General features: G+C 39.4%; 4 protein-coding genes across 5 annotated transcripts; all 4 read left to right on the forward strand.

Moving 5' to 3' along the window:
- Positions 1 to 3,422: 3,422 nt before the first annotated feature.
- jun (Jun proto-oncogene, AP-1 transcription factor subunit) lies at positions 3,423 to 5,387 on the forward strand. The gene is made up of 2 exons (XM_079475462.1): positions 3,423 to 3,573; positions 3,753 to 5,387. The coding sequence occupies exons 1-2, from the start codon at positions 3,547 to 3,549 to the stop codon at positions 4,704 to 4,706; spliced, it is 981 nt and encodes a 326-aa protein (XP_079331588.1). The 5' UTR covers positions 3,423 to 3,546; the 3' UTR covers positions 4,707 to 5,387.
- Positions 5,388 to 7,352: 1,965 nt separating this feature from the next.
- caiap (CARD- and ANK-containing Inflammasome Adaptor Protein) lies at positions 7,353 to 10,150 on the forward strand (the record flags this gene model as incomplete). The annotated part of the gene is made up of 2 exons (XM_079475682.1): positions 7,353 to 8,750; positions 9,299 to 10,150. 2 exons carry the CDS (start codon positions 7,353 to 7,355, stop codon positions 10,148 to 10,150), a joined length of 2,250 nt encoding a protein of 749 aa, XP_079331808.1.
- A 1,279-nt stretch (positions 10,151 to 11,429) lies between these two features.
- LOC306904374 (uncharacterized protein) lies at positions 11,430 to 24,066 on the forward strand. Of its 2 annotated transcripts, none has more exons than XM_079474230.1 (5): positions 11,430 to 11,556; positions 11,661 to 11,701; positions 11,784 to 11,858; positions 20,852 to 21,041; positions 22,183 to 24,066. In XM_079474230.1, exons 1-5 carry the CDS (start codon positions 11,490 to 11,492, stop codon positions 22,599 to 22,601), a joined length of 792 nt encoding a protein of 263 aa, XP_079330356.1. In that variant the 5' UTR covers positions 11,430 to 11,489; the 3' UTR covers positions 22,602 to 24,066. The 2 variants fall into 2 exon arrangements, with proteins under 2 accessions (XP_079330356.1, XP_079330357.1); XM_079474231.1 differs by having other exon boundaries at positions 11,467 to 11,556; positions 22,205 to 23,327.
- Positions 24,067 to 27,371: 3,305 nt separating this feature from the next.
- On the forward strand, positions 27,372 to 30,022 carry faslg (Fas ligand (TNF superfamily, member 6)). Its single transcript, XM_079474645.1, has 4 exons — positions 27,372 to 27,687; positions 28,397 to 28,442; positions 28,545 to 28,601; positions 28,850 to 30,022. The coding sequence occupies exons 1-4, from the start codon at positions 27,391 to 27,393 to the stop codon at positions 29,254 to 29,256; spliced, it is 807 nt and encodes a 268-aa protein (XP_079330771.1). The 5' UTR covers positions 27,372 to 27,390; the 3' UTR covers positions 29,257 to 30,022.
- The last annotated feature ends 42,067 nt before the right edge of the window (positions 30,023 to 72,089 follow it).

Below are 72,089 nucleotides of genomic sequence, written 5' to 3' on the forward strand. Positions count from 1 at the left end.
AAAAGCGTTCATTAAAATTTTTTATTTTCACTCATTTTGTTGTCTGTCAAGCAAAAATCGTGAGATGAATTACTTAGAAACCTCCGTAAACCAAACAATCTTAGTTATCTTTCATGTATGTAGCACAAATGGTTTAGAAAAAAACAACTACATTTAATTTTAAACGCAAGTTTTACAAAAATCAGGCCAAAATGTGATTATTGAACAACTGATCCATTAAATGTCCCATATTCTCTTCCACAAACCCCCCTAATGACCCCCACAGGGCTGCCTGTCCTCTGTACTCTTTTACTATGTCCAGCTAGCGCCAGCATTCTGATTTACTCTGACTCTGAGGTAGGAGACGGCTGTTACGATGGCTGTGGAGCCCTGACAATAGTCTAGGATATGACGGGATTACTCTGTGACATTTGACCGTCCCTCCATTAGGACCCTGGTGATTTCTGACCATGGGCTCGAGGGCAATGAACTACAGAACACTAATTACAGACACAAAGTGACAAACCTGGGACCACAATGGGCTTTTATGATGGATTAGACAGACTGGCATTAAAAGAGGTTTGCGTGCAGAAGGGCAAGGGAGATGACCAGACAGCTGTTCCTCACTCTCATATTCTCTTAAGCTCTGCTCATCTTAAATCTATTTTTTTTCACAAACTCACATTCACAAAGCAACTCTGCAGCTAATATTTATAAAAAGTCATAAAATATATGACCTTGCGGAATAGTTTAATGTTTTTAAATGAATTATCCGCCAAAGTGAAGCCAGTATAAACCTCTTTTATTTGTATTGCTGTTTATTATAAGATAACAGTCATTCCTAGATGGTAAACTGTGTCGATTCTTTCAAAGAATTCAATAAACATTTATTTATTCACCGATTCAGTGACCAAGAATGGAACAATACCTTTTATGAATGTGGACGGACCAGTTTTGTTAGATCAACATTTTCCTATTTTACAACAGGTAATGGAAAACGTGGGTGTATTTAGATTGCAAAGCAAACACACCCTTTAACAAAAATAAAATGTTTAACTTGATAAAGACACAGCAAATTACAACTGAATGAGCACATATGTTTGTATGGATTAAGTACCATGTTCAGTTTTCACTGTTTCAGCATGTGGCTGATGGCAATTGCCCCGACAACGTCTCTGAGGCTGTAAACCAGGTGATATTTACACAAGACCCTCCTCACAGATGGATGGACCACTGCTGAGTTGACTGGGTGGCGAGGCGGTAACTTACTGTGACTAACGACAGGCCACATGTCAAAGAAAACACACCCTGAACAGCCCATGGTTATCTGATATTAGCCTGACAGCCATATTAAAGATTATAGTAAATACACTGGTGTTTAAATAATTGCTTTTTCCATGTGTGTAAGGGTAAAAGTGAAGCAGTGGGTATATTGTCTATGGTCCAGTCTCTACTTGGGTGGCTCAGACATTAATGTATACCACTGGTGATGAAACAAACATCACTACCTGCTTATATGCATATAATTGTATATAGAAATAGAACAAAATGTAAATTTAGGATCCTCTAATACACTTTAAATAGATATATCTGCCCTATGCTGTAGTTAACAGACCTGAAAGTACAGTTTATATTACATACAGCAGGAAATAATGGTAAACTGTCAATTAAAGGGCCAACAGTATAGTCTAGGCTACATGACACTCCACACTGGAGACTTAAATGGAAATGTACACCTCATTTCGCAACATAAAACGTAACAATCTGTACTAGTAAGATTTGACATGAGAATAAAAGGAGCTAAAAAGGGAAGAGACCGTGAGAAACCGGTTTCTCGAGGCAAGCTGCCATTTTTGGTTGTGGTGCCCAAACAAGTTTCTGTCAAGTACAAAAACGAAGATGATTCCTCTGTTTTATAACTTTGGACATCCCCTGCTGCCTGTATCAGACATATGTGGTGATCAGAAAGAGGATACACAATTCTTCAACACGGTTGTGACCTTTTACAATAAAAACCCACCCCTGACCTTTGGGAGAACTAAATAATAACAGACAAAAAAACCACATAAAAAGCTGACAGAAAATATTTTACTTTACATTTTACTTTAAATTATGTTCAAATGTTCTTTACATATTGCTAATGTTATATTTGTGATTATATGATATCATGCCGGTTATTTTGAATGTCATAAATTTTATTCTACAGTGTTATAAATGCCCAGTTGGTATGTTCATAAAAGTTACATTTTCAATGGTTTATAAGACTAAGAAATTTAAAGCTAAAAACAAATCAAAAAACTTTTTAAAGTAGGATCTAAATAATTGGTGTCGTTTTTGTTTTGGGTTATAACAAAGAAAATAAAAAAAATGTACGGTTGGGTGTCATGTTGGTAACAGCTAGCTCGCTTTTATGTATATTTAGCCTATTAAAGTCCAGATCTGTAGCCTAATCAGTTGCGCTCAATGTCACGTTTACGTCGTGCTCTAGCGCTGGAGCTGTCGCAATAAAATGCAATGTACCAGAGACCGTCGATAAGTCAAGATAGCCACTAAAAACGATATTGCCTGTTCTGTAGATTTACTTCACATGATGGCAAACAGTGTTTTTTCACAGTGTTTAATATTCATCTCATCATATAATAAAAATTTAAAACTAATCAATATAATTAGTTTCCGGCTTTGAGTTAACAGTGACGCTTTATTTGACAACACGCACTTTTGAGAGGATCTCTAGGGACTGTCACGGAGACGGCCGGTGGACCTTGTGGCATGCTGTCACTCCAGAAATGATACGCCCCCTTTCAAAACCATTGGCTAAAAGAAAATCACTGGAGCAAATGCACTTTGCTCATAAAACACAGTATTGCCTCGTTTTTCGCGCCATGATATGTTTTCTAATGTTTTTCTTCTTTCATATCCATATCAAAATAATTTCATACTCCAAGAAATTATGTTTTGAGAGTCTAACAGTTCGTTCTTTATTAAGGATAGACGAGGTTGTGAAACTTTAATTTGCCCAGTTTTTAATCATACGATACGCGTATGCGGTTTCTTCTTAATGCCGTCAAAACTGATACGTAGCTACTTTTACTAAATGTATATATTACCATATACACATACACCACGATTGTAAATTGCTTCTCTGTATCCCGCCTCTGCCACGGTCTCAAACTGCTAAGCGGGTAACCAGATATTCAAAAACAATACGTAATCCCACAATGCACCGCTTCCTCGATTTACAGCATTACCTCATCCCATCAGCCACCGCGAGAAGAAGAATCTTCTGGGTGGTCGTCTAGGCAACGCGCCTTATCTGAAAACTGTGGAACGCCCAGTAAATCGCCTCCAGCCAATAAGAGACTGTATGCATGACATCATTGCTATTTTTAGTGGGGCAGCGGTAGCAGATAAGGTTTGCCTCCACGCTGGAGAGTCTCAGAGAATACAGATCTCGCCACAGGGAAACATCTATGCTTGGTTGAAATACAAAACACAAGTTTTCGGCTCAGCGCTGTTTATCTGTTGATATCTTTAAACAGAACGACAACAGCGGGGAAGGAGCGTTTTATGTTCGCGAGTTTTGGACTTTACGCAGTAAGTTTCTTACGGGACGGGGAGTTTACGGAACGAACTCTAAACTTTGTGTATCTTACTTGGTAGACTTCTTCCTAAGTTAAAGCGCAACATAAAGATAAGCGGAGAGTGAACTATCGCTTGAAATTCCGAAAGACTATTGAACTAAAAGTATCATTTTATCTTCTATGTCTACCAAGATGGAAACTACTTTCTACGATGACACTCTGAACAGCGCGTTCTCCCAGCATGACAGCGCTCCTTTTGGATACAACCACAAGGCACTGAAACGCAACATGACGCTGAATCTGACCGATCCAGCCGGCAACCTGAAGCCCCACCTGAGAGCCAAAGCCAGCGACATCCTGACCTCGCCCGATGTGGGACTGCTCAAGTTGGCTTCTCCGGAGTTGGAAAGGCTTATTATCCAGTCCAGTAACGGCCTGATAACCACAACGCCGACTCCGACTCAATTTATCTGTCCTAAGAATGTGACGGATGAGCAGGAGGGTTTCGCGGAAGGGTTTGTGAGGGCACTGGCCGAGCTGCATCACCAACACATGCCCAGCGTCACCTCCGCTCCCCAGACGACAATCAACAACACCATGGCGCCCACCTCGTCTATGGCAGGTGGTGCGGTTTACAACTCCGCCATGCGCTCGGATCCCCCGGTGTATGCTGACCTGAACACTTTCAACCCTGCTATCAGCAGTGCGCCCTCGGCGGCACCGAGTTTTAGCACCGCCAATCCCGCTATGAACTACACGACAGCACCGCAACAGCACACCATGAGCACGCAACTGCCCGTCCAGCACCCAAGACTTCAGGCGCTGAAAGAGGAACCCCAGACGGTGCCGGAGATGCCCGGAGAGACCCCTCCTCTTTCTCCCATCAACATGGAGAGCCAGGAGCGGATTAAAGCCGAGAGAAAGCGCATGAGGAACCGGATCGCCGCTTCCAAATGCCGGAAGAGGAAACTTGAGAGGATCTCCCGGCTGGAGGACAAAGTCAAGAACCTGAAGTCGCAGAACTCGGAGCTGGCATCTACCGCTAACATGCTGCGGGAACAAGTGGCACAGCTCAAGCAGAAAGTCATGAACCACGTCAACAGCGGCTGCCAACTTATGTTGACACAGCAGCTGCAGACGTTCTGAGAAGAACGAAAAGACTTTTGAGTTAACTTAAAAAGACGCAAAGTACAAACTTCTTGGGCTTCATGCAAGCATGACTGCTGCCGTTGGCCCACTGGGACCGGGACTGTTCGACCGAGCGCCTTGCGCTCTGGCGCGTAAAAGGATGTTCTGACTAGACTTTTGAGGAGTACAAAACTTCCCAAACTCGGTCAAATAGAGACAGAGGGCATGAGACTCACTCTGTAACATCTTTTACTTTCTGATGAGAAAAGAGACTTATCATTGTTCACATTGACCAGATGGTGCATGGACCTATGCTTAACGAAGCGCTCAGTATTATGGAAGAATAGAGGGGACATGACTATAATACAATAATAAGGATATAAATGTCTGGCGCACCAAGCAGGAAGTCTGTCCTCTAAACATTTGATAAAGCTGCCAGACCTTTGAGTTACATTGTACTTATTGTTCTTAAACTGAATGGAATTGACTTTTTCTTTGAGTGAGTCAAACTTCAGCTGTTTCCTTTTTAAAAAAAAAAGTCAATTAATGAGGTTTCACTCATTGTTATTTGTAAATAAGATCAACCATGCAGGAGTACTTAAGTTTACCATTTGTAAGTAAAGTACAATATAATTTTTTATGTTTGTTTTCTGAGAACATCAGAAACTATCAATATTTATGAACTGTAATAAAGTATGTAAAACAAAAACCATGTCGTTGTCTTCATAGAAGAGTGTGTGCCGGTGTGTTCATGACAAACATGTGCGGGCATGTTTTGGGAGATACCTGTTTTGCAAAGTAAAGTCCACACAGAGTCTTTGGACATTCTTGTATATTCAAGCTTAAGTAAAAAACAATAAAATATTTTTTTATAATGGATCACAACAGAACATTATACATTCTCGTTATGAAAAACGCAAATCATCAAGCTTCTTACAGATATTTACAGTTTATTATTTATAATTACAACACCTTAATTGCCACCTTTTTAAAAATACGGTAACTAGTAGTTGCTAACTCCATTGCATTAAACGCACAATAATAAAGTAATATAATCGCCACGCAACTCAAAAGTAAACTCAAAATTAACTTCCCATAGTGCATCATGCGCTCATTATCGTTCCAGCTAGAAGAAGGTCTTAAGTTGTATGACTGCCTACAGCTTGATTATGGGACATTTTAATAAAGAGTCATTATTAGCTAATATCTCTTAAAACCAGAAGAGGGCGCAATCGCCCTGTTAAAAGTGAGAAATATTCGGCATACCACTGTGTGTTTTTGTGGTCTCTTTTTCGTCAGTTGTTTGTAAGTGAGAACAGGACACTTGCGGGCTTTTAGAGTGTCACTTTGCGTGAAATGGCGCCCATGGACGAATAATATGTATTGTTTCGTTAAAGTAAAAATACACAAACGTTTGTATTAATGAAAAAAAGCCAAAAACTCAGTAAAACTAAAATCAGTTCATAAGTATAACCTTTACCAATGAATCAAAAATAAATATGATTTTAAGCGCAAGAAATATAAAGCAAGTCACCAGCAGTTTTAATAAAAAAATTTAAAAAAATTGGCTAGTTCAAAAATGTACAAGCCTCTGATTTTTAAACAAGTGCCTTTACACAAAAACAAGCCGAATAAAAGTCTCATATTATATTCAGGTCACCAACATATATTTATCTGTCGGATCCTATGAGTCCACTGCCCAAACTTGGCAAAAGATGACATCATACCGGAACACCGGCACCTACCTATCCGTATTAGGCAAGATAGCGATCGGAAGATCTACGTCATTCGAACTAGTGGGCGTGAGTTACGGGAAGAGGAACTCTCCATAAGTCTGTCTGATCTTCAGTGCGCTTTTATTTGTGAGAGAAGGGAATTTATTATTAACCTAACAAAGACATTATCAAATCGTTCATTCGTATGGCTGTGTGGTTAGCATCAGACATATCAGAAACAAATGTATAGTACACAATGTAAATCGCTTTGGATAAAAGCGTCTGCCAAATGCGTAAATGTAACGTAAAGTGAAATACTTTTTATCTTATTAGCCTACAAGACTTATATTAACTAACTGTGAGTTAACTCACCTTTTCGTTTTTATTTTATATATAAATATATGTGTGTGTGTGTATATATATATAAACTTTAATTAAGAACAAATGTACTTTTAAAATAATATAATAATGATCTTTTTGGCTATGGAATAAACCAAATTTGATCTTGTTTACATAAGTGATAAATTTAACATTTACATTATAACATATGTTGTACATTATAATTTGGTCATGATGAGCACAGTCTCTTGCTAGATGACAAAAAGAATATTCCCTGTCATGGTTACGGCAGCCATGTAGCAGATTAAGGCAGGTAATCCAAACAAAAAACAATGCGCCGGTGCACATCAATAAAACTTTTAAAATGTATTACCAAAACATGCTATAAATGTGCCATACACAGAATGTACAGTCTTATAGTCTTAGATACATTCCAAAGGTTTCTAAATTGTTATGTTGATTTTTACTATTGTTTACTTTAAATCTTGTTGCTAAGAAACAATTTGTTTATAGTGATAAAGGACAAAGAGAATGCAGGAGGTCTTTTCAAACATTTCTACTTTTCTTCCAGAACTAGGCTATATCTATAGACAGACATACAGAGGTTGACATGGGATCAACCAGCTTTACCAATCCCTATGCGATTGAAGTGATTCGGACAAAGAAAAATGAGCTGGTCAGTGGAATTTCCAATACAGAAGATTTACTGGACCTTCTCATCGCAAATGGAGTCCTTCAACCCAACAGCCGAGCCCTGATGTCCAACATTTCAGCACAAGAAGAGAAGAACACCAGAATGTTAAACATCTTAATCTCAAGAGGGGAGCGCGCCTGCCGCATCTTCTTCTATCCTTGTCTAAAACGAGTGGAACCAGTCCTGTATCAGCACATGAGGACATACGTCGGTGGGGTTAATGAGGGCATTAAAGATGCACGGAGACAGCTAATCGGATATCTGATAGAAAAAGATAAACAAAGTCATGTCAAACACTCAAAACCAAACAGGGAACCTCACCCTGAGAGAAGTCAAGCAAAGACTTTAAAAAACAAGGCTTTTTCTTTAGAAAAACAAAAAGAAATCCCTAAACCTGAAAGTTATCAGGATGCCATCCTCAAGGCTGTATCCACCGGTGATCTATATCTACTGCAGGATCTTATCAAAGGTATGGATATCAACAGTGCGCACCGGTCTGCTGATACCCTTCTGCACCTCGCTGCTGAATATGGTAAGGAGGCCATCATCTACTTTTTGTTGAGACAGGGGGCTGAAATGAATTTAAAAGACAGGGAGGGCCGTACGGCCTTGCACAGAGCGTCAGAGAGGGGTCACACTGCTGTTGCTCTCGCCCTTGCAAAAGCTGGGGCTGATATTCATGCTGCAGACCAAGCATCAAAGACTCCCTTGCATCTGGCTGCCCAAAAAGGACATCAGAGTACTGTAAAAGCTCTGGTGCTTGAGGAGCAGAAAATGTTTGAGAATCAGACGACAGTTTTACACATGGCTGCCATCCAGGATGATGCAACCCTGGCAGAGGTTCTTCTACGAAATGGTGCTTTAGTAGATACCAGAGATGAACACAGAAAAACTGCTCTCTATCACGCTGTAAGCCATGGAAATGAGAAAACTGCTGAAGTTCTGTTGAAGGCTGGAGCTCAGGTGGACTCTGTGATTGTGGATGCTGCGGTTAAGCTGAACAGAAAGTCTTTGTTGTCTTTGTTTTTCCAGTACGGGCAGAAGTCTCTGTCCCCGAATGAAATAAACTCTACTCTTTTCAAAGCGGTGCAGATGAACTTGGATGAGGTTGTGGCTGCACTCATTGATCACGGTGTGGATGTTAATTGTTGTAATGAGCTTGGATACACACCTATGCTGCTGGCCGCAGAGCTGGGAAACACAGAAGCTTTCAAAGTGCTTGTTAAAAGAAAAGCCAGACTGGATGACAGACTTCCAAACCAGATCTCCGGTCTTCATCTGGCCATCCAGAGTGGCAGTATGCAAGTGGCACAGGTAAAGAGCTTGTAACCTCGAACAAAAAAATGTTTTATTTATGACGTCAAACAGTTGACCGAGTGGATCAGGTATTCCGAGCTGGTGATGTTCAGTGAAGGCGGGGATGGATTTTCATATTTATGAATATATGCATTTTCTTTACAGCATAATGAAATGTATTTAACAAGAAAAAAATATTTAAATAAGTGCCGTCAAATAAATTAATCGCGATTTGAAGATTCCAAGATAAGTGTATATATACAGTACATGTATATACATTTAATTTGAATTTTTATTAAAATTTATATTTATATTAAAATGTATATTTATATTATAAATATATAGCTTTCTTAATCATGATTAATCGATTTGACAGTCCTAATTTAAATATCTCATTTGAATGATCAAAGATAAGTAAAAGGATAAAATTATCAACTAAGGGGAGAATCAAGCAAAATAAGATAACCTCTGTCAATGAACAGCAACTGTTTCCTGTGGCTCAATTTAAAGTACATTAAAAGTTATGTTTGACCAAACTACATCTAAATGTATCTGTTCCACTCCAGATACTTTTGGATAAGGGCATAGACCCCAACATCAATGGTCCTAAAGATCAGACACCTCTACATTTAAGTGCAATACATAACCAGCCAGCTTTTATGGCGCTTTTGTTGCGTATGGGTGCTGAAATTAACTCTCTCACCCAGGAAGGACTCACTGCCCTGCACCTCGCAAGCAAGAACGGTCACAGGGAAGCCGTCGCTCAGCTTCTGGAGCGCAAGGCGGACATTCACGTTAAAGACAAACAGGGAAGAACAGCCCTTCACTGGGCGGCCACACAGGGCGAGGCAGGCATCATACAACTTCTACTCAATGCAGGAGGTGATCCCAACGCCCCTGAGAAAGAGAAAAAGACACCACTACACCTGGCTGCAATGGAGGGTCACACTAAGGCGGTTTCTATACTGCTGTCTGGTAAAGCTAAAGTTGGAGCTAAGGACATGGATGGCTGTTCGCCTTTGCATTATGCTGCTGGAACAGGGAAGCATAAAACAGCAGCAGTTCTTCTCACAACTAGTAAGAGAAAGAATGTGGATGATAAGAACGTGTGGAGGAGGACTCCTCTACATTTAGCTGCAGAGCATGGACATGACCTGCTGGTGGAGCTACTGCTGGAGAATGGTGCTAAGATCAACACCCTGGATAACAATAAAGACACGCCACTGCACTGTGCTTGCCGCACCGGACATGTGGGAACAGTGCAGAGACTGGTGAACTGGACACATGGAGAGCGAGCAAACTTACAGGCAACTAATAATGTGAATAAAAAACCCCTTCAGGTTGCAGAGTCTGAAGATACAGAGGCCCACCAGAGCATTTGTACTCTGCTGAAGAAGAAAATGTTCCTTGTAAAATAGCTAATTCGATTAATAACTAATTCAATTTTATTTCTATAGCACTTTTCACAATGTGCATTGTTCCAAAGCAGCTTTATAGAACAAAAACAGAAAACATACATCACAGTGCATATGGTGTAAGACTGGTAAGATCATTCTAATAAGCAATGTTAACGGAATTTACCAAAACCTTAAAGCTAATCTAATATTTCAGTCTACCGGTGAGCAAGCCCTTTGGCGAGGATCCCAATCTCAAATGATAAATATATGGAGAAAAAAATACCTAAGGAGAAACCTGTCTCAGCCGGGAAGGCCAGGTCCTCTCTGACGTGTCACAGCTGTACTCAGTGACTAAATGTTTACGAATAAGGAGGAGAGCCTATTAAATGTGAGTTAGGAAATTGAATTTGTTGAAACTGTTTAGGTCTCATTTTGTGACCGATATCAGAGAAATGTCATAAGCAAAACATAGTAGGTAAGCTGAATGGTGTAAGATGTGAATGTTTATCAGCCTGATAAAATAAATCTCCATCTTTAGAATTCAAAAAGCAGATTTGTAATGTATTAGAATTGGAATGCCTGTCATTCAAAAAGTTTATTTGCATATATATTTATTCAGTTTTATCATAATGTGTAGTCCTTCATATGTCCCTGACATGTCATATGAAACTTGCAAATGTATTTATATTGTCTTTGAAGCCTGTATTGTATGTAGTAATGTTCACTTAAAATTCTGTCATCATTCCCTCACCTTCGAGTTCCAAATATGTATACATTTCTTTGTTCTGATGAATGATATTTGGAATAATGCTTAAAACCAAACAGATCTCAACACCCATTGACTCCCAGAGTGAGAAAAATGACTTGCACACAGTTCTGGGGCACTTTTGACTGCCATTATTATTTTCCTGCTATGGTAGTTAATGGGTGTTGAGATCTGTTTGGTTATAAGCATTATTCCAAACATCATTCATCAGAACAAAGAAATGTATACACATTTGGAACAACTCGAGAGTAAATGACGACAGAATGTTCATTTTTGGGTGAACCCTTAACGTGTATTATATTAAAAGCTATTTACAGTTTTGTCAATAGGGGTCACTCAAACACAGCATAATGTCTTCGAAATGATACGTATTAAAACACGTGATACTGTCTTTTACGGGGATTAATACGTTGAAAAGGTTAAATAAACATATCAAAATAATATAAAATAAATGAAAGAGTAAATATATACATTACATATCAATAATTTCAGCGCTTATTTGAGATTAAAGGATTGACGTATGTCGAAAATAACGTGTCATGTGACCACCGATCCAACATCACATGATACCCTGTTGCCGGAAATGCTTCAAGAATGGCGAGAAACGAAGAGAAGCAGCTTGGAAAATTGAATCGCTTGTGGCTACAGAAAGAGAGAGAAGGTAGGAAAGTCTCTGGTTATTTGAAGCAATGCTGTTCGCACCCATGTGTTTGCTTGCACATAGTCAATCATTTATTTTCTACGTACTGTATGTTTCTTTTCTAGAGGGTCGCATTAAAGATGTCCACGTGCCGAGGCCGAAACTTGTAAGGAGAAACGCAAAGCTCTTGTTCTATTAAAGAGACAATTACAACCAATCGCCTTGCTAATCCATGCTTTCGTGTGCAGGCGACGTTAAATTCAGTGGAAGCCGTGAAAAAATGGATTCCGAGCATTAAGAAGGAGATGGAATACTTTCTGCAGGTAGCCTACTGATCATTTTCTTTGTCTAGGGTTAAGAAAGGTAAAGGCGTTTGGAGAGAGAGAATGGCTGGCTGAGGTCTCCAGGTTCCAATCACAACACACATACAATTTTAAATGTAACGCAAGTTTATTATTTTGTCAAGCCATAAGCAGTGACTTGTGAAGGGACATGTCCGTAAAATAAAACAAATAAAAAAAACAGGAGAAAAACAAAAGAACAAAAAAAAATGAAAATCCGTAGCAAAACAAAAATCTATGGCATCCCCTTATTGCAGTTCATAACAGGTTGAAAATATAAGGTGGGCAACAAATATAACACAGCCCTTCGGTAAATTAATTATTAACAATGAAAGGGAAGAGAAAACAAACAGAAATACAACTGGGCACACTTACTTCCCTAGGCACAACTTTAAGAATGAGCCCCTACACACTAGTAGAGATCATTTACATACGACCCACTTTTGTGGTAGACGTTGATCCCTGGAAACCAACAGCTTTGTGCAACAGGCAGAAAACCTCCCGTCTTTGTCTCTCTCTCTCCCTCAGCAGGCTGGTAATCACAGGTTAAGTAACCTCCTTAACAAGCTGTTATCAATGTCAGGTGGCACTGCTGAACCTGTTACGGAGACTGTGCGAGCACAACTGGGAAACAAATCATTACCCACATGCATCACAAAAGAAAACCTTTTTAAACACCTTCACACTTTTTTATATAATATAAACACATATATATACACACACGTCCAGTTGGACGTAACACCCCCACCACTAAGGTTTTTTTTCCCTAAGAAAAAAAAAATTCAGCACCACGATTTTCATCTATATATCAACACTTTCGACTCGGGATAACGCATCAGCGATTACATTTTCTGAGCCCTTTATGTGGCTAATATCAAGGTTGTACTCTTGAATAAACAACGCCCAATGCATTAAGCGCTGGTTTGAATTGGACATCTGTGTCAAGAAAGTCAAAGGATTGTGATCGGTATATATGAGGAGTGGAACCATTCCTCCTCCCACATAAACTTCGAAATGCTGTAAAGCCAGCAAGAGCCTCTTTTTCGATCGTGCTATACCGTCTTTGACAACTTGTAAACTTTTTATAGAAATATGCAACCGGATGATCAATTCGATATTCATTCTCTTGCAACAACACTGCGCCTACTCCCGTAGCGCTGGCATCAACTTGTAACTTGTAAGCTTTTTCAAAGTTAGGAGCTGAAAGAAAGGGAGCATTACTCAAAAAGTCTTTCGTAGCTTCAAAAGCTAATGAGCATTCATCGCTCCACTTGAATTTCCTACTTGTGCTTAAGAGGTCAGTGAGGGGAGACACTATCACAGAGAAGTTTTTGCAAAAAGCACGATAGTAACCCGCCATACCGAGGAATCGGCGTAACTCACGTTTAGTAGTGGGCGGTGGAAATTTTAAGATTGCTTCCACCTTTGCAGCAACAGGTTTAATAGAACCCTGTCACACTTGCTTTCCCAAATATGTAACCACTGCCTTGCCGAACTCACACTTTGCAACGTTTAAGGTTAGGGAAGCGGCAACCAACCGACTGAATACTGTGCCAAGCGTTTGTACGTGTTCTTCCCAAGTGTCTGAATGGACAACAACATTGTCTATATATATTTCGCAGTTTGCAACACCGACCAGGACATGTTGCATTAGCCGTTGAAATGTAGCGGGTGCGTTACGCATCCCAAATGCCAAAACTTTGTATTGCATGAAATGATCAGGGGTCACAAATGCAGAAATTTCAGAGGCACGAGGGGTGAGAGGCACCTGCCAATACCCCTTTAGCAGATCTAATTTAGTCACAAAGTTGGCGGAACCCACCCGATCCACACAGTCTTCCATACGGGGTAGTGGAAAAGAATCAGCTTTAGTGACTTTGTTAACTTTTCGATAATCAGTACAGAATCTGAAAGTGGAATCTGGTTTAGGAACCAGGAGACAAGGGGAGCTCCATGGACTATGACTAGGCATGGCAAGGTCATGACGTACCATATACTCAACCTCTCCCTGCATAATTTGACGTTTTTGGGGGTTAACCCTGTATGCATGCTGCTTAATTGGTGTGCAATCACCTACATCAATATAATGGGCTAACACAGAAGTTCTACCCGGAAGATCAGAGAAAATTGAAGAGTGTTTACTTATGCACTGCATCAACTCTTCTCGCTGGCGGTTTGATAAATGCAAGAGTGTTTTAGGCAACTCGCGCAAAATAGCAGAGTTACTAAACTTTCCTACTGCACTGGCTGGACCTTTATCCTTCAAGCCATCCTCGACAGGAGAGTAAGTGGTTAAAAGGACAGGAAATGCCATCGATAAAGTAGGTTTAATCAGAGCAGTATCGTTTGTTTCACGGCTTAAGTATCGTTTCATCATATTTATGTGACACACACGTTTACGTTTCTGCCGGTCTGGCGTAGCCACCACATAATCAGTGTCACTTAACTTTCGCTCAACCTTGCAAGGTCCCGAAAACTTGGCATCAAACACAGATTTCGGAACTGGTAACAAAATGAGAACACGATCTCCAGGGTTAAAAATGCGAACAACACTCTTTTTGTCAAAACGTGACTTCATCTTCTCCTAGGCAATATGTAAGTGCTTCCTCGCCACTTCCCAGACATGATGGAGTCATTCTCAGAAAGAACTTACATATTCCGTTACCAACATAGGTGTAGAGGGCGTGGACAGTAAGTGTTCACTCAAAAGTTTTAAGGGACCACGCACTGTATGTCCAAATACTAAGTCAGCTGGGCTAAATCCAGTCGACTCTTGCACCGCCTCCCTTGCTGCAAACATAAGAAAGGGGAGACCTTCATCCCAATCATTCCCCGTATCAACACAGTATGCACGAATCATGCTTTTCAAAGTCTGGTGATACCGTTCGAGGGCACCCTGCGACTCTGGGTGATATGCGCTTGACATACGATGTGACACCCCCAGAGCTAACAAAGTATGTGCAAACTTCTTAGACGTAAAATTACTTCCCTGATCTGACTGGACCTGCTTTGGCAATCCAAACATAGTACAGAACTTTAAGAGAGCTTTAATGACATGGGAAGACTGGATTGTATGGAGGGGAACTGCCTCGGGAAATCTTGTAGCGGTACACATAATTGTTAGCACATACTGAAACCCGGTTTTCGTTTTAGGGAGCGGCCCCACACAATCCAAAATCAGCTTCTCAAAAGGCTCATCCATTACAGGTACAAGATGTAAGGGAGCAACCGGTACCTTCTGATTTGGCTTCCCAGCTTTTTGACATACAACACAGGTTTTGCAGTATTCGGCAACAGAAGATTTACACCCTGGCCAAAAGAAGTATTTAGTTATACGATGAAAAGTTTTGTTAACACCCAAATGACCAGCAAGCGGGTTTTCATGTGCAAGCTGCAATACCTGTTGACGATACTTCGTGGGCAAGACAATCTGACATACCTTGTGACAACCAATGTCATCACCTGTAGGTTTCCACTTTCGTTTTAACACACTCTCCTCAGAAAAATACGCAATTCTCTTGCCACCTATTTGCTTACAATCGACCGCAGCCTCGAAACAGGGAACAAGAGTAGGGTCCTCTCTTTGTGCCTCACTTAGCCTGCTTCTTCCAAAATAACACTCTTTGTCAGGTTTCTCTCTACTATCAGCAGGCTTACAACTCTCAGGGTTAACCTAAGTTCGTATGTGAGGGGTTCAGTAGAACTCTCCATAAACGAATCTGTGAGATTAACTACATCGTTATAATTTCTCGCCTGCGCGCGCGTCACAGCACAGGCAGGAAACACAGACGAAAACTGCAGTGAATGGTCAGTAGCATCACAAACGTTACCGTCCTGCTAAGTCATTTCCTAATATAACATCTACCCCTTCAATAGGCAGTTCTGCACGCACCCCAAGGCTGACACTCCCATTAACAAGATCAGATTTTATCCAAACTTTATGAAGGGGAACACTCTCACATCCCATTTCAATGCCGCGTATTAGAACATCTGCACCGACATACATTTCAGGTGAGAACGGTAACACCTTCTGAAGAACAAAGGACTGAGCTGACCCAGTATCTCGCAAGATTAGGAAAGGTAATAGGGATTCATCTTTCACCCCTGACAAGGACTGTACAAGAGCAACCTTCTTTATCTTAGTCACTGCATTTTTACTTTTCCACGCCGGGCAGTCAACAATCAAATGTTCAGGGCTTAAACAATAAAAACAAACACGTCTCTCTTTTCCACTGGACGTAATGTTTGTTCTGTCCCTTTGAACGTTCGTACGGGAAAATACACGTGCTACATTCCGTGTTACTGGATGTTTATGGGTGTCATTTAAAGAACGCACAGCGGGAAATACACCCCGATCTGTCAAGACAAACTCGTCTGCCAAAACTGCAGCATCAAGAAGAGAAGTTACCTTCTGTTCGTTTAAATAGGTGACTACTGCGTCTGCCAAACAGCTTTTGAAGTCCTCTAACAAGATTAACTCCTGCAGTTGATCAAAGGTAGTAGCTTTACTTGATAAACACCACTTTTCAAATAACACACTCTTCTCCCTGGCAAATTCTACGTATGTCTGCTTCAATGTTTTCACATGCTTCCGAAACTTTTGGCGATATGCCTCAGGGACTAGTTCATAATCTCGGAGAACCGCAATCTTTACTGCCTCGTAGTCAAGACTCTGCTCTATTGGCAATGCTGCACAAATCTCTTGAGCTTTACCCGAAAACCTGCATTGTAACAATAACGCCCACATATCCACTGGCCAATTAAGTTTGTTAGCAATACGCTCAAATGCCACAAAATACGCATCCACCTCCGACTCACGGAAGGGTGGCACAAGTTTGATATGCCTACTTACATCAAATGCAATATTATGACCCTCTGTTGGGGTTAAAGGTACAGAAGGAGACATAGGAAAAATCGGTGAAGGTTTTATTCGCGGGGCTGGGACAGGAGTTCGGAGCCCTACATCCCGATCCGCCTCCGCCTGAATAACTCTAAGTTGCAAATGCAGATTCTCATTCTCCTTCTGTTTGAGCTGGAGCTCCAACTCCCTCAAACGGATAGCTAGCATGGTGCCAGATTGAGCATCCCCATGTTCACTTTCAACTGAAGAGCCACCGCTCTCTTCAGAGACAGCTTCAGCTGCCTCTGCGGTTTGCTCTCCAACAGTTTCCCCTAATACAATCCCAGCTTGGATTAACTGTTTGCAAAGTGAATCCTTAATGACTTGCTTTTTCACTTCCCTAGGTACCTTTAGATTATAGAAATCTGCAATTAATAGCAAGTCCTTCGTCCTACACTTATGTAGAGCTTCAACATTTGGGGATATAGAGAACTTTACCAAGTCAAACTCCATCTCTAACGCCAACAAGTTCTCACACTCCACCTCCTATGCACAAGTGTGAAAGCATTTAGCAGACATTTAAGACGGAGGGGAGAAATGTTTATTTACTCACCGCCTCAAATAAACGTTTCAGCGTCTAATGGACGAGCCCCCAATTGTTACGATTTTCTTTGTCTAGGGTTAAGAAAGGTAACAAAGGCGTGTGGAGAGAGAGAATGGCTGGCTGAGGTCTCCAGGTTCCAATCACAACACACATACAATTTTAAATGTAACGCAAGTTTATTATTTTGTCAAGGCATAAGCAGTGACTTGTGAAGGGACATGTCCATAAAATAACAATAAAACCCCCAAAAAAACAGGAGAAAAAAAAAAATGAAAATCCGTAGCAAAACAAAAATCTATGGCATCCCCTTATTGCAGTTCATAACAGGTTGAAAATATAAGGTGGGCAACAAATATAACACAGCCCTTCGGTAAATTAATTATTAACAATGAAAGGGAAGAGAAAACAAACAGAAATACAACTGGGCACACTTACTTCCCTAGGCACAACTTTAAGAATGAGCCCCTACACACTAGTAGAGATCATTTACATACGACCCACTTTTGTGGTAGACGTTGATCCCTGGAAACTAACAGCTTTGGGCAACAGGCAGAAAACCTCCCGTCTTTGTCTCTCTCTCTCCCTCAGCAGGCTGGTAATCACAGGTTAAGTAACCTCCTTAACAAGCTGTTATCAATGTCAGGTGGCACTGCTGAACCTGTTACGGAGACTGTGCGAGCACAACTGGGAAACAAATCATTACCCACATGCATCACAAAAGAAAACCTTTTTAAACACCTTCACACTTTTTTATATAATATAAACACATAGATATACACACACGTCCAGTTGGACGTAACAACACCTAACACAGTGAAGAATGAAGCGGGGCCACCTATTCACTTATCTATTTTGGTCAGCCAATCAGATTGCACCTTCTGTAGCTCGTTCGCTTTAAACACTTAATCAACTTTTCTTAAATATGCATAAGGCATTTAAAAAAATAGATTGATGACTTGAACATATAACTTTTTCACCAATATGTGCAAAGGTACGTTTGCAGAAAAAACGGATTCTGTTAAATATTCTGAAAGCAAACACCACACTGTATGTAAATAAGCTGAATATATAAAGGGTGTTACAACAGCACAATGTTCCTAAACACATCAACATCCAAAAAATGGTTGCTGACCTAAAATACTCAAAAAACGGGTTGAACCTTATAAGATCTGTGCAGGCAAGACATGTAACTGAACGACTGTAAGGTGGCTGCTAAAGCAAGGTCAAGGATTTTACCCTTAAAAAAAGCATGCCTCTCTATATTAGATACACGTAATGTGTGTATGTTGTGTTGTTTTTGTATTAATAAGCAGCGCAAAGTGATACAAGAGTCAGGCAACCCACCCATAGTTTTGTTTCTGATCTTGCAACGCTAACATTTGTCACACAAAGCAGAAAGCTGTATTTACAGTCAGAATGATAATCGACATTTCACATCTCTGCACATATTTAACCAGCTTTTCCAAATAATAATAGCGTTTCCACTGTTGCATGTCTAACGAAGGTTTCACTACAGTTGTTTTTGAGCATGTGACCCGCCCCTAAAAATAACAGTTCGTATATGATACAATTTAAAACACAACACGTAACAGGAGGATATGGCTTCAAATGCTGTTTTTTACAAAAAGCGCAATTGTTCCAAGCGTTCCGAGGCTGAAGATCAGACCCAAAATACCCTTCTCCATCTGCCATAAAACTCTGATCCGGACCACCTGCGCGCAGTGACAGAATTCAAAGATTGCCACCATTTACGTGACTTGTAAATATGATAAAAAGTGTTTCCATTTCAGTTTTGCGAAATATGCCCCTTTACTGCTTGAAAACAAAACACCTCAGAGCGTGAACCATGGGAGTTTTTGTGAATCTGGGGTGTTTCCCTTTGGCATATTTTCAATGTGCTATTTCAATTTGTGCATTTTGAAGGGTAATGGAAACGCAGCTACTGACACACATTCTCTAGAGCAGGGGTTCTTAAATTTCTTTTGGACCAGGGACCTCTTACATAATTGTTTTTCCAAAGACCCACTCATAACAGTGATTAAGCATATGCTTTCAACAATTTGTACTCTTAAATGCCATTGTAATATCCACCACTTCAGACCTGTTTTATAGAACAGAAACACATTTCAATTAAAATCACATTAATACTACTTATACTTGCAAACAGTGGGTCATCATTTACACTTTAAGTAATTCATCTTAAAAGCTTTCATAAATCAACAGTAGCAAGACTGGCATATACAGTAGCTCTTTTAAAACGCACATTTAAATGGTGAAGATTATAATTACAAGATCATTAATTACAATAAAAAGATGAATCACCCCAAATAAAAATACTTCCATCATTTACTCTCATTATTTATTCTCCCTTAATTCGTTCTTTCTTCTGATGTACACAAGATATTTTGAACAATTTATGGGAAATCAAACTGTTTCTGGTCCCCATTGATTTTCAATTATGCTAAAAAGAAAAAGGCCCAAGAAATGATTTGGTTACCCACATTCTTCAGAATATCTTGTTGTGCAAAAGAAATAAACTCATGCAGGTTTGGAACAATTTGAAGGTGAGTAAATGATGGCAGTAAATTAAGTGATGGCAGTAAATTAAGGACTGTTGTGCTATGTCAGAATAATATACGTTTATTGTTTAAGTATTTCTGGATACAAATGAATACAAATAAAGACACGCAACATTGACAATTTGAAAATCAATTCAAAAGGAAATATGGGCTAGTAATTCATTGTATTTATTTATTATGTAATTTGAGAAAACAGTGCTGCACAACAGATTAAAATGAACACATGGATAAAATTGTGTGATTATAATACAATTATTTTATTAGCTTTTATCACTCTTTTATTTAGGCAGGTTGTAGTGATGATAATTGAGATATACTGTGTATGCCTATCCTTCTTTTTTAAATCAAAAAGTCAGTATTCTTTTTAGCTCGCTTTAAGGACTTTTTTCTCAGAAATGCGAGATTATAATTGGGTGTTACAAAGTGTGAAATGTTACAAACAAAGTCAGAACTGAGAGACAAAAACTCGCAATTAACTTTTTAGTTTTATTCAGTGGCAGAAACTACACTTAACGTCTTTAACAATATGAACCAAAAATATGCACATCTGAAATTATACTGCTCATTCAAATGAAGTCAAACAAATAAAAATAAATATCAATAGTCTGGATTATGCTCTTTTATGAAATGTCATATACAACTGTATAAAAATCTTATTTCTAGTAATATATTATTTATTAGTCAATAATCTTACAAATGCGGCTCCATTTGCATTTTCCGCACGGTGAAAATCATTTCACGGACCACCTGGACACACCCCTAGTGGTCCGCGGACCCCTCTTTGAGACAATACACTTCTTCTCTTTACCGCGCCCAGTGGACTTTTGTGTCTCAAAACTGTAGCAATATGTACCTATTTTATAGCACTGCAAAAAGTGTACACAGGTTAATATTTCCAGGTTGATTTATTGTGATCCAGATTTGTATTTAACTGTGCATCTGTATTTCACAGCAGTCACAGTTGTCTCACTACCCAGAGAGAAAAATTGATGAGTTCCGTCAACACATTGAGGATCTGCAGAGAGAATACAAACGCTATTTGAACAAACTGCGCTTCCTGGACCCCACCTGCAAACACACACCCTGGAAACCCCGATCATACACCAAAAGGAGACTGGAGTCAAACAACAGTCAAAACACCAGTTAGTTTATGCTTTAAATTGAATAATTTTTGACCGCTTTTCCACCATCGTGCAAAATCACTCTCGTTGCTTAAGCGTTCCGTTTTGTGCCGATCCATGCCAGCCGTACCAATGCAGATAACGGAAATCTTTAGAATGTAAACACCTTTGTGCCTTTGTAACACATAAGACTGAGCTATGACGTCTCTGCAGGCATTCTTTTAGCATGAGCCAAGAACAGTTTGTAACCGTGCCGTGTCGAACGAGGCTCAACCAGAACTGTCACTGTTTCCGACTGTGCTGAGAACGGTTTGGCGCTGTGTTGGAAAAGGGCTCTTTGTTTGAGAATGTATCCATTAGCCCTGGTCACATCACATATTGATAGTCTTTGTTAAGTTATGGTAAGGAGAAAATGTGAGAACACAGCCTTTTCAAATATAACAAATATAATGCATCAACAACAAATACTGTTCGCATACAAAGTGATAGACTGTAAACCAGTAAAAATAAGTAATTCTATGGCACAGTAGTACTGAGACTATTAATTTACTTTTTTTTCTCTTTAATATGATTGTTAGGCTTAAGAAAAGGTCAAGATCTAAGACATTTGGTACAACAAGAAAATTCCGGAATATTATGGGTTTCATTAAAAATAAAACAATTGTGAAAAGTTATTGAAGAATAACTGCTTTTTACAAATGATCTTATATGGGTTATTGACTGGAATTTAAATTATTGTAAGGATCAGCATCTCTAATATTTCCAGAAAAAAACAAGAAAGAAGAAAAGGAAGGATGATTTATTTAAAACAATGTGATTACATGTAGTTTTTATTTAATTTGCTTTTGATCATATTTTAGAATAAAGCCAAAATATGGCTCTAAAACAAAGAATTATATTAATGTAAAATTAATTATGGGGTCAGTTGTGGCCTAATGGTTAGAGCGTTGGGATTGTGATCAGAAGGTTGCCGGTTCTAATCTCAGTGCCAGCAGGTCATGACTGAAGGGCCCTTGAGCAAGGCACCTTGCCCCTGATTGCTCTGCAGTAATGTGTCACTGTATAAAAACTACTTGTAAGTCGCTTTGGATAAAAGCGTCTGCCAAATGAATAAATGTAAATGTAAATGTAAAATGGCAATTATTCTGTCTTGTTTTCTTAGGCAAAATAATTTGTCTCAATAGCCCAAGCACCCTCAGCAGAGCAGAAGAAGTTAATGGAGACACCAACCCAGACGCCACCGAACAGCCAACATCTCATGCAACTGTAATTCCCTCCGTATCAACTCCCATTACCACACAAGCTTCAGATCTTCCAGATCAGGACCTCCCTCTGTGCTTTGATCAGACCCGGCTAGGGGTGGTGTTGGCTAGTTCACGGGTGGCTCTTGTAGGACAGCAACAGGACACTGGTAGACTGACACGTGTGCTGCTCTCTGGCCTGCCCAATCTTCACAGCCTCCCACTGGCACGGAAAGCAGCTTTAGAAAAACAACAGCCTTCCAATGCCGAATCACCCCACGTTAAAAACATTCTTGGACTCGGCTGCTACTCGTCCTCCTCAGACGGGGAGGTCGACTGATACAATGCAATTTATCTAACATGTGTAATATTTTTATTTTATTTACATTTACATTCTTTACATTATTGTTATTGTGCTCCGTGGAATAGAGCTGCTGCAATATTTGAAATGTTATTGAAAACTTCATATGTGGTGCATGAAAGTGAAACTTGAAAGTAAATCATTTTCAAATGAAACCTGAAAGATGTTAAGGTATGTTTGGTTGTTCCGTTTGTCTGAACTTCGTTTAAGAGTGGAAATGGTTGAGGTGTGGTTAGAGTATAGTTCTGAATTGGGAATTACTGATTTACTCAATGAAGTATGTATTCGTCCTCTTGTCATTTCAAGCCTTTATGTCTTTCTTTCTTCTGCAGAAAAATGTTGGTAATCGAACAACGTTACCCTTTGACTTGCATTGGTTTTCTGTTCATACAATAGAAATGAATGGGTCCCGCTGTTTTTTGTTACCAACATTCTTTAAAATATCGCATTTTGCGTTTTGCTGAAGAAAGAAAGCAATACAAATGACTTTGGGGTGAGTGAAAAATTACATGATTTTCATTTTGGGGTTAACAACAAAATAAAGTACTAAACTGAAGGTGTTGCACAGAACTTTTCTAAAAACTTCAAGGTCGGTATAAATGTTTCTAGACGAACTCCAGAGTTTCAGGTTGACAAATTCATGTGTGGGAATGTGGGATAATGTAATAATGCTCATACCACAATACCGCTGATTAAAATGACTACAACATTTTTGCAGAGATGCTGAGTCAGAGAGAGAGAGAGATCTATGTCTATGTTCACAAAACGACTTTTCCGACAGTTTGGTAAGAGATCTAGGGCTTTGTGCCGCACTGCAGCCCACGGTTCGACCCCAAAACCCCTCATGACTATGTACCAGCAACAAGTATTGCTTAGCAAGCAACACTTCTGGGAAACTGAGCAAGAGCTTGACTGCTGTTACCAGTGGTGGATGAGATGTGTCAGAGCATCTGTCACTTCTTGCCCCTTTTGGCTACATTTGCACACACGATAGACAGGGCTTCTCATACCTGTAAAGAGAGGCAAGGAAACCTGTCATCTGATGCTCTATAGATGTCAGTGTGTCAGTGAAGCAAGTATTTCCCTTGCGGAATTTACAATAAAAACAATTTGGTTTTGTACTCGTCAATGAAAATGGAATGCCTTAGATGCTTTGTTTGCGGTACAATTTTCCACATCTCCCACAATTCTCTACAATGACATACAGGGGTTGGGCAAAATAATATGAACACCCATTTTTGGACTATGTGTTGTTAAGGTTGCATGACAAAACAAGAAACCTTGTTACAACCTAAACAGGTCAGATTTCCAAATTTAGTTAATCTTATTTAGCAGGAGTCTCTACTTTATTGCAGTCTATTCAAAAGTTGTTTGATTCTATTGCAAGGTCTGAATTAAAGGAATTAACAGTGGTTAAACACCTTATTAAACATTAAACCAGTTTATGTTTCATTGCAATTGCTTTTTGCAATTCATATCAGTTCTTTTTATTGACCTTTTACTACACTAAAAATAGTTTAAAGGTCCAGTGTATGAATTACTATGGCATCTAGTGATGAAGTTGCAACAAACTATTAACTCCAATCCTCCCTTTTGAAGCACTACAGTGGCTGAGACAGGACTAAAATGTTGTCACTTTTTTGCAGAAGGAGATAACGTATTTTCGATTTGCGTTCTGTAGCAGTTTTTCTGTTTAGAGCTGTAGAAACAACATGGCGTATTCCATGTAATTGGACCCGTGGTGTATGTAGATAGAAATAGCTCATTCTAAGCTAATAAAACATAACTCTTCATTATGTAAGCTCTTTATACATCTGAATACATAGTTATGCATATTACGTAGTATTTCTGTCAGTAGATCCTCCAAAAAATAACACACTGGACCTTCAAGATTAATGTAGAATATTCTGTGAAATTATTCATTTCTATATGTAAATTTAGGTACACGGTTGAGTTCATCATCACTATAGCATGTCATGTCATTACTAGAAGGATCAGTTGTGGATACAGTGTAAGTGTAAATTCAAATATGCATAAAATGAAATCAAATATGTGCTGGTGTAAATTGAAGCCCGGATCAGATTCAAGTCACTAATGTTTGCATACATGACTATCACTGGATCTCCGCCGGCATACTTTCACACCCTACTACACTCCTACACCCCATCAAGAACCCTGCATTCAGCAAACGAGCGGCGCCTTGTAGCGCCTTCTCAGAAGGGCACTAAATCCTTTCTCGCTCATTCTCCTTCACAACTCTCTCCTGGTGGAACATTCTTCCCAATGCGGTCCGGTCAACCACATCTCTCACAACCTTAAAAAAACTACTTAAAACCCATATATGCGCCGAATACTTGACAGACAAATGAAAAAATTCTCTCAACGGGTAGTGGTCTAGCTCTTGTTGAAACTAGTAACTTTGTATTAGCACCTAATGTACTATTGCTCTTTTGTGATGTATTGCTCCCCGACCTCTTTGTAAGTCGCTTTGGATAAAAGCGTCTGCTAAATGACTAAATGTAAATGCCAGTAGTGGAAATAAATTGCAGCACATAATTGATTTCATGTTATGCTAAATTAATTTGATCTGCATCTTTGTTCCAGGTGGTTGAGGCTGAGAAATCAGAACCTGGTCATCTTTTGCTTTTGCTCATGGGGTGGTGTGAGTTTCTGTCACCGGGGAGTTCACGCGGCAGCAGGCTGTGACTACTCAAATGCAGGAGATGAGAAAATACATAGCTTAAAGCTTTGAAGATTGAAAGAGGAGCTGATGCACTATCATGTGCGTGTCCTGTGGCTCAGTTGATGGAACACTGTGGTAGTAGCACAAAACGTCTTGGTTTGGTTCTCTGGGAGCACACATACCGATAAAGTACCTTGAATGCATACCCCAGAGGGGCTCTGGATTAAATCATCTGCCAAATGCAAAAATATAAAGATGGATCACATTATTGGTATTTCAATTATTCATGCTCATTAATAGGTTGCAGGGTGATGAGAACAAACAATGGGTATATGAAAGCGAGGCCAAACCACTAACGAAAAAGACAGACTATTCCAGGAACGCCTGGCGTCTGATGACATATCAGAGGGTATGTTGCAGGGTGAGAGGGTTAAGGTAATGCCTTTTCCTCCCTCGCTTGGTTTTAACCGCATTGTTCACCTCACTCTCACAGTCCTTGTCATTCTTGTGCAGACCCTGAGAATGCAGAGTGCAAGATAGAAAGAACATGCACTCACGCGTACACTTCGACAGACTGTTTCATGTGGCAGCTCCTGCTTTAGTGGTATGTGAAATAGGGTTTACTGAAACTCATTTTCTGCTGCATCACTGTTTACAAACAAATGACTAAAACTCTTCTAATTAGGAGTAGATACATTTTTCCTTTGGACCGTTTGAAATGCAATTCCATATATTCCATAGGATTCCTGAGCCTTTGTGGTTGACGGGGTATTCGGTTAAAACATTTTTTTATTGTGCTTCATGCGCTGCATATTTGGCAGATGCTTTTATCTAAACTAGCGTACAATTAAAGTTATACATTTTATTTGTTTTATAATAAACGGACACAGAAATATTGGCAGTCAGCAGATATTTAGATACGCATGATGCAGTTGGAGAAATCCCCGATCTGTTCAGCTGGCACAGATGAGTTCCCATATAAGATTTGTGCTTGATACGGAAGACCATCTCACAACGAAACTTACCTGCTCGAAAGACTTAACCCTGAATAGGTTTCAATAGTCAAACCTGGTACCCTTTGGACTGCAGACAGGATGCTGGTGGTCTGTCAGAAAGATGCTGTTCTGAAGAATACTTTCTAGGTCACATGCATTTTTTCGCCTCATATGCAGATGAATCACCACACTGACCTTTAAAAGAAGCTGGAAATGTTTTATTTGTACTGTATTAAAATTTGCTAATTAATCTAATTAATAATTAATTATGTAAAAAATTTAAAAAAGATATCAGGGGTCCTGACTTATTTGGCAGGTGGACTGATTAAGCTAAATGTGGACAGGTGCATACTAATCCAAACCCAGAAAATCGTAAAAGTATAGTTCCAATAAAAACATGATGTTTAAAATCATTTCCCACGTCATTCCAATAACATAATTTTATGAAAATTTTTGTGAAAAACAATGGAAGTATTTCATGATTTTACTTCCAGAATCCAAAAAGATAAATATTCATGAAAATATAATAAAGCTGTGTCTTTTAATAGTTTAAAGAAAGAAAGGAAATGTAATTTATTACTCTCATATAATTTTTATTACAATCTATTTACATAATTTGTGTTGTACATTAAATAACATACAAGGTTAGAACAACATGAGGGTGTAAAAGGCAACAGTTATATTTTAGAAAGCAAAGGGTAGCCAATAATTGCAAGTTACATGTACAAAACTCAAAACGTATGGTTTCCTGTCTTTGACGTCATCATCACACCTTCAGAATTACAAGAATTTGTAATGTAGTTTACCCCAAATGCATGCATATTCACAAACCCAGAGCCAGAAAACTCCACAGTCATTCATTAGGCTATATTCTCTATATCTAACTACTGTATCTACCTCATATGTCTGCGTGAAGGAAAGAAAGAATCAGAGGCAAAGAGTAAGTGTGTGACACAGATAGATTGTGTGTGTGGGTGGGAAGTTTAAACCACACTGCAGGACCTTTTAAAAAACTGTTCTGCAGCCAGCCTTCTCAAGATAAACCATCTTCTCACTGACACTCTCACACACAACTTTGAGCTTTGCAGAAATGAGTTCCAACTCAGGCCATTCATCTCCTCCACTTTATACGGTGGATTCTGGTGGAGGTCATCCTACACCGCATCGGTATTACCATCAGCAGATGCTCGGACAGGGAAATCCACCCGTGGTACCCTGCTGGACGTTCCCTCCAGCTCGAGCTGAGATGAAGAGAAGGCGGGGGGGAACAATGATCAGTGGGATGACCTGGGTGCTGACTTTGATACTTCTATTGCTTTTTGCGGCCCTGGCTCTGGGAGCCTACCAGATACTGAGGTTACAGACTGAAGTGGAGAGGCTCACACAGGTAAGAGTGGATTATAAATAAAATATAAATTTTCAAAAAGGCTATGTATATATGTATGCAAATAGTAATTAAGTATACCATAGCCCAAAAAGCATTTGCAGCCTTTTATGATTGTCAATGCACATATGTGTGTCTGTATTTAATCATAAAGTTATGGCTTTTTGATCTTTCATTCTGTCATTTGAGGGGAACCAACTTTGTGCATTTATTAAAACATGTATTACCAAAGTAAAGTTATTAAGATTTTTATTCTGTGAAGTATATTACCTATTATCAATATATTCATTATTATTTATATTGACAATTGCTTTTTGGAGCAGAAATCTCATAGTGACATCTTGATATACTCTAAATATTTCCAAGACTAAATTAAGTTACTGGAAATCCCTAAGTGTTTGTTATGTCATCAAACTCTGAACTAGAGTTATTGTTTGACATAAGAATATGACTGAGTAGGACAGAATAAAATAATTGTGGTTGCTGGTCAACAGCTACAGGATATCCTCTTCTTCAACCATTGCAGTCAAACACCAGTTCTTGTTTCTCACAATCAAAAGGTCAACCAGCTGTTGATCTACAGTATCTAAAGTCATAATACTGCCTGATCTGGTGTGTGCACTTGAATGCACATTGCTAATGTTGACTATGTGACAACCTTAACTTTAGCAGTTAAATGTGACGCAATATTTTTCACACCCTTAATATCCAGGAAATGCCTGCACAAATTGAGAGCCTCGCCCCACAGAAACAAGTTGGTGAGTTCTGTGAATAAACTTACTTTACATCACAACGTTTATCAATAGTGCTTTGTGCTATCTTGTACTCTATTAACCTAAGTATTTTTGCTGTTTCACCAGGTGTGTTACTTGCCGATCTGAACAAGCTTACACAATCATCAGCTGCACATGTAATAGGTAAGTCTGGCAAACAAGCATCCAAAGATTCACTCTTTTTATAATAAACCCTTGAGTATACAACAACATGTTGGACCAACATTGCTGGTCGCCAGCACATGTACCCTTTTGGACCCGGCTGCCAGGCTTATTAACATTGCAAGCCAGGAAAATTGCCTTGGTCAACCACCTTGATAACAAAAGATTATTCTGGTTGACCTGCTGGATGTCTTTTTGTACCTTACCTGGATGTTTCTTTTCGACAACAGGATGTGCAGACCAGAGCAAATCAACCGGAACTCTGAAATGGGAAGCGACACATGGCGAGGTGTTCACAAATGGCATCAAGTACAGCAATGGCGGCCTTCAGGTGAACGAGACTGGCTTATACTTTGTTTACTCCCGTGTGGAGTTTCTAGCAAGGAGTTGCAAACCCACAGACTCTCTCACCCACATGGTGTTTGTGTTGAAAAACAGACGCAATCAAACAATTATGGAGGATCATAAAGAGGGCTTCTGTATGTCAGGGGACAACCAGGTGTGGATGACAGGCAGTCATCTGAGCTCTCTTCAACATCTCAAGCAGTCAGATTTGCTGTTTGTCAACGTTTCACACCCAAATCTGCTCAGCAGAAATTTTCATTTTAATTATTTTGGCCTTTTCAAGATCCATTGATTCTGAAGATCTTGAAGACGTGGTGCTTGAGAAGGGCTTTGGTCTTGGAAGGGCTCCCGGCCTGGGGACGTTAAACCGAGGTCCTGACTCTCTGTGGTCATTAAAAATCCTGGCCAAAAATTAGAGCTTCATAAATTGGCAGATGGCAAGCCACGCCTATAGCAAACAAACACATTCGTCTAGCAACCATTTAGCAAGACCTACATCTCTGTATCAGAACATCTTAGAGTCATGGAGGTTGGTTAGATTCATAAGTACTTAATGTGTCATCACCCTAGTGCCAAGTTCCGCGGTTTGCCACGAAAGCATCACTCACATTTTCTTTAGAAAATGTACCTATCTAGATATTATTATTACTGATTGCGAGTTTAGATGAGGAGGTTTCACACTGGAATTTATGATCTACCAGTAGATCAGCTGTGCTTCATCTGCATTCATGTATTCACTGAAGTGCAAGCAGTCAAATTGGCACTGAGAGATTGCATTTCATTTTCAGCAGAATGTATCTGTTACCTGCGAGCAATCTGTTCTTGTGTTGTAAACAGTTTCGCGGAAGAGTTTTCAGATTGAACGAACACTAATAATCTGCTGTATCAGGAGAAGATTGGATTTAAGTATTTATTTTCTTTAATGGGTAAAAGTCATATTGTATAAATTGTAATAAATATTAATAAATTTTATAAATGTGATAAATCGGTCATATTGACTGATGATAGTGATGTACAAACGATAAATAACTGATATGGTCAATAAAATGTGTAATTATAAAATAAAATGTGGTGTCGATTATTAAGAAGAGAAACTGCAAAAAAGCAGAGGAAGTCTCTCACTAGAGATTAGCAAGATTTGGTGGTGAGATGTTTCCAGCAATGCTAATATTTGCATGTGATAGTGGGCTGGTAGGTAAAAATCATGCTGATCGTTGGTGGAATATTTCCATGGTTATTTAATTTCACATTTGAATTGACAGGCAAGATTTGCCACATTCTATCATATCATCATAATACATTTATGACATTTTAATAATGAAAATAAATAAACAGCTTAACCTATAAGTTTTCAAATTCTGCATTAAAATCTGTATTTTTCTCTTCATATCAATGTGACGGATTTAGGAGATTGTAGTCAGCTGTTTTTGAATATCCTTTACAGACCGCAAAGGCAACTTTGCAGGGTTGTGGTTTCATTCCTCGTCATTTCTGCAAAGACCCTCAGCTTGGCTTCATTGCAGTCTTGCTGAAACAAGTTTTAAAAATGGGTTTTGTGCAAGCTGTGACTGTACACTCTGTGCTACACAATTCTCATACTTCCTTCCTGCAGTGTGTTTTGAGGGGGTCAAAAAGGTTTGAAGATGCATTAGAATTGTCATTCATTTCTCATACAGCACTCTACATAGTACATTTTCTCAGTGTGTGCGTGTTTTAGCTGACAGTTGGCAAAATCTTATTTTCGAGCACTGAAATTGACATTTGAGTAGAACAGTATGTCTTGTTGGTTATACAAATGTTTCCAGTTGGTCTTTTGGTACCCCTCAAATTTTCACCTCCCACTAGGTAAGTGGAAACACATAGGCCTACTCTTTCAGTCCCTACAACTTATTTTTGATACTCACACTTTGCATAAACACCACAGGAAGTGACCACTGGATAATCATCAACCTCAATTCACCTGGTGAATCTCCAATCTAAAACTTTTCAGATGTTTCAAAGACTTCCGGGTAGATTGTCCAGACTAGCATACTGTATCATATAAATAACACAGATGCATTTTATAGTTTTAAATCCATGAGATGTTTTTTTGCTTCATTTTTGGAATCCCACTTTTTGATTCTAGTACATTTACATGCACATTCTTTTTTTTAAATAAAAAATAAAGGTTCTTCACGATGCCACAGAAGAAACGTTTTTGTCTAAATGGTTCCATAAAGATAACCTTTGACATCCGAAGAGCCTAATTGTCTCACAAAAGGTTCTTTGTGGCAAAAAAAGGTTCTTTAGATCATAAAAAGGCAAGAAAGATGTGGTTATTTAAAGAGCCTTTGACTTCAAGGTTCTTTGTGGTATAGCTGGGAAGAACATTTTAAGCACTAATTTTTCTTATTTTCTTTAAGCATCTATTCCTTTATACAGTACAGTTCTCGCCTCATGGTCTTCTGATCTGGGCAGAGCTATAAAGCATACTGTACTGTATGTCGCAACTGTGGGCTACTATTGGATATTAGTTGGTTGATGGCCTGATGCGTTGCACCCTGTAGCTCATCGGGTTTATGTGTCTCTACACACATCAGTATCATCATATCAACTCATTAATAATGTTTTAAGACATAAGATATGCCAATTTGGATAGCTGGGAGGAATCATCTGGTCTTGATCACATATATAGCTGAGTATCATCTCCAAAGCAGTGGAAGCCAATTCCATGATTTTTATACATTTTTCCAAGGGGCAGCATTTATATGGACAAAAGCAAGGGTCCTAAAGCCAATCCCAGAGGTAATCCATAATTTACTTGCGTTAGATTTGATGATTCCCCATTTAAATGGAGAAATTGATGTCTGTCTGATAAGTAAGATCTGAACCATTGTAGTGCCTGTCCCTCAACACCGGTATAATCGTGCAAGCGATCAAGAAGTATGTTATGGTCTACAGTATCGAACGCAGCACTAAGGTCAAGCAGGACTAGGAGTGAGATGTTACATTTATCTGATGCTATAAGCAGGTCCTTTGTGATTACTATAATGCGGTCTAAAGCCTGACTGAGATTTTTCGTGTATGTCATTATTTTGTAAGAAATAGTTGACACTTATTTTTGACAGGTAAGGGAGATTTGATTTAATAATTTAGTTGGTATAGGGTCTTATAAGCAAGTTGTAGATTTAGATTTTGCAATAAGTTTAATTAAATCTTTCTGTTTTATAGATGTAAAATACTGTTGTCATGATTCTGCTGCATCATGTCATGTTTCTCTTAGTGTAGTGGCAGGATCATGACAGAACCTCATGTTTAATGTGGAGAGAGACAATTATTGTTGTCTTACGTACACTCTCTCTGGTCTCGTCTTTGTTCCCATCCTCTCGTTACCCTCGTTATTGATTAATGCCCTTCACCTGTTCCCCTCTTGATTTGGTCCCTTATTTAATGCCCTTGTGTCTTCTGTCTTGTGCTGGTTCATTGTGGATTGTGTGGTGAGTTCCTGTGTCTTGTTAGTGTAGTCTAGTTTTGATGTTTAAGTGTAGTTAGTTTTAGTCATGTTTTGTTATGTTACCCCCACGTGGGTCTTTGTTTTATTATTTATTAAATTATCTGTTAAACCCTTACCCGCTGTCTGCGCTTGGGTCCTCTGTCAGTGTCTCACCCCTCGATCATGACAGAATGAACCAGCCATAATCGGACCCAGCAGACAGAGGGATCAATGCGGCAGCGGTCGAAGCCGCCGGGTTCCCTTCCAGGGTTAGAGGCTGCCGGACTCCCTTCCAGGGTCGAGAACGCCGGACTCCCTCCTGAGTCGGGGCCGCCGGACTCCCTACCAGGGTTGAGACTGCCGGATTCCCGCTCGGGACCGAGACCGCCGGACTGCCTTCCAGGGTTGAGACCGCCAGTCTTCCCTCCAGGGTCGAAGCCGCCGGAATCCTGTGGCCGCCAAAGAACCCCAGCTGGGCGTTCCAGGTCGGTGCAGCCGGGCATTCCCGGTCGGTGCAGGTGCATGCGTCCATTCCAGCCCGGTGCACGCGGCCATTCCCGCCCCGGCTATCCCAGTCCGTGTGTCTGCCGGCTATCCCAGTCCGTGTGTCTACCGGCTATCCCAGTCCGTGTGTCTGCCGGCTATTCCAGTCCGGGTCTGCCGGCTGTTCAGCTGGCAATCCAGTCTGTGTAATGCCGGTTATCGTGTCTGCCTGTCTTTGGACTTTTCTTTGGACTTCCCCCTTGTTTGGACTTGTGCTTCCCTGTTTTGTTTTATTTTGTTATCATGTTGCTCTGTTTTGTTAGTGTCACAGTCTGTCTTGTCTTGTTTGTGCCTTGAGGAGCATCAGGTTGCTGCTCCTTGCGGAGAGGCTTCTGTCATGATTCTGCTGCATCATGTCATGTTTCTCTTAGTGTAGTGGCAGGATCATGACAGAACCTCATGTTTAATGTGGAGAGAGGCAATTATTGTTGTCTTGCATACATTCTCTCTGGTCTCGTCTTTGTTCCCATCCTCTCGTTACCCTCGTTATTGATTAATGCCCTTCACCTGTTCCCCTCTTGATTTGGTTCCTTATTTAATGCCCTTGTGTCTTCTGTCTTGTGCTGGTTCATTGTGGTTCGTGTGGTGAGTTCCTGTGTCTTGTTAGTGTAGTCTAGTTTTGATGTTCATCTTTAAAGTTTATTGTAGTCTTGTTTAAGTGTAGTTAGTTTTAGTCATGTTTTGTTATGTTACCCCCACGTGGGTCTTTGTTTTATTATTTATTAAATTATCTGTTAACCCCTTACCCGCTGTCTGCGCTTGTGGCCTTTCTTTTGGGGCGATGGTTGGTACTAATTCATAGGACAGACTTGGAGGTTGAATTTTTAACTATTTTGTCTCGTATGTTTTCGATTTTCTCTGTAAAGAAATTCATGAATTAATTGCTACCAAGGTGCGGCGGAATAACCAGGTCATGTGATGTCTGTTTCTTTGTTAATTTAGCAACCGTGTAAATAAAATCCTCTGATTGTTTTTGTGAGTTTCTATGAGGTTAAGGAGGTGCTCAGCCTTTGCTGCTTTTAGGGCCTTTTTATAACAGTTTGCACTCTCTTTCCACGCAATTTTAAAGACCTCTAATTTGGTTTGTTTCCAATTACGCTCCAGTTTACGTGTTTCTCTTTTAAGGGCATGAGTGGTGCTAGTGTACCATGGTGCTATATTTTTCTCATTAATGTTTTTTTAATTCATAGGTAGGACAGCTACTTGTGTATTAGATATAATATTGCCCAATTTGCTGGAAATGTCATTTGTATTTATTGGTATGGTTATTAAAGGAGTCAGAGTTAAGCTGCTGATTCCTGCAGTATGCAGTGTACATGTTATAAGATCGGTGACATCGTCGCTTTGAGGTATAATATCTACATTGGTTAGATCAGCTCTGTGAGATATAATCAAGTCCAGTGTATGATTAAATCGATGAGTCGGTCCTTTGATGTATTGTGTTACTCCAAAAGAGTGTAGTAGTTCTATAAACTCCACTGTTAATGTTAGGACTCTGTCCTTCCTGTCTCGAGCTTTCTAGCTCCCTGGGCAGAGTCATGACATTTCCACGTCTTTCGTGTTTCTGTTGTGTTATGTGTGGAGACATGTGGCTTTATGTTGTTACTTAATGCCACGTGTCTTCCTGTTATGTCTCTCAGCCCCACCCTCCTATCTCCTGTAATTTCATTAGGGTTTCATTCCCATCGTCTGTTTTGTAATTCACCTCGTTAGGGTTTCATTCCCATCAGCTGTCACCACTCTCCCCATGTAATCACTCCTCGTTAGTGTCTCCCTTTATATGGTCTCAGTTTCGCTCTGTTCAGTGTTGGTGCATTGTCTTTATCATATGTCTTATGTCTATTGTTTAATGTTCTGTGATCTCTGGCTGTTCGTTGGACTTCGTGTCATTGGATTACCTGTTTACAGTTTGTAAACTTATTATTTTCACTTTTCTAGAGACTTTGTTTTCTAGTCTTTGTTTTGGAAGTGTTTTCTTTGTGCTGGTTTTCCCCATTGCGGGTGTTTTATTTAATAAACATTTATTGTTAAACCTTCGTCTGCCTGCATCTGGGTTCTGTCCAAACCATTTCGTGACAGTTAATGCATCGTTAGCGCTATCTACGGCGATATTAAAATCTCAGACAATTATTACTTTATCAATGTTAACCAAAAGGTCCGATAAGAAGTCTGCGAACTCTTTCAGAAAATCAGTGTATGGACCAGGAGGTCTATACACGGTAGCCAATGTAAAATGTAAAAAAGGCAATGTTTTTTACTTTTGTTTGGAACAATTATGTTCAAATGATTAAAATGTATGCTCTGTACTCTGAGTTACAGTAAGAAAGTCTCTAAAGATTGTTACGACACCACCACCTTGACCAACCGGACGTGGCTCATGCATATAACAGTAGCTAGGTAGGGTACGCCTCATGTAGACCGAAATAATCATTTGGATTAAGCCAGGTTTCAGTAAGACAATGTATATCAAAACTGTGATCATTTCATTTACAATAACTGCCTTTGAATTCAGTGATCTAATATTAACTAGGCCGAACTTTATGAATTGGTTTTGGTTGTTTATTACATTGTCTTCAGGTTTAATCACGATCAGATTTTTTCACTTACTAACCCAAAATAATTACTTTAGTATTATTCGGGGGACAGATACAGTCTCTATATATTTGGAAGCAGAAACATTAATAACAGTTGAGTGGGAGGAACACAGACTATGGTTAAAGTTTTGATTTAACCGATGAGAGACCTAGTCAAACGGTGCATAGCGCATTTTAAGAGGTTGTCAGACAGGAGATGCTGCTGGGGTGCAGGCCATCGGGGCGGAAGAGCCTAGGTCACTCCAAGAACAGATCAAAATGATTAACAAAGAGCTTCTGTTCAATACACCATGACATCAACCATTGATTAAGCGAAAATAGTCTACCGAACCGTGGGTGTGCAGGTGCAGGAGTGAAGTTCATTTGGCCTGATCATGTTCTCGAAGCCTGGGCTCTGTGCAGAGAAACACGTGGAGTAGAAGTATTATAATCGCAATGAAAACTTACCGCGGATTTGCGACCATCATCCGGGGATGTTTCCAGCGCCGTTTTACGTTCTCGCAGCCGTGTCTGCATCTCAAGTAAATCCTGGATCTGTTTCTCCACAGCCTCCAATTCTGACTCAAGTGCGAACGTTTCCTCATCTGCACTCAAAGCTACAAACACGTCTGAAACATTAGCCATTAGTGATGTAATAATGAGAACTGTGAGTTAAGCAGTAAGCAGGCTGGTAATGCTAACAGCCTAAGGGCTTATACAAAATGATCCGATACAAATAATTTATCAGTGCGTTTAACAACGATTTTTGAATGTGATATACTTAAGGATAAGTTTCACCATCGGCGAATAACAATTTAAAACACAAATCTTTAAGATATAACAAGAATAGAAGATGTATTCAATTTGAAAGAGCTTTGGCTCACACCACGCGCTCTCAGCAAACAGGAAGTGACGTAATCTAAGAATCAGCCAGTCACGATTGAGTCTCCGATGACCACAGCGTTGCATTCTGTCTCCATATCCACATACAGTGGTGTAAATAAAAAATGTTGGTTTCATATTCAGGAAACCCCTCCAAATTTCATAAAACACTGCTGAAAGTGATAAACATTATTGTATGTGTTGTCAGTCCTCTGAAATAACAAAAAGAAATGCCCTTTTTTTTCTAAAGTCTGCTTTTAAAAAAAGTATTACTCTGAGCCTGAGGGGCCAAGGAGCCTGTAGACAATTGTTCTGTATTCCAACAGGTCGAAACAATTAGAGGAAAATGTTTTCAATCATTATTCTGGAGCAAATCAAGTGTCCTTTTTTATTTCCGCCTGAATTTGGCTCTCCCAATTTAAACAGAGCCCGTACCCACTTACAGTGGTATAAAAAAATACATTTTTGTGTAATTTCACAGTAAACCTCTCAAAAAGTGCACGTAACATGCAAAGTGTTGAGTTCCATGGTCCGCCTGCCCTGTTGCGCATTGCCATATGTCAGCCTCTGATTCACCTATTTGGACAAAGGGCTATGACATGGGGATATGATGAATTTCAGCCTAAATAAGTTATTTCATGTAAAATAACTGCCACAATGGTGCACTTCTCCAGAAACTAGAGAGACTTATCTTTCAAATGATACCACACTATAATTAGAGTAACAGAAATAAATGTTAACATTAAAGAAATATCTTTGTGATGTCATTTTGGACATTTGGAGTTTAACAGACAAAAAAAAAACGTCAACCTTTCTGTTTAACTGTCAATAAGATTCCATAATTTCTTGACAGATGCCATGATCACCTGCTATAATAATGCAGATAAAAATGTGAAAAAATATTGATCCAGAGTCATTGCCTAGAGATCATGATCATGGTGTCGATTTTGATAATAGTACTACTCATAATTACTTGCTTTACGTGTGTAGATTTTCAGTATCATGGTAAGGTTCTAGTCCCAGCCTCAGAGGGCACAGCTACAATGTTTTCCAGACATTATCCCAACTTTTAAAAGCTCAGCTTCTGTCTAACTGCAGAATCGAACATGTCTTATTTTTCATTCAATAATGAGCGCACCTTGACTTCATTTACATACACTCTGCTAATGTTATATGTGACAGATTTAAAGCATTTCTGTTCATTCGGCTGTTAAAATAAATTGGCAACTATTTTAAAAGTTGGATAAAACAAATTAATTCGTATGAGGGAAATCGCACAAAAACATACACTTACTGTATAAGAAGACCCACCCTTAACCTGCTACAGAACCCAACCATCTCTTGTGTAAAGCAAATCATACTAAAACGTACGAAAGAGATTGAAAGCATTCATATGAAATAGCCACTTTATTAAATTGCCAGATATTTGTTTATGTGTTTGTCATTAAACAGATATTTAAGACCACATATTACACAGTTAAAACCGTTAAACCGTTAAAACACAGTTAGAATGTTGCTAACAATGCTGGAAAAGCAACAGTCATAAATGAAGTTTCCATAATGCTGTGCTTATCACACATGGTTATTTGTCAGCCATTTGCTTTTTAATATGAGTCGCATTGGTTTTGGTGGTCTCACCACATTTTCCTTTCTCAAGGATTTTATGATAAGCCTACAACAACAAAGGAACAAAGCACATATTTAAATGAATACCTCCTATAAAAACCTTAAGATTATTTAAAAGGGTTAAGCAGCCACCCTCAATAAATTGTGTTGAAACACTGGGTTAAAAATAACCCAGCATGTTTTAATATTGTACTAATAATTCATGCATGAAGGGGTTAATTGGATTCTGCATGTTAATCAGATTTGAGCCACCACGTTAAAAGAGAATCAGGTGGTAAAATCCAACTGCATACATTGCAGAATGTGTATTGAATTTCTGTGAATTGTGGAAATGTACTGAATAATCTCCAAACAAGATAATTAACAGACATTTGTAAATATAGAAATGACAGGAATGGCATTTTAATCAGATCGGATCCCTGAAAAACAAAGTTTGGGGCAGTGGTGTTTGCTTACTGTGGAAAATAATGTTTATCTCGAAATTGCATTAAACTGCAATTGCAAAGCATGCTTGTTAAGTAATATGGATGTATTTGCATGTCAGGACTAATCCACAATGAGTCAAAACGCTTACGAACACAAATCTACATGCTTTTGTGGTGTTGAAGCTCATGTAGTCAAATGCAATCACACAGCCACAAAAGACCACTAACGGACATAAAGAATAAACATTATGGGAAGCGTGCTAGACAAGATTTAAACTTTATTGGCTAAAGGCTTAAAAGTTTGGTTTGAGGACAAAAAAGGCACAGTGTTCTCTGACCATTCTTTTAAAAGCCTGTACTCCATTCGTTTACCCATCCAAAAATCCTCCCCTCCAAGAACTTCTTCGTCTACTTGTGATCCAGAGTCGGCGTCAGAGCAGATCTACTGGAGGGGCATTGGATCATCGGCGGGGGGGCACTATCGTTTGATAAATATTTTTTGCTTTATGTTTATGAAATCCACGGTCTTTGGCCATAGCGTGTTTCCAGTTACAATAGCCCACACTCGCGAAGGCATCCAATGTTCCAGATTTTCTAGTAAAGCTAAACATCCGACAGCAAAAACAAAATTCTGCGTCTGCATTGACACTGTACTCCAACCACTCTCTGTTGTGAAACCATTTATCAACGAATGATCGCCCCTTACCAGTGTAAACAGTTACAGGATTCTGTTTTAACACAATTTGGAAAGGCCTGTCAGTCCCGATATCATCAACCACTGTCCGCTGACTTGAAGGGCTTGAAGGTTGTTGCTCTATGGCTGCGCTAGTTAAATCTTTTGGCGGTTGTCCGGAGCTAGCATTCGCAGAAGAAGGGCCAGCTTGGCTCTCATAGACCGTAGTACTGGTGGTCGTGGCCGGAGTATCTAAGTCTGCTGATTGACGAGGCTGCGGAGGTCTAAACCATTTTCGTAAATCCATTTTTTATTAGCTGCTAACAACTGTCTATAATATATTTTGGATTTTGCACGTGCGCTGCAAATCAAATGTAACAAGTTTACTTGGCGACCAATAAGCATTCACCATGACGAAGCCTAGTAACGGGCCATGAACAACTAAAATTATGCATTTTCCCCATTCTTTTAATTTGATTTAAGTTACAGTTTGAACATTTAATATTAAAAAAAAAACTAAAAAGGATAATTTTTTTGGGCCACGCCATGGCCTCTAGGAGGGGCATCAATGACCGCTAGGGGGGGCACGGCCCTCGAATGACCCACCACAGCGCCGGCGCTGGATCTGATCAGAACGCATCTTAAAACCAGGTGTAAGCAGGGCCTAAGTTGCTGATGATTGTATTTATACAGAATTAGTTTGTTGTGTTTGATGGATAAGTGTGAAGCGAACAGCATACAAGAAGGGATTTCAAGGACATCTCCTTAATGGCAGGGCCACTCTCTAATTGCCATAACGAATTTTTCATCAGATTTCCAAAATGTGAGACTTCAAACAAAGTGATAAAAAAATGAAAGATTTGACAATGTGTTCCTATAGTGGGAGAAGAGCCGGTATGTGGTTATGACAGCAAACCACACCAACAGATCACAACTGTCAAGGAAATCTTACCAAATCTTCAATGGTCAAACATTACCACACAGTAAACAAACAGGCTTGTATAGAGATATGTCACAGTTAACTTCAATCACATGAGGTCATATAATGGCAATGATTTAGTGTAAAACATGTTGAAGATTTGCAGACAGGCAATTCATTAAACACTGTTTACTTTATACAATCAGGTAAATGTCAAAGGTATTTTGAGGTAAAGGCACGGTAGGGTGAATGGATCTCCAAGAACAGCCTTGGAAAAGCTCCTAATCTGGAAACGATCAATGTGCCCTTTTAACAGCATTCTCATTTCCAGAGAGGCATAGCAGATATCCCTTCATCTAAAACAGGGTTAAACCGAGGGCAGCGATCCCTCGCTTTACAGTTCCTTCATCTGCATGATCCAGATTGTTAGGACTCTCTTGAGTGCTCCAGGAGATTCGCATTCCACAAAACTTTGGGTTCAAGGCTGTTGAACAGATTCAGACCCCTTTGCACTGCAGTGTGAGTCTTGCGTAGCCCTTCGCTGCTCTCATTGGCCAAGACCTGCCCAGGCGGCAATAGGACCAACAGGTAAAGCAACCAATCATGTTTCACACAGTAACAGATGACGACTTTGAACGTGCTGAAGTGTTTCCAGAAAAGTGTTCCTTATGCATCAGACTTTTAGGCAACGGTCCGTGGGCAATGACGTCTGAGGCTGAGACTACTGCAGTTTAACACATTGCAGCTATTGGACTGCTCATGTGACTGCATGGAACGTAAATATCACTCACGTTTTAGAGACCTAGGCATTAGTGTATTGTCAGTGTATGTTTATCTTAGTTGTCATTGATATTACATTACAAATTTTGAGACACATAGCAAACTCTGTCACTTGTATTTTCTCTTCTTTATTTATAGTACAGTACATGATACAATTCTAATTTATTATTATTTTTTATTCATTGAATAATTTATGTTAAGGTTAAGGTGAAACTGTTAATTATCTAACACCCCCCCCCCCACACACACACTCTCAAGATGACTTGATGCTTTGGGGGTGGAGCACTACAAGTGTGTATTCGCTTTAAACCTATGCTTGAAAAAAGGTGATAAAATCCCTATAAAGACAAATCTCAGAGTGATCACGGTTGTGTAAACATTACACAAATGCAAGACAGCTCATTTGCAACTACTCTAAAGTTAGTATCATTGACAAATAAAAAATTCTCCAATGCAAAATAAATATGATATTTTACAAAATCCAAGCACTTCTTGGGCTGTTGGCAAAGGGCTTCACTACTCACCTAATTTTACTAAAAGACTAATGGGGTTTATTGGTGTCAGAGATGAGAAAGAGGAAATGTGACAGGGTTGTTATGCTGAGAGCATGCGATGTTTCCTAAAACATGTTTAAAAAGGCAACCTAACTGAAAATTACTGAACATTACCGTCCAGCTCCAAGCCACAAATGCTCATGTGAGGCAGACAATGTCAATGTGAACCACTAGATGTTGAAACATCTAAGGACACTTTGAATCAGTAGAAGCTGCTTGCCGAAAACAGTTAATGGTGTTATATATTCTGATGAAGTTGCTTGGGACTAGACAGAGAACATTTGATAGATCTCCTACTGTTTTTCCATCATTGTTACAGCTAGTGCAAAGTAACTCTACTGAACACAGTGTTTTTGTACATGGCAGCATGTTGCAGCGAGACGGACAAAATTTTATTTTGCATGCACCTAATCACGGTCATCAGTTCCGTGCAGATTTTGCTTATTTAAAAACAGCATGTGGTCTGTTGTTATCAGATTATGCCTCCCTAAATGTAGCCTATTACAAAAGGAATGAATCGAGGTGAGGCAAATGTTCCCGGGGTAAACAAATTACAATAAGTACCCTTGTACATTTTATTTAAGTATACTTCTGTAATGCTTTAAAAATGCTTTATTGTTACAAATCATTTTTTTAAACTTAAAATATCGTTTAAAAATCGCACTGTGTATTAAGTGTATTATAGTCAGTGCACTTTTTTATTATGGGGAGAAATAAGCTCCTGGCTCGGTTAGCATGACACCAATTGCATGGTCACCAATTACATAAGCCAAGATGTGGTTTTCTATAAACCAGGTTTAGTTCTCTTACATAGCGATATGCTGTAAAACTGGATACTTTTCACACATAAGAATCTTTGATCTGGATATATTTTTCACTTATGAACGATATGAGTGTTTTAATTTAATGAGCCTGTTCATTTCCAGATGATGCACTCTGTCTAATAACAAATATGTTAAGATCGCCACCTTGTGGTAGGTTGTTTAAGACGCATTTACTCAGCCCACCTGTTCTACCTGCTATATGAAAGAATATTCTGCAGGAGCTGGATGTAATGATGCCAGGAAGTTTTCTACTGACAGGTGGTGGTAGATTAGACAGGTGGCTTTAAGATTTTAATCAGTTTAAAGATAAAACTCAAGAACAAAAAAAGAGGACATTTAGATTTTAGAAAATTCATGTATGAGGAGATAGGGAGCTGATTGAAACTGGTGGCAGCACTTGATGGCTTTTGTGAAATTTAGGGGGTTCTGGGACAGAAAATATAAATAGTTCATATAGAAAAGCTCTGTATTTAGGAATGAAAACCAATGGAAAAAGTAAATAAAAAATGTGTCTCTCCAGGATCAGAAATGCCCATCCCCGCTACATACACCACAGGAATTGGCCAAGTTGTTCCTACACTAGACCTAAAGGGACAAACTGCTCTACAGAATGTGTTTCATAAATATGTTATCTCCTTCGGGCAAGGAAGCGAAAACATGACGACATCTTAATCCTGTATCAGCTACCGAAGTGATTCAAAAGGACCACTAATTCCTGCTAAATGTCATACTGGACCTTTAATTGGCCCCCTGGTCCAGATCTTAATATTTTCTTTAAATCAACTGCCTTTGACTGTCCCACAATTCGGAATTTAAATGTTTAAAAAAACTTGGCTTTGATTGGCCCTCACCTGTTGATTTTATTAAACCAGTTGGCTTTAACCTGCCCCTCTGCTCGGATCTATCTTTCTGGATCTATTTCTTAACCAACTGGCCAGAATCTATGCTAAGCATTGCTAACAATGTTCAAGTGTTAATTGACAGCTGCATCCAAACATACTGACCTATTGTGCATGAGACCTCTACAGATATCTTTCACAACGACATAATCGATAGCGACTCAGGCATCCTAGGGCCTATCAGCAGGGTCACACGTAATCTGCAGACTTTTTTTATTAATTCCATGCAGATTTTTTGGGAATTTGGAATAACCAGTTTTCAAAACAAAGCCATGTCTCTTTTATAGCACATCACAGGAAAATATATGTAAGAGGGGTTATTAGAGTTAATTACAGAATAGTAAACACAAGCAAACAATTAATTAAACAGAAAAACGAATCTGTTGTCCGCATTTATAATAATTTCTATAATATTTTATAATCTTTAGTGTCAGCAACTTTGCAATCAGTATCTTAGAGAAAAGAAACTCTCAAATCTACGGAAGTAATACAGAGATAAAGGTACATTGCATATCACAAAAAAGATGCAGAAAATACTCCATATTTATATAAATTCTATAGTACAGTTATAAATAATATTTACATATTTAATCCAATAAAAAGTACTGGCTGGTGTGACAATCAGTTAACTACAGAACAGTCTGATAAACATAAGAAAACAAGTGACCCAGCAGAAACATTTATAATCTCTGGTGTTGAACTTGGAAATCAGCATCATTTTAATATTGTCCTCAGTTAGTACAGTCTGTGCTGTTAGAAGTGACTAATAGAGAGAAAAAAGTCTCTCAACATCAACTGAAGTACTGTAGTAGGGAGATGAAAGAACATTGCAGCCAGTGAGGAAAGTTTTGGCATTCTGTCTTCCCTAGCAGCCCACCACTATACTGCACAACTTCTCCTGCATCACTTTTGTCCATATAAATGTAGCGCTGCCACTCTTCAGCAGACACCTTTGCTCAAGGCAGGGACAACTTCGATATAATCTTTAATATCAGATTTGAAACCAGAGACCTTGACTGGATCAAAGATACACTCAAAATACAGGTGACTTAAGATGGTAGCAGCCACAGGTCTGAAGGTTTCTTCCAGTTTGGTGAGGGTGGCAAGTATATCAGAACTGTCCTCAACAATGAAGGTGGCCTGGATTTTCAGAAGCTTCCTGCTCTCCTCCAACAGATCTTTAAGTCCCGCACAGCTTTGGAGGAAAGTGGCAGTGTTGCTATGAAGTCATTTAAGGTATCCATGTTTTGGGCCAGGTATTGAATCGCTTTTATCCAGGATCTCCATCTTGGACAGCAAACACTGGCATGAGAGGAGACAGGCCCTGCTGCATCATGAAGTCCCTCAATTCAAGATGACATCTGGGTGCCTGGCAGTGGTAAGAGAATTACATTATCAATGCAAGGTTGTGGGTTAGATCCCAGGGGATTGCAGATACCTATGTAAAATGTATAGGATAATGCAATTTAATTCATTTTGGATAAGGCGTCTGCCAAATGGCTAAATGTAAACGTAAACACTTCTAAGACTAAATGCAGCAGGTGTGCCAGAAACTTAAACCGTTAAAATAATGACACTTCTCTCTTTTTTTACCACAGACTAAAAATATAATTTAAAAAAACCTTTACCTTTTGTGGCAAAGGGATTTGAGATGATCTAGTGCTGTCTGTCTGATCAGGTAATCAACAGAGTGCCGACAGACTTTACAGAACATCACTCCCCCATCCTCGTAAAGTCTTGTGCTGTAATCTTTGCTGACAGATGACGTTTTCTTAACCCTTCTACTGTGAATTTTATTTTACTGATTTCAAACACCAAATTGTTCGTTTCAATAGAAAAAGGCAATAGCAATCAATACAGCCTCTTCAAGTAGGCGCGCACGAACCGTCTGCAGTTCAGACTGATTGTGCGTGCCATCACATCACTGCGAGATCAAACACTCTCTCGGTATCATTTTGTCACCGTTTTGCGCCACATGAATTGAAATACAACTATGACGGGAACTAAAATCCAATAGCTGCAGGGGGAGATTCCGTGTGGCCCTGCCTATGAATATGGGGTTTGTCGAGAGGCCCTTATCTCTCATGGCATATCTGTTGCTTGGAGATGTTGGCTGTACATCAAAGTACTTCCTTCCAGACCACAAACAACATGTCAGTGTCTCTTATATAACTTATGAGGAATGATGGAGGTTAGGCGTTCAGTATAGACCGGCACACCAGGTTCTCCAGCGGAATTCAGGATAACTGTAATTGCTCAAGGTGATGTTTATTCCTAGAGTTTAGGGGCACACATCATGTTGAGGCAGGACCTGAGTAGCATTAATATGTTTTTTCTGATCGAATTCATCTCCCGGAAAGGAGATGAGTGGTACCAACTCTTGAATGAAGCTTTCTTAGCTGAGCTTGTTGAGACCATTCTAAACTCTAGAGATCCCTCCACATGGAAACTTTATGCCCTAAAGTAGAATATGTTTACTTCAGGGTACAGAGAACCGAATTTTTACTGCCTGGTGGCTTCAGTGCTGGAATTTCTCAGGTGGAAGTCAGGTGGTCTCTCCCCCCTTTAGTCTCAGTCGATGTGCAGCCATAGCGACGGATAGTCAACGGTATTAGGTAGTCCTGGGAAACCTTCCTCAAACCTTTACATATGAGAGTGACCTCTACACATACAGAATCCTCTATAAAATCACCAATGACATTTTAGTCACTGAGATGGTTTCTCTGTGATCAAAATGTGTGCAATGAGTGACTGTTTCAATGAAACAGTCTTAATTTTTAAGTTTTAATGCTTTAAATAGGGGAAGAGATCGGAATAATCTCTTGGTTTACTAAAGCAAACCTGCTCCCGACCAGGTTAGGCTCACAGTGTAAGTAACTATGGTTACAGTCTCTGAGTAAAAGTTACCTCTCTTCTATAAACGGGCTTGAGTTACCCCGCTTTCTCGGGTTTGACATACCTCACATTCTGAAACGGAAAACCCAGTTTCCCTCATTTTGGTGTTAATAAACTCAGAGTTTTCACTAAACCTCCTTTCAGAAACGGGCCCTTGATGATCTAAACTGTTAAAAAAACTATTGGCTTTGACCGCCCCTCGGCAATAAATATTTTATTTTGAACCATTTGGCTTATAATAAATACCTAGCATTGGCCCGCATTGGCCGCCTTGGTCTGCTGCTTGGATAAGTCAACGGTATTAGGTAGTCCTGGCAAACCTTCCCAACAGAGACATACACGTCATGGGTGAGCTTTGCTTTTTTGGCCTTAAAAGCACAATAACCCTTCAATTTCTCAACACATTTAAATGGTTTACCGTCTACATGGACTAGCCTACTAAAACATAATCTCTCTGGTGACTTAATATCTCAAAAGTTACACTTAGAAAATCAGTCGTTTGTCTTAAGTAAATTAAACGTATCCATTAATTGAGCCTGTTATTTATAAGAATCCACTAGATGGCACCATTTTTACTGATATGCAGGCGAAGCAACAGCCTAAAAGTAACCAAACATTGCAATATCAGTCCAGAATAACACACCCAGTCCATCTCCATATTAGGGCTTTCCGCCTGACCTTAAATAATAAAACCTGTTGTCACTTAAGGCAAGGACACACCAGGCAACCCCATGTGACGCTGTCTACAAACGCGCTCTATTTAGCTATTATTTTTGTATTTATTTTGTTCTTTGTTATGAGATTTTCTGGAACCAGTGTGCTGCTTGTATATACTCGCGTCGTCTACACTTATTTGATTCATTTGCATTATTATTTGCGTGGTCTAACATTGAACAAATGAAGGCTACCATTAAGGATATGGAAGTATGTCTATGTGGACGGATGAAGTGAATAAACTCCAAGCCGTGGTAGTGAGTCCTTTGAAGACTGAACTGAAAGAACTATGAGATAAATCCCATGGAGGGGAGGATGCGAAGGTGCAATATTCATATTTCGGGTGTTGCGGAGGGACCGGGATCAGCTTCCACGGAGTGTTTCTAAATTACTATCCGAGGTTCAGAAATTGGATAAAGAAGATTTGGTAGATTGCAATCTAAGACCATTGACCCCCAGAGGAAAGCCACAGGTTATTGTAGCAAAGTTTTGAGATCCTGCGTCGAGCACGTAGTCAGGGCCCATTCTATTTCAAAGGCAATTCCATGGCTATATTCCCGGATTATACTGCTAGTGTTGCCAAAGCATGAGCCACTTTCCCAGAGGTGTTAGTAATTGCTTACTGTTTCCTGCCCAACTATTCTTATACACGGATAAACCCATGGCCCACGTTAAGATCGTTAAGACAATTTCGAAATTCCATACTTTTGACTCAAACATACAGACTACCATGGAGATTTTTCAGACCATATTTAACATATTTTCTTGACCTACATATGTACATTAAAAAATTGCGTTCAAATTAGATAGCAAATATTACCAGATTGAAATGCAATAAATCTTTTGGGTTTGGAATGACAAATGTAAACGCAATTCCTTTGACATTTTGTGCAGCTACAGACACAGACATCAGATTACAAAAGTTGCAGACACCTGTTTTTTTTAGAAATAAAGAACAAGAATTCATTGATACGTTTTTCATTGATACGTTTGAAATATTTCCAAGTAATATTGTTGTTTTAATAGGCTAACCACGACCTATAAATGCACCTTAGTCAAAGCCATGCAGTTTAGAATGAACTAGTAAAGGTCTGATCATGTTCTTGTCTCGTTTCCACAATTTTTAAGTTTGCATTTTTGGATATTAGAATTTAGTCAGGTACGTTATTTATAGCAATTGTCTGTTTTGCTGTAGATTCATGCGGAACTAGGAACTTCCATTAATCGCCATTGCTATGAAAAAACTGTTCCATTGGAGTCGACTCTCAACTCTTTCTTTCTCTCTCAATGGCTCTGCTGCTGCCTACTGTGTAACATCCAATCACAGCAAACAGTCCTCCAGCAGATTATTTTGCAGCAATCTTTTTGCAGTGCTCGAAACATACTCCTAACTTCATAAAAATACATTTATTAACAGAAATTCTTTATTTTATATTTAAAAAAGCGGATAGGGCAATAGTCGGGAAACTCATAATTTTCTCTATACTTAATTTCCTTTTTTCCATACTAATCCAGACCTGGAAAACAATAAAAACAAATCTATCTCCATATATTTCCAAAATGAGTAGGAACCCTGTAAATGGACATCGTGGCTGGAGATAAAATCGGAATCTAACCAAAGATGCTGATATTTTATCTTTCTCTCTTCTGTACAAATCCTTCGGTTATAGGTACCGGTACATTTAAAGGTACTATTGGTGACTTATATATGTTCTAATATGTTGCTGTTTCAGTCAGGACAAATTGAGTGGGGGATTAGCACATGATATGTGGATTTTGGGGGATTCCTCTTTTTTACTCTTGAAAAGTTTGGTTTCGGATCTGACTTTATCTCTTTGATTAAGCTTTTATTCAGCCCCTTTGGCTGGATATGGACTAATATTATATCACCTTGTAATTAAGTTATATGTGAAATATATAAATCAAAAGCGAAGTCTGGTTTCTATTAAATATGAAGCAAACGAAAAGTCATCAGAAGTGTGCGAATAGAGGAGAAGCGAATAGTCATAAGAAGTCTGCAGTAGTGTGTAAGTCTGGTATTTACCCTGTAACCTTGCTTTAACTGTTGAACTGGACTGTTGCCTGTTGTTCGTTAATATTATTTGAGCTTGTTTATTTAATTACTCATTGACTGAATGATAAGGTGATGGTGTTTTTTCTTCCGTTTGGGTACTGTGTACCGTCCATAACTGCTCCACAGACAAACATTAAAGTCACACCTCTTAACATTTCTGACCACTTCTTTATCACTTTCAACATGCTCCTCTCTACATGCACTACACCAACACCACCACCCATTTATTTTAGACGGATCCTTCGCTCTCTCTCCCCTAGAAGCCTCTCTGCTAAAGTGACATCCTCTCTTCCCTGCAACTTTGCATCTCTAGATGCGGACACTGACACCTTATGCTCTACACTTACATCCTGTCTAGATAACCTTTGTCCTCTGTCCTCCACACCAGCTCGTGCCACCCCCTACTGCCCTTGGCTGGCTGACATCCTACGTGAACAACGGAGTCCACTCAGGGCTGCTGAAAGGAAATGGCACAAGACCAAGAATCCTACTGACCTAAGGGACTACCAGTCACTTCTTTCCTATTTCTCAGCTAGTGTTACCACAGCTAAAACGTCTTTCTATACCACCAACGTGAGCAATGCACCTGACATTCGGCTGCTTTTCAAGACCTTTTACTCTCTTCTTTGCCCCCCTCCTTCCCCGCCCACTTCATCTTTGACTGCGGAGGACTTCGCTGTATTTTTCACTGAGACACAAGTGAAACATCAAACAATTCTCAGCACCGCAGACCTCAGTACACACTACCCTCACTTTAAACATTGAACTCTCCTCTTTTGCCCCACTGACTGACACAGAAGTCACCAGACTTCTCTCCCGCCACCCCACCACCTGTCCTCTTGACCCAATCCCCTCCCATCTCCTTCAGGCCATATCCATCACACTGACACCTGCACTCTCACACATCAACACCTCCTTCAAGGTGTCATGGAGGGGCTCGATGTCCTCTGCTCACCACATGATCAATGGGGTCCCTCAGGGATCGGTGCTTGGACTGCTGCTTTTGTCCATCTACATGACATCCTTAGGACCCATCATACAGGCACATGGCTTCTCGTATCACTGTTATGCTAACTACACCTAGATCTACAGAACTACCCCACGCTATCAGATCAAGTCACTAATGCTTGCCTACAGGACTATCACTGAATCTGCACAGGCATACTTTCATACCCTCCTACACTCCTAAACCCCACCAAGAACCCTGCGTTCAGCAAACGAGCAGCCTCTTGTATTGCCTTCTCATAAGGGCAGTAAATACCGCTCATTCTCCTTCACAACTCCTTCCTGGTGGAACATTCTTCCTTACTCGGTCCGGTCCACCACATCTCTCACAACCTTCAAAAACTACTTAAAACCCACATCTTCTGTGAATACTTGACAGACAAATGAAAAAATAAAAGATACAATTTAATGTACACTAACCCACTCTCTTTCTCTCAACAGGTAGTGGTGTAGCTTTTGTTGAAACTAGTTACTTTGTATTAGCACCTATTGTACCTATTGTAAAAAACTACTTGTAAGTGGGTTTGGATAAAAGCGTCCGCCAAATGAATAAATCTAAATGTAAATGTCACGGTTTAACATAATTCAAGGCATAGCATGTTTACTATGTAACTACTACTCTCTTAATTCCTTTTCTGATTATAATACTATAGCATGTATCGTATTATGTCCATAATTAAGTTAAATAAGGCGGCATGAGAAACAAAGGAACTTTCTCTGGCCCACTTATCACCTTCATGGCATTGGGCCATAAATTTGAATTAATTAAGACCTGATTTTCATGGTATGCATGTGTCGATTGTGATGAGATTATATTAATTTTACTGTATTCAGTTGACGTTTTCAGATGAAGTTAGCCTGTATGCCCATGAAATTGCATTTAGTTTGCACTTAAGTAAATAAAACCCACCTGGACAAGCTTAATCATGGTATTTATGCGGCGCTGTACCAGATCGATCGGCATACAGACCAATCTGCACTTGAACGTCTCTCGCTGTACTTAACGCAATGAATCTGCGCAGCGCTGAATTAATCCCTTGGTTATGCTTGTTCATGTGTGTTTTATTAGAGTCAGGGCCAAACTTGGTTGGCAGGAAAGTGTGTCATGAACTGTGTAGGGGGAGAACCCAATTGCAGGCAGATACGGGGATGAAGGGGTTAACAGATAATTTATTATAAAGTACACAAAAAACAAAAACCCATGAGGGGGTAAACCAAGACAGGATAAATAATGACAACTAGGACACGGACTAACTAGACTAGAAAAAATAAAACACTAAGGACAAGACCTGACCTGACCTGACCGACAGACCGACCGACCGACCGACCGACCGACCGAAACACGAGGTAACACGAACTAGAGACATGATGCAAGGATAATCCATAAAAGGTTTCAGACTAGGAAAGCATACAAAGTACAATGAACGAGCACAGGAAAATGAACATGAGGATGTTTTAAAGGGGAACAAACACAGGATAATTAACAAGGGGCAGATGTAGGTAATGAAACACTAAGGGGAAGGCTAACGAGACAAAAGGGCGGGAAACACGGACGAGACACGAGAAAGCACATGGCAAGTCAAAATCTAAACAAAGCCATGTCTTTCTCACACAAAACCTAAGGCTATGCCATGACTCCGCTGCAAGAGCAAGAATAAATATGACATGATAGCGGAATCATGACAAGTGGATCTTGAGTTAGGTAGCTAAACTATAGCTAACTTATTACATGGTAGCTCACGAGTTACTAGCAAGACAAATTACCCATATTTTGCTTTTATCTTTTGGGTAATTAGCTGTACATTTAAACAAAACACCTAAACAAAAACAATTGGAATAGGGGGCTTCACTTCTGCCGTTCTATGCCTGTGCTAACGTAAGGGGAGAAAGGCATCGGAACTTGACAGTCTTTTTACATTTCCCTCCTGCTTCTATTCATGAATGTACACTTACTGTAAAATTACATATTGTAATTGCTAATACGTCTACCTTTGAGAATGTTTAATTGTTAATATTGTTTATTCAATGCCTTTTTTGTATGTAAACTTGTTTATATGCTATTAATAAAAATAAAATTAATTAATTAAACGACTAGCGTCTTTTGGGACCTACGTTAGCATACACGCATGCGTGCAAATGTGCAGTCTTTACAGGGTTTTTTTCCCCTCAGAAAAGCAACTAGCGTTTAAACATTATAAACATTACCTTTCAGTGAGTGGAAAAAAGTCTCTCTCTGCATCTTCTCTGTTCAGTGAGCGGCAGAAGCAGCACATTTATGACCAAACGTTTTGTGTACAAAACACCTTTACAGGCACCTGTCATTGTTACTAAGTGGACATATGTAAATTTGTCTGAAATTTTTATTTTATGTCTGACAACAAAACGCAGACAACACAAACGTTAATATAAACGGTCAAGTTCTCCACATAACTCTGGAACAACCAAAATATTAAATATAAAAATAAATCTTTTTTTTAAATAATTAGTTAGATAAAAATATACTTTTAGTGTGTCAACTGTTAGATGATAGGGGTGTCTTGTTCTCTTATGAACACTTTATGCAAGAATTCTCTTTTCCAGTCCTTCCAAGAGAATATGCCATTGTTTATGGGGCAATTCCTGATTGTGTGAAATCTTTAGTCAATCCTGGCCCTAAAGGTCCTTTATGCTCTTCACCTATATTTGACAACACTAATCTATTTGTTGATCAAAATCTTTTCAGTAGATTATCAAACAAGAAAATTCGCTCAATTCTTAACAGAGATCAGATTTCTCTACCTGCTTGTACAAGCTTTTAGAATAACAAATTTGATGATATAGTATATACATATACACATTTCCTTCCCCGTTTTCTTCGTTGTCTTTGTTAACGTTCACTCTGCCCAGGCGCGAATGTCAGTGAAGTCCCCTGAAGGTTATCTATGATGTCATCTGCGATGCGCTCTGATATTTTCGTGTTCCTCAAATGACTGTGTCGCCACAGGGAGATGCCACAACACCAGCATGCATTCATGTAAGGAAAACAGGGGGAGAACTGTTATTTAACAAACACAAACATTTACCAAAACTTTCTTGCTTTAATGTTGTTATTAGTCATATTGAACAACACACTGCCTTTTCTTACTCAGCTTTTTGTCTTGTTTCCAGTAAAAATATCTAAACCCACTTTAAACCAGATACATAAGACCTTCTATATTTTAGGCTTTTGGCTTTTCTTCTATTTGACTCAGCCCAACACAGTGCCAAAACCATTTATCAAAACAAAAATCAATAACATATTCGTTTACTTCATTGATTAATACAACTTTTTGTATTACATTTATTTATTTTATTTGTTTATTATAAAATGTTTTGTATATACCACATAATTGTATGTATACTTTGAGTAATTTATTCGAAAATCTCTTTCTTATCACAAATTTATTTACCGCATTTATATTTATGTTTGGATAAAGTTCAGGTCATAGTTTCTATTTAGGTTTATCTTGCATTGTAATGGTTTTTAAGGATAAGAACATGGCATACAACCCGTTCATTCTTTTTTTATGGATGCACAGCCTTGCTGTTTAATAATTTCCTTATTTCCAGTTAATATTTACTTTGACATCTGAAACATGCATTTCTTTATTTACAAGTTTATATACCTTTCCCACCAGATAAAATGACTGATATACTGTACTTTCCATATCTTAAGCCACATTCAACTCATCTTTCACTAACTTTTTAAAACCTTTAACTGATGTTGGCTAATAATGCTATTTTGAAATAGTCAGCCGTGATTATTCAATCAGGTGTCTGACTTTCTGTTCTTATGGGATGGCCCTGCACATACAGTATATACACTGAACAACTTGATTTAAAGTATGATGAGCAAACCCACACACTGCCATAAACGACGGTTTGCCTCTAACATACTGTAAAACAATGCATATACGGAAACCTTTGTGTGCAAGCATTTGCAAGCGCATAAGGCTCACAGAGAAGGTCTTGGCTTCATCGGGTTTCAGGTGCAGGTACATAAATGGACCACAGGCCTTAACTGACTCAGATGGGGCAGTCCCAGACGCTGCACGGCCCTAGTGCTAGAGATAGCCCCCTCCACCGCCATCGGCACCATCAGTAAGTTATCACTGAGCTAAAAAAAAACTCCCACTTGTTTTTGGAAAAACAAACTGGTTCCCAACATCTACAACCCCCCTGTGAAAGATGGGGCTTCCCCTATGTGCCAAAGACAGGGGGATCCTTTCAAGTGTTCGTATTTACAAAGCGAGTGTGAAGAATAACAAACTAAATAATTTTTCCATGAAAGCTCTCACTTACATAGCTGCTACTTTCTCTGTTATCCCCTGTAAATGAACCATACGAGGACCATAATGACTCAGCCACCCAAAAATGTCCTAGTTCATGTGTCATGACTGATAACATTCTTGAGTGAAACGGGGTCTCAGATCAGAAGCCTTCAGTTTACCATCTTTCAAGAAAGCCATAGCCTGTTGCTTAACTTTAAAGAGAGATAGTACACCCACACAGAAAGTCATTAATCGGTTCTGAAGCTGAAAGTGTTTAAATAAATTATAATTAATATTATTGTTTTTCTCACTGTTTTAATTAGCTTTGTATGTAAACATTAGCTAAGTTCATGTAAAAATGCAATTTGCTAAATGCCTTAATAAATGTTATGATTAATAAATACTTCATACATGTAAGTACAATAGTTTTTATTTAATAAGTATAGTGCATGATATACACTACTGGTCCAAAGAATGGGATCACTTGCAAAAAAAGATTTCTCATTATCTTAAAAATGTTTTGTGTGTTTTAATGTGTGAATGTTTCAATGTTTGAAATTACTTTTTTAAAATTTTTATATACAACAGAGTTTATTTATTTAATCACAACATAATTCCTACAGTATATGTTATTCCATTGTTTTGATTGGTTTACTATTTTCTCAAATGTGGAAAAAATATCAAGAAAGACTGAGAAAGTGATACAAACTTTTGTCACGTCCCCTCTGTCTCTCCCTGTTTTCACCCCCTGGACTACATTTCGCACACTCCTCCACGCTGCCGCTCCTGTGTCTCATCCTCCATCACTCCAGCTGTTAGCAATATCTTCATCACAGTGGCCGAAATCGCCTACTTCCATACTATATAGTAAGCGAAAATGAGTCATGAATAGTAAGTCCGAAACCTCAGAATGCTAAAAACAGTAGGCGAGTATTACCCAAATGGTCTACTACTTCCACCGAGATTCGTGAATGTGGATCAAATGGACACTTATTTACCCCATGATGCCACGGGAGCTGAGCAACTGTCAAATACTCACCATGTTTGCCACTTTGTTGTCCATTCTTGTCAATGTTCTTGTGCTCATTCTGTGTATCTTGTTTATTAAAAGTATCGTTTTGCACTCTCTGCGTGTCTCGAGTCTGTGGTACACCAAGAACGGACCTCAAAAATGGATTACAACATATTCTCTCCAGAGGAAATCTTGATGCTACTCCGCCAGGATGGCTCGTCTCTTCGTTGACGGCCTGTGACCTGGGTTCTCATTTCTAAAATAGTGAATAGAACTTTCTGTTCTTTCCATCATTTTGATGATTAATCAGAAAACACTGGTTTCTGAATGCCATTCACTTATACTGTAATGAATGTGTAGGCAGAGATCTGTTTTAATCTCTGTAATTTCTAAAGCTTGCTCAAACTTTCATCTTTTTCAAGTCGTTTACCACCAATGGCATGCAATTTACATGAAATGTATCTATGTTTCAGAATCAGAGTCCTGGGGACCGTTTCAATAAGGAGGGTCAACCAACTCTAGGTTAAACTTTGAACTCAGAGTTGGTTTACTTCGAAATTAGAAACTTTGAGTTTTTGGTTTCAGAACAGCTGATTTGACTTAGCTCTATCAACTCTGGATAGGCTTACCCTGGGTTATGCGCGTGCACCACGACGATAAAAAGCCATCATCAATGGAGCTCCGATATTACGATTCACCATGGCAACCTCACCAAAGAAAGCAACAAGGTGGCAGAAAGCACTTGAGAGCGAGGCACACTTTCAGCTCTGCATACAGTGGATTTACTGATGTGCTGAAAATGACTTAAGTTTAAATTAATAAATCGATAAATGTACCTATAAACAAATAAATTAATCATTAAATGAAAGAAACAACAGAAATAATAAAAATATATTATGTTCTCACTCGCCATCAGTGCTCTAGTTATTCATCATATGGTGATTAGGACACCTGTAGGGCGTCAGACTCTCGTAAAAGTTAGACTGATCGTCGGTACGAACCCTGCTCTGAGCAGATTTATGTTGGAATGGCTGCACGTCAAAATTTATTGTTTATTACCTTTATCGTATAATTTTTGCATGTATGTCTGTATTTATTAATTTCTTTATTCACACACTTTATTTATACACTTTATTAAGTAATTTCTCATCGGCCATAGAAAATGATGCTCTGATGTAATACACGGCCACGATAGTTGATGTTATTGATGTAAAAATGGATGAGATATATTTTGATATATCTAATTCACTGTAAAGAAAAAACAGTACAGTTTTAATATAAATGCACAGGAAAGGGACAAAATTCCACTGGGGTCATAAATTGCTCTCCTGAAATCAATGTGCATCCCTATGAATTAATTCAGCCTCTTCATGTACTGAATCCTTTATAAAAGCAAATATGACATGTTAGTCACTGAGATGATCTCTGTGTGATCAAATATGTGCTATGAATGACTGTATTAAAGAATGAATGAGGTACACCACTTGCGCAATAAAAGGGGGAGGAGATCGAAATTATCTCTTGGTTTACCAAGGAAAATCTACTCCTGACCAGGTTAGGTTCACAGAGTAAATTACTATGGTTACTGAATCTGAGTGTAAGTTACCTCTCTTTTAGAAACAGGCTTGAGTTACCCCGCTTTCTCGGGTTTGACACACCTCCCATTCTGAAACGGAAAAGACAGAGTTTCTCTCATTTCAGAGTTTAATAAAATCAGAGTTTTCACTAAACGTCCTTTCTGAAACGCCATGCCAGTATGACTTGGAATAAAAGGCAAGCCAGAACAAAATCAAACATCCCTGTTAAAGATCTACTGATACAAGATATTGTTTATGTTGCATGCACACCAGTGACTCACTATGAGGTCATTAGAAGGCATTCCTAGTTTTGGTTGATCAAGTAACAGAGATGGATGTATAAGGTTAAGCAATTCTCCACTTTGTTGCGTCGCTAGACACGCCCACTTCCTGTTTGCAATGGTTGTCGCTTGTGTCTCCAGGTGCCCGTTTCAATAAGGTTCAACCAACTCTAGGTTATACGAAGAACTCAGAGTTCCAAAAAAAGCAAAATGGCGGCAGTAAACGGTTGATAGTAAGGCACATTTTCCGCTCTGCATTTAGTGGATTTACTAATGTGCTGAAAATGACTTAAGTTTTAATTAATTTTGGAATTAATTAATTTTTAAAGTCAGCAAGATCATCATTGATTCCAGCCACCCGAATAACAGGCGGCTCTCCTTACTGCCTTAATATAGTGAATGTGTATATTCAACTTCTAATGTGTCTATCCTGTGCATATTGTTTTGATCAAATTTATAAAAGAGAGATACAGCTATACTACTATTTCAGGAAAAACACGAGCTACTAAAGGTGGGACTAGTGAGAAGACTGGGACGGAACTAGACCACGAGCAAGCAACACATAATCAACTGAATGCCTTTGTGTTTTGTACATTATGTACGTACATGCCAATTGCCAACAAAATACAGACACTTGACTTAGTTTGACTTACCGCATGCAGTTCATGTCCAATATCTTTTAGCACTGGGACGCACTATCTATCAGTTTCAAACGATCTCCAAATCCAGCGTTATATCTGCTGTTTATATAAAATCCATCAATGAAATACCGTGAAGAAACATACAGACCTAAACTTCACTATCGCAAGAGTAACGAGCTGCAGCGCAAATCTTGATGGTAAATGGGTCTCGCTTAACGGTTGATTTGTGGGCGGGCTCCCTCTTTCGCATTGCCATGTAAAATACATTTCAAATTAGGGAAACACAAAATGTGCAGTAATGCACCTTTCACAGAAAGAAGTGTTTGTAATTGCTACTTAAAGCTGCGCAAACATTTCCAGTAGTAGAGTGCATCATAGGAGAGATGGATAAATGTGCTCTATTGTCTAGGGTTTATTATAATAGCTACAAAACATTGGATGGCAGTCTATTGATAAAAAAGGTCATGTTTTCCCATGGCTACCTACAGAAAATGTAAAGAACTCTCCAACACATTCAGCACTGACACTATCATGCATTTCGTAAGTCACATGGTTAGTTAACAGTTGTCATGTGAGTAGCCTCTCATAAAATGTTAAACATTTTGTTGTGATACATAATACGTGTGTGCTTCTCCGGGAGAATGGCCAATAAAAGGAATAGGATCCCTTTGACGACACAGGGAGATAACAGAGCTTATTTTTTACAATATTTTTTATGTCATCCGTCGATCGGTCTGCATGGCGCAGGGTGAAATCAAACAGGCTTAATAACATGGATTACCTCATTTTACAATATCCACGCGAAGACATCGTTGCTTTTCGTTGCCATCATGTTAATTTTGTACTGGTCGGTCTGATCAACAGTAACCAGCTTACATTTCTTTCAATGTATACATTTGTTATAACAGTGTATGTGTGTTTTAATCAAACCCATTGTTCTTGCACTTCTAACATAAGGCTCTACCAGCTAGCTTCCGACTGACATGAACATTAAACTTCACATAACATTAAGGCAAATGTTTCTGTGGAATTGTCTTTTCCTGTTAGGAGCTTAAACTTAAAGCTTGTTGACTTAAAATAAAAACGCTCCAATGGGTTGTATTTGAGTGAAGGGACAAATAGCCCAGGCTACGAGAACACGACCAGCCCAAATGAACTTCACTCCTGCACCGGCACACCAACGGCGAAAGGCGCAAGCCAGGACCGGTGAGATGACTCAGCTACCGCCACCGGTCTTCGAGATCCAGACCAGGAACCGCTTTGCCGCCCTCTGCGAAACCGAATGCAACGCTGTGATCATCGGAGACTCGATCGTCCGGAACATATGCGCTACATCTACTAAAGGTAAGGTGCGCACTCACTGTTTTCCCGGCGCTCGTATTCTTGATGTGTCTGCGCAGGTACCTGTGATCCTGAAGGACAACGCTAACGTCGAAGCTGTCGTGCTGCACGCGGGAGTGAACGACGTCAGAATGCGACAGTCGGAGATCCTGAAGAGGGACTTCAGGAGTCTGATCGAGACGGTACACAACGCATCGCCCACAGCGAGGATTTTCGTATCAGGACCGCTGCCCACCTACCGACGAGGGAATGATAAGTTCAGTAGATTTTTTCGCTCAATCAATGGTTGATGTCATGGTGTATTGAACAGAAGCTGCTCTTTGTAAATAATTTTGATCTGTTCTGGGAGCGACCTAGGCTCTTCCGCCCCAATGGCCTGCACCCCAGCAGCATCGGAGCGGCTCTCCTGTCCGACAACATCTCGAAGGCGCTACGCACCGGTTGACTATGTCTCCCTCAGGTAAGTCTCCCTCAGGTAAGTCAAACCTTTAACCATAGTATGTGCGCCTCAACTGCTATAAATTTTACTGCTTCCAAATATATAGAGACTATATGTGTCCCCCGAATAATACTACAAAGTAAAAAAAAAGGCAGAGAAAAAATCTGATTGTGATTAAACCTGAAGACAATGTAATAAACAACCAAAACCAATTTATAAAGTTCGGCCTACTTAATATTAGATCACTAAATCCAAAGGCAGTAATTGTAAATGAAATGATCACGGACAACAGTTTTGATATATTGTGTTTTACCGAGACCTGGCTTAAACCAAATGATTATTTCGGCCTAAATGAGTGTACCCCACCAAGTTACTGTTATATGCATGAGCCATGTCCGGTTGGTCCGGGTGGCGGCGTCGCTACAATATTTAGAAACTTTCTTACTGTAACTCAGAGAATAGAGCATACATTTAAATCATTTGAAGTGCTTGCGTTGAACAATTATTCCTAACAAAAGTAAAAAAACATTGCTTTCTTTTACATTGGCTACGGTGTATAGACCCCCTGGTCCCTATACTGATTTTCTGAAAGAGTTTGCGGACTTCCTATCGGACCTATTGGTTAACGTTGATAAAATACTAATTGTCAGAGATTTTAATATCCACGTAGATAGCGCTAACGATGCGTTAGCACTGGCTTATACAGAACTACTACAATCTTTTGGGGTAATACAACACATTAAAGGACCCACTCATCGATTTAATCATACACTAGACCTGATTATATCTCACAGAGCCGATCTAACCAATATAGATATTATGCCTCAAAGCGACGATGTCACCGATCACTATCTTATAACGGGTACTTTGCGCACGTCAGGAATCAGCCCTTTAACTCGTTATCGACAGGGTAGAACAATCACCTTCGCTACTAAAGATAGCTTCGCAAAGAGCTTGCCAGATCTGACTCCTTTAATAACCATTCCAATAAATAAAGAATCGCTCGATGTCATGACCAGGAAATTTGGTACTATTTTCTCTAATACATTAGAAGCTGTTGCACCTACGAAGTCAAAAAAGATTAATGAGAAAAATATTGCACCATGGTACAATAGCACCACTCGCGCCCTTAAAAGAGAAACTCGCAAACTAGAGCGCAAATGGATAAAATTGCAATTAGAAGTCTTTAAAATGGCATGGAAAGAGAGTGCAAATTGTTATAAAAAGGCACTAAAAGCAGCAAAGGCTGAGCACCTTCGTAACCTCATAGAAACCAACAAAAACAATCCAAGGTTTCTATTTAGCACAGTCGCTAAATTAACAAATAAACAGACACCACCTGACCTGGCTATTCCGCCGCACCTCGGTAGCAATGAATTCATGAAATTTTTTACAGAGAAAATCGTATTGTATTGTCAAAATTGTAAAAACTCAAACTCCAAATCTGTCCTATGAATTAGCACCAACCATCGCTCCAAAAAAAAGGCTCCAGCGTTTTTCACCAATCAAACAGGAAGAATTAATTCAACTTATCGCAACTTCTAAGCCTACAACTTGCTTACTAGACCCCATACCAACTAAATTATTAAAAGAGTTACTACCAGTTGCTATTGAGCCCATTTATAACATTATCAACTCGTCAATTAATCTAGGCCATGTTCCAGGACCCTTTAAGATGGCCGTCATTAAGCCTCTAATCAAGAAACCAAACTTAGATCCAAATGAACTTGGAAACTATAGACCGATTTCAAATCACCCATACCTGTCTAAAATACTAGAAAAAGTAGTTGTGCTCTTTATTACAAAATAAAAAAAATTCAGTCAGGCTTTAGACCGCATCATAGCACTGAAACTGCGCTCGTTAAAATTACAAACGACCTGCTTATAGCATCAGATAAAGGTAACAGCTCACTCCTGGTCCTGCTTGACCGTAGTGCTGCGTTCGATACCGTAGACCATAACACACTTCTAGATCGCTTACACAATTATACCGGTATTGAGGGACAGGCACTACAATGGTTTAGATCTTACTTGTCAGACAGACATCAATTTGTCCATTTAAATGGGGAATCATCCAATCTAACGCAAGTAAATTATGGATTACCTCAAGGATCGGTTCTGGGACCCGTGCTGTTCTCCATATACATGCTTCCCCTCGGAAACATTATCAAAAAACATGGAATTAGCTTCCATTGCTATGCAGATGATACTCAGCTATATATCTCATCAAGACCAGATGATTCCTCCCAGCTATCCAAATTGGAGTGCATTTTAAATTCTAATAAAACAGAAATATTGCTTATCGGACCAAAGACACGCAAACCAAATATTTCTGATTATAAACTGCAAGTTGAAGGATTTACTATTACTCCAACAAATACAGTAAAAGATCTAGGCGTTATATTAGACAGCAACCTGTCATTTCGAAATCACATCTCAAATGTCACAAAAACAGCCTTTTTCCACCTAAGAACTGTTGCCAAGTTACGAAATATTCTGTGTGTTGCTGACGCGGAGAAGCTTATTCATGCATTTATGACCTCAAGACTTGACTACTGTAATGCACTACTTAGTGGTTGTCCTGCATCATCAATAAACAAACTACAGTTAGTTCAGAACGCAGCTGCCAGAGTTCTAACCAGGTCCAGAAAATCCGATCACATAACCCCAATTTTATCAACCCTTCACTGGTTACCCATTAAGTATCGTATTGACTTTGAAGTTCTTTTAATCACTTATAAAGCCTTAAAGGGTTTAGCCCCTACCTACCTAACAGAGCTTCTATCACACTACAACCCATCACGCTCTCTAAGATCTCAAAACGCACGACTTTTGATAATACCTAGAATAACTAAATCCACCAAAGGGGGTCGAGCTTTCTTATACGTAGCACCTAAATTCTGGAATAGCCTTCCTGATATTATTCGAGGATCAGACACACTTGCCCAATTTAAATCTAGATTAAAAACGCATCTTTTCAGCCAAGCATTCACTTAATGCAAAATATGCTAAATAAACCACCAGGAGATGCTGACATTAGATATTATTTACTAGAATAATTGGATTGTATTATATAAAACACCATGTAGTGTGTTTTACACTTTCTTGGGTTTTTCGTTTTTCCCCAGTAAAGCTGCTTTGGAACAATGCAAATTGTGACAAGCGCTATATAAATAAAATTGAATTGAATTGAATTGAACAAATGATTTATACAATTGTTTAAGTCGGAGGATGGATTGGACACAAAAGTAAAAATGGGTTTAAAGCTCCCTTTATGCCATATATGTTACTTAAAACATTCTTAAAGAAAATGAAAGAAATGAAAAGGATATTTTTAACACAAATTGGTTGGACAAAGGTTGTGCCAGAGGAACTAAAATCATATTGACATAGCTGTGATGACATCATGGAACATGCTACAAGTTTATTTTTTTGCTGGTTGAATCAGTGTAAATTAGCCTTAAAGGCAGAATGCATAATTCTGTTCAGAATTGTTTTTGTCATGCTGGTTGAAAATCTCTTCACATCCAGATAATAATCAAATATCATTTTTAATTTATATGTCTTTGAAAGGCGTAGGACCAAAAAACGTTGGACCAATAAAAACCTTCACGCAGACATCATATGTCATCAGCCCACTCACGTCTGCTGTTTCAATATAAAGAGAATGGCGGAGAAGCAGCAAAAGCCTGACTTGCCGGAGGAATGTTCAACTAGTAAACATAAAAAATTTAACACATTATTTGAAGAAGCAGTGAGGAAAAACCGTCTTGACCATGAAATAGATAAAACCCGATTTAACTTCGGTGCAGATTTTACATGATGGAGACTGCTCCTGGAGGAAAAGGGTATGAACGACGACACCTTGGTTCCTCTGTTTCCTTTGGACAGGTATGTACATGCTTCGACAAGAATGTACTGGTGTATTGTAGGAGGTGTGGCTTTGGATGGCGATTCGCATGGATTGTGGGATCATGATTTTAGTGCTAGCAGGCTAAAGTAAGCACCTTAAGCAAATCTTTGTTGTCAGTCGGTTGTCAAGGAATACATTAACGTTTCTGGCTGTTTCGTTTTGGTAGGTGTTGTGGTTTAGTCTAGAACGATAATATAGTTGTGCAGTACTGTTTGCGATTTTAAAACACAAGAAGTTCTGTCTTGTTGAGCTGGAGATGCTGTTCAATAAGCATTGTTACATATTTCCCTTATTTCAGCTCAGTGTACCTTTCCTGTAGCTCTGGCTGTTTCTGGCTGTTTCGTTTTGATAGGTGTTGTGGTTTAGTCTAGAACGATAATATAGTTGTGCAGTACTGTTTGCGAGTTTGAAAGACAAGAAGTTCTGTCTTGTTGAGCTGGAGATGCTGTTCAATAAGCATTGTTACATATTTCCCTTATTTCAGCTCAGTGTACCTTTCCTGTAGCTCAATGGTAAATCGGGTTTTATCTTCAGGAAGGCGAAAGGAGACACACACGACCCCATCCACATTAATGGAATGGCTGTTGAACGTGTTTCCAGTTTTAAGTTCCTGGGGACTCACATTTCAGAGGACCTGTCCTGGACCACCAACACCTCATGCCTGGTCAAGAAGGCTCACCAGCGTCTCTTCTTTCTGAGGACACTGAAGAAGAACCAACTGTCTTCAACTATCCTGGTGAACTTCTATCGCTGCACGATAGAGAGCATCCTGACCAACTGTGTCACAGTCTGGTACGGGAACTGTTCTGTTGCTGAGCGCAAGGCACTGCAGCGGGTGGTGAAAACAGCCCAGCGCATCACAGGGACTACACTTCCTCCCATTGAGGACATCCAGAAGAAACGCTGTCTGCGTCGAGCTCGCAGCATTCTCAAGGACTCCTCTCACCCCGCTCATAGACTGTTTACTCTCCTGCCTTCTGGTAGGCGCTTCCGGTGCCTCCGGACAAGAACCAGCAGACTAAGAAACAGCTTTTTTCCCAGAGCTGTTTCATTATTGAACTCTGCCCCCCACTGATTCCAGTACCTCTCATACCCTTAACTCTAATGCTGCTATAACATTGTTTACATTGCACTACAGGGCTGCATGCATGACTGAACTGTACACACCAGTACTTCATGTATCTGCTCTACCGGACTGTTTACACACACACAGCATCATTTGCACTCTATACTGCTCACTTGCACACCAGGAATATTTAACTGAATGCTCATTTGCACTAATGGACCACTTCCATAACTGCATTAACCTATCTACTGCACTGTAATTCTATTAACTGCATCTACTCATCTATTGCACTGTAACTTCAATAACTGCATTAACTAACCAACTGCACGGTAACTCTATTAACTGCATCTACTCATCAATTGCACTATAACTTCAATAACTGCATTAACTAATCAACTGCACTGTAACTCTATTAACTGCATCTATTCATCAATTGCACTATAACTTCAATAACTGCATTAACTAATCAACTGCACTGTAACTCTATTAACTGCATCTACTCATCAATTGCACTGTAACTTCAGTAACTGCATTAACTAATCAACTGCTCTGTAACCTTATTAACTGCATTAACTCATCTTCTGGACTGCAACCTATTAACTGCATTAACTCATATACTGCACCGTAACTTTAATGACTGCATTAACTCATATACTGCACCGTAACTTTAATAACTGCAACTTCAACAACTGCATTAACTCACCTATTGCAATGCAACTTTAATAGGTATGCATAAATTATTGACATTGGCTAAGTCACTTGCACTATTTTAGTCTAAATTATAATCTGATCATATCCACCTGTACATTAATGTTCATAGTATATAGTCATCTGTATATATTGTTCATAGTATATACCTACTGTCATATTTTCATAGAACATTCCTACTGCAAAATATTTTTATAGTCCATGCCCACTGTATTATATTCTCACTATTGTATTCTGTATTTATTCTAACTGTATATCCTGCACTTGCTAACTGCACTTCTGGTTAGACCTAAACTACATTTCGTTACACTGTACTTGTATATGTGTAATGACAATAAAGTTGAATCTAATCTAATCTAATCTAAAAAAAGCGTGGCGCTAACAATGCCAAGGTTATGGGTACAAATGTATAGGATAATGCTATGTAAATTGCTTTGGAAAAAATAATCTGTCAAATGCATAAATGTAAATGCATAAAAATAGCTTTTAATTTCTTCAATTTTATTATAACTCAATGCTCTAAAACTGGCATCCCCTTGTTAATGAGAAATGTGACTAAACATACAAAAGATTCATTCAAAAATGCATACTAGCTCACTGAAGATGAACTGTGTTTTATAAACCTCTGTAACCAAGGCCTAAACAGGATGATGGGGAGGTCACAGGAAATCAGCTGACCCTTGTGGCTTCTCAGACATGATGGTTCTTTCTTATTTTAGGTGAGGTGGGGGTTGGGTAAACAGGAAACCACTTATATCAAGTCTACAAGTATTTTGAATAAGTTTCATTAAGCCAACATTGGAATGGAAAGTGTGCCATCTCGTTTGACTATTAGCAGTACGAAAGGACAGCGGAGAAAAGCAGGGGATACAACAATTTTTTCTATTCTATTGATTTTTGTTGTCTTAACGCCTCGCATGGAATGGAAATTGGACATCCTATGACGCACATCACACCCCTGAATGTCCCAAATTCATCAGAACGGAAAATTAAATGTCAGATATGTAACATTGATTATTTTAATTTATGATCTAATTGCATTGATTTGACATCATGGCATAGTAGGAGTTACGTATTAATCTCTGAAGAGGCGTTTAAATAAATCTGTTTTATGAATAAATCAAAAATCAATTAATGTACTATAAATGCTTCACACTGAGACAATGGCAGTCTATAGTAATATCCATGCACATCAAAGTAATTTGCTCTATTTTCAGTTAGTTTAGTAATTTATTGACATGACTGTTGATAATCATTTTAACTGTTGAAACTATTTCATAACTGTTCAAGGCTTAATCCAAGCAAACCTGCTCTTGTCTCCTTTATTGAACACACCTGATTTAACTTACTAAAGAGCTTATTAAAGTGGGCTCAAAGATAAAATACATTTCAAATTAGGGAAACACAAAATGTGCAGTAATGCTCCTTTCACAGAAAGAAGTGTTTGTAATTGCTACTTAAAGCTGCACAAACATTTCCAGTAGTAGAGTGCATCATAGGAGAGATGGATAAATGTGCTCTATTGTCTAGGGTTTATCATAATTGCTAAAAAACATTGGATGGCAGTCTATTCATTAAAAAGGTCATGTTTTCCCATGGCTACCTACAGAAAATGTAAAGAACTCTCCAACACATTCAGCACTGACACTATCATGCATTTCGTAAGTCACATGGTTAGTTAACAGTTGTCATGTGAGTAGCCTCTCATAAAATGTTAAACATTTAGTTGTGATACGTAATACGTGTGTACGTAATACGCGGTGTGCGTAAGCCAGAAGTGTACGTTATATTGAACATGTTGTTCCCAGTAAAGATGTTCTGATCCACCTCTGATTCTGTCGAGTAATACTTCATGGTGGCAGCGGTAAAACAACTATAGTATCATCCGCGTGAGTGTTCGTGACCAGCGAAGCTAGGAAATTATGTCGCAAGGCCAATCTGTTTAACGTTATATGCCTGTTTTAAATGCCGCAGGAGACCACTCCGTGACGCGCTCTCTTGTACACATGTGGAGATCGTAAAAGAGCATTGTCTGCGTGATAATTGCTTATCAGTCCAGAGAATACAACCAAACACGGACAAGAAGAAGAACTACTTTTAACGTGAGTACAAGAAAATACACTAAAATGGCTGCACATCTACCAACGATGAACTGGTCTGACCCCGATCTGAGTGAAGCAATGTCTTTTTTTAAACAAAAAATGAATCTGTATCTGGAAGATGAAGAAATAACGGATGCAGGAAAACAAGCTAGAAAAATTTGTAGAGGAATTGGAGATGAAGGATTAAAACGACTAAATGCAAGTGGCCTTAGTGGTGCAGATAAGAGAAAGCCTGAACCCTTGTGGAATTTCTTTGAAGGACAACTAAAGCTGAATGTGAACTTCAGAATCCACAGGTTCCATCTCATGCAATAAAGACAAAAGCCAAGTGAGAGCATCGATGACTTTGTGACTAGAGCCAGAACTTTACAACTGAAATGCCAATTCACTGACGATGAGCTCAACAAACGTTTAGTCGAACTTATCATTGCCAGTACTCCTTTTGATGCTTAACGACCTACACAGCAAACCTAAAGGTCACCCAATTGCCGAAATACTAGCAGAGGGGCGAAAGTACGAAGCCTTGGCAGCTGGTAATGAACAGATACAACAACTTGGTATGTCACAGACTGAAAATGTCCATTCTGTAACAAGAGGACGAACATGTAAAAACTGCAACACATACCATAGGCCTAGGCAATGCCCTGCATACAGTGATATATGCTCTTTGTGCGGTAACAGAGGTCACTGGGCAAAGTGCTGTAAAAAGAGCAGACGACAGAGAGAGCTATCCAGCCAGCTCAGAAGAAGCAAGTCACGAACGTGCGACAGATACCAAAGCCATGCTCGCCCATGGAAAGAACACAAACGCAAAGACGAGTCCAGCATTAACACTGTAGACAGCACTAAAGACGATGAGTATATCTACCAACAACACTTTTACTCCATCAGTTCTAAATGCATGCACAGCATTCATGTGAAACCACCCAGAGATGAGGCATACACAAAACATAAAACCACCTCTCTTACAAGGACATGGGTACACGCTTCGCCTGAAAATAGATAAGGGAGCATCTGGAAACACGCTTCCACTGCGTACATTCAAACAGATGTATGGTGCATCACCACAAAGAATGGAACATCTAAAGCTAGCATCCAATGTAAAACTAACATCATACACCGGTGATGTGATTCCCTGCTTTGGAACCATCAACATGCCATGCCAACACAAAAAGTCCAGATGGATAGATGCAAAGTTCTATGTCGTCGATGTACCTGGACCAGCTGTGGTTGGACTACCCACAAGTGAGCTCCTCAGCCTGGTGACAGTGAACGTTGATGCGATGACTGAAAGAGGAAACAAGGGACATAAAAAACGACAAACGAACGTGAGTACCGGTACCAATCAACACATAAAAGGCATGAAAGAATAGAAAAATAGGTCCAGTGGAGCCAGTGGACTCTTTCGGGTGATAATGTCAGCAGCTAATTTTTTTTTACCAAACCGTATTAATATTATTTTTTAACTACTGTGAAGACATAAATACCACAATATTTGAGTTGCAATAAAATTATATCTAGTGCTGTGCCACCTTAAATGCTTTAGACTACGCTGCACTTTCTCAACGATGTATAATATTTTTAAAGATACATAAAAGGTTATATGTTTATATTGAACACAATAATAATTAACAAAGCTTACAGTGCAATAATAAATAACTCATTCCGAAGTCTCGAGAGACACCTGTCTTGTTTACATTATCATCATCATCTTCTTCCGCTTATCCGCCGCTGGGTCACAGGGCTAGCAGTCTAAGCAGTGATGCCCAGACATCCCTCACCCTAGACACTTCCTCTAGCTCTTCCGGTGGTACACAGAGGCGTTCCCAGGCCAGCCGGGAGACAAAGTCCCTCCAGCGTGTCCTGGGTCTTCCAAAATCTGCAGGCTTCAAATACCTGCTCACATGGAAGGTAGAGAGATGACTGACATCTTCAATCCATCCTTTCCAAATTTCAGCCTGTTTTCCGCCAATGGTCTCGTCCCATCCGTATTGTTCTTTACAAAGATCTTTAAGCAGGAGTTTAGCGGGCAAGATGACCGGAGCCAGAAAGCCAAGAGGGTCGTAGATAGAATTCACGACTGATAAAATGACTCTTCTGGTCATCGGCTTGTCTTGCAGCTTCATACTGTAGGAGAAAGTATGGGTTAACATGTGTTTCTTGAGGCGTTTTGCTTTCAGTGAAAACATTTGTTGCGAAACTGCTTTCACGGACCTCTTTTCTTCTCTTTTAGATCATTTTTTCCACTTGAAATTGGGAGGCTGTCTGAGATATTGCCAAAGAGGGGATCCATCGCTATTCTAGCTTGGCAGTCTATGTAACTCACCAAATCTGCAAACTTTGCTCGTCTGCCCCTTCGTTCTTTTATGTCATAAGCTTCAGCACGCCAACGTTCTCTTAATTTATATGGAAACTTAGACACCACTGTCCGTAAGTTGGTTGGGTTATCCATCTCCTATAAGAATTCAATGTCTTCCATAGAATTGCGACATCCAATCAAAAACATTGCATAGCCGCCCAACGCTTTCCCATCATCAGATTTTACTTGAGGCCATTTGAGTGCTTTGTCGATGTACGCGCTTGCAATCCTTAATTCATCTCCATAGTGCTTATGAAGTAGTCGCTTCGCCTCGCAGTAGCCTTTCTTTGGCGTCATATGAGCACAGCTGCGAACAAGCTCTTGAGGTTCACCAGCCGTAAATTGTTTTAAGAAGTACAATTTGTCTTGATCATTGCTGGTTTTCTGCTCTATAGCATGCTCAAACGCCCTCATGAAAGATTTGTATTGTAGCGCATCACCCTTGAACACAGGAATGTCCTTGATTGGTAGATGATCTCCTCTACCAATGATCTCATCTACCAATCGAGGACATAGCTGCTGTTGTTTTACTAGTAGCTCTGTGATTACATTCTGTTTTTGCATAACCGATATTATGTCATCACCTCTGTTAGATTGAGCATTAGACACATTGAAGACCGGTTGAGATTGTTGTTGTATTCGGGAGTGCTGTGTATGTGGTTGAACATGAGTGTTCGTATTAGCTTGCTGTGGAAGCAAAATGCTAGTTCTTTCCTTCACGTGTCCACCTTGTGGCTTTTGCACTGCCGAGTAACTACATCTTTGCCCATCTTCATCAGCCATCTTACAAACAGCAGAGCTAATGCATTAGTTGAATGCACACGTTTCAAACACTTTCTTCAAAGGTTATTTTCTTAATAAACTGAGTGCAAAACAACTCCTTAAAGATCGCAATAACTCCACATTGACTGAATCAGGGCTTGCTTTAAGCATCCGTTTTTTTCTTTAAAACTCACTCATTATCTTCCTGCGTCTGAATCGCATCTTTTGAAGAAAAGTCCTCACCTCAGCGTGCAGCGTCACCTCTTTTGTTGACTGACAGGCCGACCGTTAGCTGCCGATCTATCGTGGCCGCGGGTCTCTTCTGCAGACTAGCCCGGTTCTGTCGCTTGTTTTCGGCGCTAAAATCCAATCCGCTGTTTCCTCATCCAACAACAAGCTAGCCACGTCCTTCTTGTTATCAAGGTAATCCAGCGTTGTTTCATATTAGCAAGTTTTTTGACTAATGTAGCGGCACCTATTTGCTTCTAATTCTTCTGTACCACCCTTTGAAGTCAGTCAAATTGTAACCAGTATTTGAAACACGAGCAAACCAAAATCTTCTTTTTACATGTTTACTTCAAAACATAAAATAAAAACTGTTACATAGACATGGTACGCACAGTCAAAAAACTGTGTTGCTTCCAGCGGCTCTAACTTCAAACTGCAAACTAAATACGTCCAATCGCTTGCGTCATGACGTAGTACGATCTGACTGGAAGCTCAAAATAATTAAATATAATCAGATCTAAACATTACTAAATATGCATTTTAAACACAAAAAAAATTCTTACGAATTTTCATGAAATATTTTATTATTATTTTTACAAAATTATTATTACAAATTAACTAATCCCTATATGGCTCTTACACACCGTGTTGACACGGCTGCACTCAAACGTGAGATATTGCTGGCCAGCACCGGTGCACTTTCAGCGCCTGTACTGTCCGGCGAACATCACTTGAGCTGAACGTAAACTTCTGGAGATTAGTAAATATATGGGAAAACATTCTTTGTTCAACCAATTGTGAATCACGTGTGTCAAACACGCCAAGAATTGGCTATAAATAACCTCTGCAGGTGACATGGTTAATTACCCCTGCGCCTGCACATTATAAATACACGTGAAGAGGACGCGACTTAAGGTTCCAACTTAGTCTGAGAGAGGCGCAGCATCTCCTTCCCTCTTTTACAGGGAACAGGGTTACAGCCAAGTAACCAGAGACGTTCCCTAACAAAAGCTACTCTCGAAGCTGCATTTCAAACGCTATTGGAATGACAATACCAACGCCGCCGCACTAGAAGTGACTGGACACCCCAAGGTTGTGTGGTGTGTGTGCGCAAGCTGAGAGGAGGCATCAGACGTGACTCTGGAGTGTAGACTCCAGGACAGGTGCCCCTGTAGTAGCATGGATATCCAGACAATAAAATGTAAAAAATCTGTGCGGAGAGAACCAACACGCCTCATCACACAGTTGCTGCAAGGAGACACCTCTTGCTAAGGCCATAGAAGATGAAATCCCCCTTGTTGAATGAGCTCTGACATAATTTGGAAGAGCACTTACTGGACACAGTAGGTGTAATGTGGCGGAGGGCAGAAGGCCTCAGAACAAACAGATGCATGGTGGAGAATGGAATTGTGGGCAGAAAACTCGGGTGAGGATGCAGAATAGTCTTGACCCTCCCAAAATGCAAAAATCCAACAGGATGGCAAGGTTGAGAGCACCTGCAAATCTCTGATTCTCTTAAGAGAAGTGATAGCCATTAGAAGAATTAGCA

Source organism: Barbatula barbatula (genome assembly GCF_947034865.1).
Source record: "Barbatula barbatula genome assembly, chromosome: 15".
In the NCBI taxonomy this organism is placed as follows: Eukaryota; Metazoa; Chordata; class Actinopteri; order Cypriniformes; family Nemacheilidae; genus Barbatula; species Barbatula barbatula.

Coding starts and splice junctions, on each gene's coding strand:
- faslg (XM_079474645.1), top strand. CDS start 27,391: ATGAGTTCCAACTCAGGCCATTCATCTCCTCCACTTTATACGGTGGAT. Junction 27,688..28,396: donor AAGTGGAGAGGCTCACACAG/GTAAGAGTGGAT, acceptor CTTAATATCCAG/GAAATGCCTGCACAAATTGA. Junction 28,602..28,849: donor ATCAGCTGCACATGTAATAG/GTAAGTCTGGCA, acceptor TTTCGACAACAG/GATGTGCAGACCAGAGCAAA.
- LOC306904374 (XM_079474230.1), top strand. CDS start 11,490: ATGGCGAGAAACGAAGAGAAGCAGCTTGGAAAATTGAATCGCTTGTGG. Junction 11,557..11,660: donor GCTACAGAAAGAGAGAGAAG/GTAGGAAAGTCT, acceptor TTTCTTTTCTAG/AGGGTCGCATTAAAGATGTC. Junction 11,702..11,783: donor ACGTGCCGAGGCCGAAACTT/GTAAGGAGAAAC, acceptor TTTCGTGTGCAG/GCGACGTTAAATTCAGTGGA.
- jun (XM_079475462.1), top strand. CDS start 3,547: ATGTTCGCGAGTTTTGGACTTTACGCA. Junction 3,574..3,752: donor CGAGTTTTGGACTTTACGCA/GTAAGTTTCTTA, acceptor ATGTCTACCAAG/ATGGAAACTACTTTCTACGA.